Raw genomic sequence first — 72089 nt, forward strand, 5'->3', positions numbered from 1 at the left:
CACTATTCTCCTGTGTCCTATACTCCTGTATTCTGGCTCTATTCTCCTGTTTCCTATTCTCTTGTGTTTTGGCTCTATTCTCATGTCTCTTATTCTCCTGTATTCTGGCTCTATTCTTATGTGACCTATACTCCTGTATTCTGGCACTATTCTCCTGTGTCCTATACTCAATGCCAATACCAATATAAGCACCAGAACTTTCTTTTTTTGTCTTTATAAAAAAGAAAGAAAGATGTGCTCCATGAAGGGTATTTCAAGTATTAAAAGTTTGGGAAAAACTCCCAGTTCGATGGGGTTGAGGTCAGGATTCTCATTGAGCAAGTCATCTTCTTCCATGACTAACTCGCCCATGCTTTCAAATACCTTTGTGCCCTGGAGCACAGTCATGTTGAAATAAAAATAGCCTTCCCCAATTATTCCTGTAAATTTTGAAAGCATTCAGTTGTTCAAAATGGTTTTTTTTTTGTTTTTTTTTTGTTGAAGCTTTACTATTTCCTTTGACACTAGGTTCACACCTGCGTTCAGGGTCTCCGTTCTGTGCTTTCCGTCTTCTGCATTCCAGAAGATGGAAACCATAGACCGAGTCCGGCCGTGAGCAGCGGTGAGCGTTTTAGACTCTCCGCCGCGAAACCGGTTTTTTTAATCCGGACACAGAGTACTGCATGTCCGACTCTGTGTCCGGATTATAAAACCCAGTTTTGCGGCGGAGAGCATAAAACGCTCACAGCCGCTCACGGCCGGACAGCTTTCTCACCCATTCAAATGAATGGGTGAGAGAGACTCCTGCAGGTTTCCATCTCCTGCTCTGTTTTAGGCAGGAAACGGAAACCTGAAGTACGGAGTGCCGGCGCAGATGTGAACGAGCCCTTATTGGATCTAAAGTGACCAAGATATTTAGGGGAGTGAGTGGATTGGAGTATAGAGACAGATTAACAAATATGGGGTCATTCAGTTTAGAAAAAAAAACAACAACATCTATGGGGAGACCTACTCACTATTTACAAATACATGAAGGGACAGTGCAAAGGTCTTTCCAATGATCTTTTTACTCTAAGACCTGTTACAATGACAATGGGACATCCTCTATGTCTATAAGAAGATATCACAAGTGTAATAATTTGGAATGCTTTACTATAAGAGCAGTGAGCCTATGGAACATACCACAGGATGTTGTGATGGTTCATTCATTGTGCAAATTCAAGAATGGCGTTGATGGCATAGTTGAACAGAAAAATGTTACAGGTTATGGGTTTTAGATTTTTGGTAAAGACAATCAACGCTGTAGGGTTATAGGCTGGTCTTAACTGAAAACTCATCTACTATGTTACTATGTAAAGAACATAAGCCACCCCGTGAAAAAAAAAGTAAAACATAGGATTGTACTCCACCAAATTTTATAGTTGGCACAATGCAATCAACAGATAACATTTTACTTGCATTTGCCAACCCCAGACTTGTCCATAAGATGGAGATGCCAGATGAAGAATTATGATTCATATTGTATACATATAGTGCGTGTCACTGCAGCCGCAGCATCAGCTGCTGACAAGCTTGTTCTCACTGACTATCTCCGCAATCCCCAAGTCAACCCACGTCCCGACCCCGTCACCATCCTCTCCGCACTACGAATGAGGGCAGGGTCTGGGCGCCCCTCTCTGGTTTCCTGTGATCCGCTGCTCCTTTACACAGCTCCAGGGCCAGCCAGAATCGGGCCAGCAGTCAGCAGTTCAGCATGTCATGATGCTGATGCTGAACTGCGATGCTGGCCCGATAACGGAAAAGTACTAAAAAGCCTCCCATTGATTTCAATGGGTAGTGCATGTATGCCGGCACCCATAGAAATCAATGGGAGCTGCTTTTTACGTGCTCATTCAGAACGAATTTTACGTTCAGAATGAGCGCAGCGTGGCCCCTTCACATGGCTGAAACGCGCACGTTTTTTGCACGTTTTTTTACGTGTGTAAAAATGAAAACGTCGCGTTTACGCGACGTTTTAATAGACGGCGCGTAAACGCGGCATTTACGCGGTCAAAAGACGCACAGTAAACGCCGCGTTTACGCGCCGCCTATTAAAACATCGCGTTTATGCGACGTTTTCATTTTTACACGCGTAAAAAAACGTGCGCGTTTCAGCCGTGTGAAGGGGCCCTAACATTGTGTGAAGGCTCCCTTAGAACCAAGATTTGTTTTGAGTGAAGCAAGTACAAACCACACCTTAAATTTGCTTAAAACTTAGGCCTCATACACATGAATGTTTTCTTCATCTGCAATTCCAGACAAGAGTATGGACCCATACATTTCAACACATCCATGCACACTGCCGTAGTTTTTTTGTGGCTGTGTATCCAGGCTGAATTGCAGAGATACAAATTATGGATTAGGACTTATACCTGTACGTAGTTGAGGCTCTGACAATTCATTCAAATGTATGGGTCAGTGAAAGCTATGGATGACATATACACCAATCAACCAATCATACGTTTTTACTGACCCAGAGACTGCACACTGCATGTGCAGGAGCTCTTACTGTAGAACACTCTTAGGGTAAGTATAGTTATTGCCGCCAGCAGTAGCTGAAACATGTCTACCACTACCACCACCAGTGCTAACACCCCCAACCAACGAGCTTCCTCTAGCTCTACCCAGGCAGGCTTTTTGGATGTTGGGCCTGTGCAAATGCTGGAATCTGTACTATTACCACGACCAAAACCCTTTTTATCTTGTCACTCTGGTGCAGTTGCCAGGTCCTATCTATAAAATAATTATCCTCTTCCCCTCTTTTTATGACACATGGCCACACACACTCCCAGAATATCCCCCTCCAGATATCCTCCTAGCTTCCCTACCAGAATGACTGTCAGTAGAAGTACCACACCCCCTGCCACTACTACTTCCACCACCAAAATTATGTCTTCCTCCTTTGCTTGAACACAATGCTTACTGCTTTCTTCCCGCTCATCAAAAAGAGGAGGAACATTGCTCTGACTAGGAAAAATAGATTGCTCAGCAGGTGCCACGCACATCTCTACCTGGGATCTGTGTCAGTGAAGAATGTGAAGGAGACATGGTTAACATTCCAGAAAAGTCCTGACATAAATTATGCATTATGGGGGAGCAGCAGGAACACAGAGAAGCCTGACTCGAGATCACATCACTCTTAGATGCAATCAATAGAGATAAGCCAGTTAATCAAAAACTTTATCTTAATTTTTGATAAGTACAACAATCTTGAGTCTACTAGCCATACCACCAAAACTAGAAACAGCATTGCTGTTGCCACACACATTCTTATTGTTAGTATTTGCATGTGTATAGTACGCGCGTAATACATTTAAAGCAATAGAGAAAAAAGCCTCCCATTGATTTCAATGGGGAGCGCATGTATGCCAACTCCCATTCAAGTCAATGGGAGCTGCTTTTTACGCGCTCATTCTGAACGTGTTTTTACGATAAGAATGAGTGCAGCGTTACATCGTGTGAAGGCTCCCTTATATAGCACTATTAATTCCATGATGCTTTAGTTTACATACAATACACAAAATATACAGGTAGATATAATACTAACAGTGATCGGCTGGCACAGTGGGATAGAGGTCACTGCCCGCAAGGGCTTACAATCTATGAATATTTTTTTCAGTCTAAAAACATTCCATCATGCTTTGTATTTGGAGACCAGAGTACAAAAAATAAAAATGAATTAATGAGAGGTTTATTTTTGTTTTTTTGTTTTGTTTCAGTCTAACATAAATTGGATATTGGGAGAATAAATAGAAACTGCTTAAATGACAGATTAATATGCCTGTGTAATTGCTTGATTCTGACTAAGTTTCCCTAGTCCTCTAGCTATTATTTGAATTCCTACTGCTTTTTCAGAACTATACTCTGTAAAATGCAGTGAGATGGACCATAGATGCATTTCTGTGTCCACCGTTACAGCAACTAAAGGTTTACCACGAGTGTACAACCATATAGTCCTATGACATTGACATCAGCACTGTTAGGTCCACTTATCACTGTCTATTGGCTGAGGGGCTATCAACGGGTACAACAAAGAGTAACGGCTGTAATGCCTCTCTAAATTATTAGAAAGACTTTTGTTAACATGTCCTAAAATTATATAATTCCATAATAAATTGAGTCCTTAGCCATCTGTATGTACGAACCACACAGTGTACAATATAAACCATAGAACATTGCAACAAGGCATCCAAACCATGTAATTGAAAAACCAATTATCTTGTGATTCACTTACTCACTGATGCATTAGTGCCGGGGATACCATGTATAGAAAGAATTTTAATGTAAAGATTATGCTTTTTTATGATAAGATGTAAAAACATGTATATTAAAAACAAAGATAAAAAGAAATAAATTATCTTTTTCTTGCTTTTTTATGATGTCCAATTAAACAATTCACTTAATACTCGTCTTCGAACTATCTGGCTCTTCAGCGTGCATGATCTTTTTCTATTACTAGACATCCTTACAATGATTAAAGCCTTAGCACTTGATACAACTCAAAGACCACTTGTGGTTGTGTATGCAATTAAAAGCTATAGGGATGAGATTGCTGTCAGATAATTCTTCTCTTGGTGCTTCTCAGGATAAGAATTTCAACTAGCTTAAGTGAATTATACATACCCAAGGGTATGAAGTACAATCAATTCCTTCTGTTTATGTGTGTTATTTTTATAGTATAATGGTACAAACATACCTCGCTTCCTGATACCATCAAATAAAGCAATGACAGCTTCATGAATTTCAATATAAATTTTATTATTGACATATAGTTACATTTTATACTTAAAAGACTAGCATGTTATCACTTTTAAATCTACAAACTGATGAATGTTATCATTTATTTATATTCATAATTAATGCATTTCTAGAATTTGTCAAATAATTAAATATTTATAATAGTGAATCAATAACTGTTGTGTTTATGCTACATACATGTGATTTTATAAAATGTAACGCTAAATATAGCAAAATAAAATCCATGAAATATGTATAGGAATAGCAAATATTTATCAATTATCCCCTATTTATATAAAGATGATATACTCTACAATATCAAATTCTATCAAAATATGAAATACCTGACAATGATTGACCCTAAATTACATTACTTATTACATAGTTATTAAACTGCTTAGGCTAAGTTGAAATCTTCTTTGAGTTTTGATATAAAAACTGAAACCAGAAAAATAGAAAAACCTTAACCAGGCCAGGAACCATATAAGGGTAAGTTCACACGTAGTTTTTTGGTCAGGATTTTGAGGCAGTATCCGCCTCAAAATCCTGACCAAAAAGACGGCTCCCATTGAAATCAATCGGAGCCGCTCAGGAGTTTTTTCGAGGAGCTGTTTCTTTTGGCTCCCGGAAAAAAAGAAGTGAGATGTTCATTGTTCAGGCCGAGTCGCCTCACGATTCAGCCCGAAAATACTCCCTCCTCTGGACTAGGCCCATTCATTGGGCCAAATCCAGAGCGGAGTGCGTGGCTGGATGCCGGTGCAGTGCACCTGCTCTCGTGGCTACCCGTCTTTTGTGTTTGTTTTTTCTATGTTGCAACCAATTGTTATAACTATTTATTTTTAAAAACTTCCTCGGGATAGTCACATTGGACACACACATCTATTCTTTATTGTGTGCTTTATGGCAGCTGAACTCAATAAGAGTCAGTTGACAGGAAAAAGTCATAGTTTATATATTAAATAGTTTGTCATAATAGATGATATGAAGAAACACATTTTACATATTCCTTATATAAGATGGAAGACTGGACACACATAAATATAGTAGACCTTTCAAAATAAATCATGCAGTAGATATTTCTCTATAGAAATACATTTTCAGGTTTGGAGTGAAATGGCATGAAATAGTACATGACGCAATACTCACCTGGTAGATCCCCCTTCCATTCTAGAGAGGCTGCTCCAGTTCTCCCTCTTTATTTGACCACAAACTTACTGTTATGGCCAATACCTGACCTCAGTGTGTAGTACTAAACCCTATGATGGACTGCAACAGCTATTGTATGTGTAGTATACACTGTCTACCAATAAGTATTTAAATACCTATGGTCCGAGCGGCAATTATAGCCTCTACCCCCCGGGTCATGCTTTTCACAAGTCCTTGTATGACGGCTAGTGATATTTTATTCCATTTGCCTTGGAGAAGACAGGTATGTTCTTTCACCAATTTGGGATGGCTGCTGCAACCTTAGTTTGGAGATCCAACTCATCGCAGAGGTGCTCAATAGGGTTCAAGTCTGGGCTCTGGGCAGGTCAGTCCAGTCAGTTAACCTCATTGTCACTGTACCAAGCCATGGTAGACCCTACAACATGACAGCTAGCATAGTCATTCTGGAAGTAACATTGGTCCGACCCTTAGAACTGCCATAATGTACGAAGCACATTATTATCTAAAATAGCACAATAGGCGTCAGCATTGAGTTTACCATGCACTGAGACCAAGGGTCCCAGTCCATACAAGGAGAAACACCCCGAGACTTTACTGGGTGTCCAAATACTTATTGGTAGACAGTATATATACTGTAGACTTCACTGCAGCCAAGTAGACAGATGAGGAGTACTGGAGTTGCGGCTCAAAAGCTGCAGAGTAATTTACCAGGTGAGTACTACATTTTTTTTCTTATTTTTTGCCATTTTTCCAAAACCACTTTAAACCTTTCTATTTGTGTACGGCAAAACACTACAAATTGAGATTGTGGTTGAGAAATCGATGAATCATATTGTTGCTATATTTTACCCCAGTCATCCTTCTAGCAAGCAATAATGAATAAAGATACATATTAACTGAAGATTTAGCGTTTACTGTTTTGTCCATAACTTAGGTTGAAGTTTGATATTCACCTACATTTGCTTGATAAAATAGTAAGTAAAATCCCCAGAGCTCTGGTTGATCAACTATTAATGACGGATGGTCTATCTATCAGAAAAGAATATTTATGTTTTCACACTCTTTAGTTGGCTGTTGGGGACTTCACATTTTCAGTGATTTATTACTTAATGGTCAAAGTCAAACTGATTTAGAAAGAATTGTTCTGTTTCTGCACTTGAGATAGAAAATGTATGAAACAATGACTAACATTATGGATTCACAGTAATAGATATAATATAGGTAAATGTTTTTTTTATTATAATAACAGATTGTAACATTATTTTTAAAGCAAGTAGGTTACATTATCCTTATTTACAAAAAACTAAAATCCAGATCTCACAAATTGAAGGACATGTTTTTTGGTTTTTTTTTTCTCTTCTGCATCTTGTTTCTCTACTGGCCCAAGGAATTTAGTGTGTTACCATTAACCAGTAATCCCCTGGGCAATGTTAGCCCTCATTCACATCAGCGTTTGGATTCCGTTTGGGGGAGTCCGCATGAGGACCCCGAGAACGGAATGCCAAAAGCAAGTGCAAGTGCTGGTGCAGTAAAAGCACATGGATCCCATAAACTATAATGGGGTCTGTGTGCTTGCTGCCAGAACTCCGCAAGGATCTTGTGGACAGGAGAGTAGTTCACCATCTACTTTCCTGTCCACAGGATTTGTGCCGGCAGCGCGCAGCAAGCACACAGACCCCATTATAGTCTAGGGGTCCATGTGCTTTTACAGCACTTGCAATGGCATTTTTATTCTGTTTGGGGGGGTCTCTATGCGGACTCCCCCGGACAGAATCCAAATGCTGATGTGAATGAGGGCTTAGTAGAACAAGAGTTGAAAAAACATATTGGAGCATGGATATACCTTATAGTTGTCAAGCTGGATCAATGTTAATTATTCAAGTTCAGTGCCCAAAGATGCAAAAATTCTTAGTTGTGTACAAGAGCCAAAACATTAGGGTATGACCTATGAATAAAGTTGTACTAGCTAAAGTCAGTAAACAGAAGGCCAGCAAACCAGATCCACTACAAACGTAGCTTAGACAATACAATACTGATCAAACACAAACAAATAATGAGCAGAAATATAGGACAGCAGCAAGATACATGGTACTAACTACTAGAACTGGTAATGGCAGCACGCTAAATGGAATCTTCAACATGATGTGATCTTCAGTACCTGGCTGGGCAGTCATGAACACTGCACATATGTCACCAGTATTCCAGCCCCACTACAGAGATTTAAGTGGTGAAAGTTGTAAAAGTTGCAGTGGTTGTTGGATTGCAGGGATATCTCATTTATTCCACTACTCTGCTTTAAAGTTACCTTTCTTTTTACATCTTTATTAATGTATAAGTAGTCATGTTTCGGATCATTTCTGTCTATAGTAATTATTGAATCTGTATCATTTTTAACTTAGGAACATTCAATTAATTCCTCAATTAGAACTAACTTAATTTCAATTTTAGGCAAAGTGGCTAATAATTTGTTAAATACATCTTCTTGTTCATTTAGTATTGCATATCTGAAAATTCCCCTTGACTTAAAAGAATAAATTGGTGAACAAAGCATATTTTATAAAATGTGTGCATACTGTACCTGCATTATTTATTGCCATCTGATAAAGAATTGTAATCGTATTTACACAAAATACAACTAATCCGAGTAGCAGACGTCTGAAGATCGCTGCAATTCTGAGTATTTCTCAGTTGTGTTATGTAAAATTATGCAACTTTACATGAGTTTAAAACCTATCTGAAATAAAAGCAAAAAGAGGTGCATGAGTTGTGGAGTCAACTATGAGAGGTGCAGAGAAAGCAGTCATGTCTAGGCCTTCTAGATAAGGCAATCTAAAGATGCTCCTGCCATATTAGAAGACACCAGTGTCATAAATAGTACATGGTAGGTGGCAGCCCATTACAGATTTTACACTATTGCTTTACAGTATGCTTCTGTACACATTTGTTTTCAGTTATTTAACAGAGATATTATCAATGGATGATATCCGCTTTCACAAGTATTGTCGTGCCCCAGCTTTAACACATCTAAATATAGTGATTTTCTTTAGACATTGAGCAAGGAGTGCTAAAATCCCATAGAATTTCACTATTTCATAGAAATGATATTTGACTATAAGTTTTCATCTCTAATGTTTTTGTATTTGCAATCTTTCAATCGTCAGGTTATAAAACAGCTCATTTTCTTATTATTGCCATGTTCTCTGCTCTTTAGGTTCACCTAAGGACTGGGTAATGAAATATAGCATTGATAAAACAGAAATGGAAGCTGTGGTAAGGTGGCAGAGCTCTTCCTAATCAGACAGGACAGGTTAGGTTTGGAAAGAACGAAGAACCTAAAATTATGTGAAAAAACACATTAAAGTTATCTCAGTGGTGACCGGATAAAAATGTTAATTGTATGGAAAGGTAAAATAAATCTGAATGAAGACTGTGTTTTATGTAAAGTATGGGAAATTAATATCCAAACTATGTATTAAAAAAAGTAAAGCTGATTTACAAGTATGTATGGTAGTTCCCTTTTAGTTCCTGCTAAAATTAGTGTGGCACAATTGTAGCTGACGTCTTGTAGTCAGTCTTTGTAGATTTTTATTTATTTATTTACTAGCTGGTACCCGCGACTTCGTCTGCAGTGATTGTAGAAGTGGGTATATACAGGCATGGGTAAGGTTTTCGTACTGTGTATAAGGTATGGGATATGAAATGTAAGTTTGTATCTTGTTTTTGCTGTAATTCAGAGAATACGTGAGACTTTTGTGTTGAAGGTAATTTGTATTTGAGCTGCTATACGGTGTTGTGAGAAACTTTACATAGTGACTTTGGGACAGAAGTATTTGAAGTTAACCCTTTCCCGCCGATGGCATTTTTTGATTTTCGTTTTTGACTCCCTTCCTTCTAAACCCCATAATTTTTTTATTTCTCCACTCCCAGAGTCATATGAGGTCTTAATTTTTCCTGGGACAAATTTTTCTTCATGATGCCACCATTATTTATTCTATATACTGTACTGGGAAGCAGGGAAAAAATTCAGAATGGGGTGGATTTGAAGAAAAAATGCATTTCTGCGACTTTCTTACGGGCTTTGGTTTTACGGCGTTCACTGTGCAACCAAAATGACATGTCCCCTGTATTCTGTGTTTCGTTACGATGCCGGTGATACCAAATTTATAAGGTTTATTTACATTTTGACCCCTTAAAAAAATCCAAAACTGTGTTAAAAAATTATTTTTTGAAAAGTCGCCATATTCCGACAGCCGTAACTTTTTTTATACGTACGTGTACGGGGATGTATAGGGTGTCTTTTTTTGCGGGACTGGGTGTAGTTTGTAGAACTTTGTAGTTCTACCATTTTCGGGAAACGTTATTGCTTTGATCACTTTTTATTCAAATTTTTATCAGAATCAAAACAGTGAAAAAATGGCGGATTGGCACTTTTGACCATTTTTCCCGCTACGGCGTTTACCAAACAGGAAAAATATTTGTATAGCTTTGTAGAGCGGGCGATTTTGGACGTGGGGATACCTAACATGTATGTGTTTCACAGTTTTTAACTACTTTTATATGTGTTCTAGGGAAAGGGGGGTGATTTGAATTTTTAATCCTTTTTATTTATTTTTTTATATATTTTTTACTTTTTTAAAACTTTTTTTTTTGCATTTATTAGACTGCCTAGGGGTATTGACATGGGTGGGCGGTGTCGCGGATTGTCAGAGCGGTGGGGGTTGGCAAACATGGCTGCTCCGGAGCGTTAAAGAGAGCCTCCTGGAGTATCGTTAAGGTGAGGGGCAAAGTGGTAAAGTATCTGTATATGAGATTGTGTGGGGTTAGGGGCGAGGCTGTAGAGGGCAATATGAATTTTGTGGCTTGCTATGGTCCAAAGTGTGTGAGATTGCAGAGATGGTGATGTGAGTTTGGGTTTTGTGGGGGTCCTGGCACAAACATATGTGCGCTATTGTGACAAAAAGTAGCCTATTGTTTAATCGGGTGTATTAACTATGTTTGTGGAAAATTTCAGCCAAATCGGTGGAGTGGTTTTTCCGTGATTGAGGAACAAACATCCGAACATGCAAACATCCAAAGACACAAACCCACAAACTCACAAACTTTCACATTTATAATATTAATAGGATTGTTATACAAATTTATAGATTCTTAATTGTATCTCTGTATGATGAAACAGAGGATAAATGTGGAACAGTAACAAGTAGGTATTAAAATATCATGCCATGAAATGTACCGTACAGTGGAAAAGTTTTAGGCAGTTGTTACCATGTAAGAATGTTTTCAAAAATAGAAGTGTTAATAGTTTATTTTTACCAATTAACATAATGTGAATGAACTAAAGAAAAATCAAAGTAAAATCAATATTGTGCGACCACGCTTTACCTTCAAAACAGTCAAACAGTCAAATATAGACTTGGCTTTACATTCTGAAGTCAGAGCTGGTGAATAGGTCCCTGTGATATAGCCATCGACTGTCTATGTCTTCCACCTCACACCATGCTTTGATAGGGCAAGGGGATAAGCCTGCAGGAAAGGCCGGGTTACTCAGTATAGAGAAAATAGGAGATGGAGAGAGAGAAATCACATATCTAGGAAAAAGTGTCTTACAGGTTTGTAGATTTGGGCTAATGGTAGGGATTTAAGTTCAGCGGTACGATATGAGTCTAGTCAGAGGAGCAAGTGGAGGGAAATACTTGAGAAGGCATGTTCCAGGGAGAACCATTGCTTAACGCAGCTATGACAGCACCAATCCAAAACTCAGTGGAGCATAGAGGCTTCATAATACCTGTGTGGACTGGGTTCTCCAACCCACTTAATTGCTTTGGTAGGACAAGAATCAAGTGAGCCAGTCTGGGTGGCTTCCCCCACCATATACTGTACAATAATTTAAAAAATCTTAGGAGGAAACCAAATGGGAAGGATTTGCATAACATACAGTAGGAGGGGAATGACATTCATTTTATAAATGGTGCATCAGCAAACCATGTGTAGATCACTCGGAGAATAGGTAGATGGTTCTTAGTATACAGGAGATCTACATTCCTAGGTATTTAATTGTATCCCTATATCATCAAAGTGAAGGAGGTCTCTAAGAGAGTGTGAATCCATGGGAAAAGTGAGACATTAAAAGCCTCAGATTTTTGGAAGTTAATGTGAAAGTTAGCAATGTTTCGGAATTTGTGTCACTCTGACATTAAGTGAGACAGTGAAGAGGATGTCAAGTAGAGGAAAAACAATAGATTGTCTGTGAAAGCCACTATCTTTAGATGTCTGCTGCCAATATGCAGACCACAGATAGCAGGATTGACCCTGATGGTCCGAAGCAGAGGTTCTAGGATCAAGACAAAAGTCAGGAAATCAGGGGAGAGAGGGGGTATGCCATTCTTGATTGGGAAGGTTGAAGATAGCATGATAGAATAGTAAAGGCTACCCCACCCTATCAAAGTCTTTTTCTGCAGTGAAAAAGAGGCAAAACAGGAGGTGATTGATCTTGGTGTATTGGATATGATTCACTACTTTAACATTGTTATCCCTCACTTTGCAAGTCTAGACAAAGTCGACCTGATCAGAATGAATCAGTCAGGCAAGAGGGGACTAAATGCAGAGCGAGCACCTTCACAAATATCCTAAGGTCAATGTTAAGGAGAGATATTGGTCGGTAGCTTGTGTGCATATGTTGTCCTTTTCATACCCATAGTACTAAGTAGTAATAATTCATCTTGTAGGAGACTCACTTATAGCTCAGCATTGAGACCACCATCAATCCTGATCAAGTATCCAATGCCTTTGGCTGTTAAACAACCCCATATCACCAGGCTTCCTCCACCTTCAATTTCTCCATCCGTTAGCCCCTCTTTTCCCTTGTTTCTTCCAGACCCATTTGCAATCAGAGTCCAGTCTATTGACTTTTGTCTCATCACTCCAAGTCACCTATTTCCAATCTTCTACTGTACACTTTTTGTACTTTTTTGCAAAACTCAAGCTGATGTTTCTTATGACAATATTGCATTACTCTTATTTGGTGAGTCAACACGATTGAAGCAATACTACATTTATTTCATTTTTTTTTATTTGTCTTAATCCTTTTAAGTATTCTGAAACCCATAATTTTTATGTATTTTTCCATTAACCTAGTTCTATATATTCTCTGCCCATTTATATATACATTAAATAAATATTTTCTGGTCCATTGTTTCAACCTGTTCTCACACACAGCTACATTTATTATTCACTAGGCCTTTGAGATGAAATCCCCATCATTATCTGCTGGCTTAATTTCTTTACAGAGCTTGCCATGACGGTTTGTATTCCAGCAGCATTTTATGGAGACTGTACAGTAATCCGAAATATAGAAGCTCAGCTAAATATATACATTTGTATAGCTGCTGTGTGTCAATCCTTTACAATATGCATCTGCAAGTATCTAAATATAGTTTTAAATTGGAATACAATCTTTAATTTGAGCTCAGTATAAGATAAAGTATTTGCAAAATTGCTCACCTTGTGTTGAGTATATATCTATCTACTATGGGGCTTAAAAAAGTCAGACTTTTGGCTTCTCCAGATTAACAAACCTTTGTCTGAATGTTTTCAGAACAACATTAAAATGTATTATAAATGTAAAAAAAAAAAAAAAAAACATATCAGCAAACACACACACACCCATATAGTATTTATTAGTTACACGTGTTTTCATTCGACCTCTCAAGCTGAAGCATTTGGGTCGTCCTTGAAAAGAGAACAGAAAAGTCTTGTTTGAATTTAACTCAGTATCTATCCAATTTTCAACTTGCCGTCACATCGAAATGAGAAATCTGAAGCAGAACCAGGCACAAATAGCTGATAACAGACTTTCAGGTGAACCTCTTCACTTATCACTTCTGGGGTCACCTCTGTTTCTAAAGACTTGTTTTACTTAAAACAAGATAGCTTGGGACATTTAACAGTGTAGTGGTGTGATAACAAAAGCAGAGCTGCTTTCATTTTATGCTTTCTTCTTAACTGCTATCTTTGTAGCTCTACAAAGGCACAATTCTTGTATTTATATGAGTAGCTAGAAGGCCAAGATATTCAACCTAGGTATGAAAAGCTGAAACATTGTAAGAAAACGCTAATGTTTCCAAAATGAAATGACACAATATTAGATCTCATCTGTGATTACATTTCATCGCAGTCTGTCGGAAAATATTACAATAATCATTTTACGGAACTTATCTGTTTTTGCTAGAAAAGTTATTCAATATATATTATGAATTGCTTCCCCAATTGGAAAGCTCTAGATTTGATTTTAGTATGTATTAACCTGGAATTACCATGTTTTAGTTTGTGCTGATAACCCCCTTTCACTAAACCCCTCTCCCCAAGCTGCCTTCCTTCTTAGGAGTAACATTTGACTCTTCTCTAATACCTACATTCACAATCTCATAATTTCAGTTCTGTCTCACAACATTTTCCCAATCTGTATCTTTTTTCCATGAAACAAAGAAAACACTAGTTCATTTCCATCTTATATTCTGACTGGATACTGCAATACCTGTCTAGGATACCGATAAACAGACCAGCACCAAAGAATTCTAAGTTATGCCTCAATTGATCCATTTCTTCTTAAACAGGACCTTTCCTGTCCTCAGGACACATGCGGTTTTATATACCGCTAGAAATCTGACAGTGCACCTTGCCTGCTTCTCCCTGACACAAACCACTTGACATAAAAGAGTCTAGTTAGCATATCAGGCACCAAAACTAAGTGAACTGTTTGCTTAGAAATGGGGGTTGTCAGAAAGAAAACCGTTATGGAATTAGCGAAGAGATGATATAAGCTTGAGTAAGTGAATATTCTGAAAAGTCTCTTTAAGAATCAGTTCACACGTGAACAAAGGGGCGGATTTTGACAGCGGATTTCGCTTCAAAATCCGCCCATTTACAATGGTGGTCAAAGGAGACCGCCGGGCTTCTTTTTTCTGCTAGCGGCAGGCTGCTGCTAGCGGAGAAAAGAAGCGACATGTCCTTTCTTCAGGCGTAAGCAGAGGCGCACTGGGCCGCAGCTTCCGCCTAGCGGCAGCACCCTCCTGACACACGTCTCTCTCTGTGTCAAAACCCGCGTGGACCCCCGAACGTGTGAACTAGCCCTAAAACTTCTCTCATATGTCATACCATTAGCAACTCTCACTCAGTACAGAAGGACTCACTCAGACAAGTAATGGGATGAAGTTAATAATAAGAAAATTTAGATTAGATATTAGGAAAATAATTTTTTCAGTGAGGGGGGGGGGGGGACAGAGTGGAATAAGCTGCAACGGGAGGTGGTGAACTCTCCATCAATGAGAACCTTCAAGCAGATGCTGGATAAATACTTAGCTGGGACGATTTAGGATAACCTGCATTGCAGGGGGTTGGACTCGATGGCCCTTGTGGTCCCTTCCATACCATTTCATACCATACGATACTCATACCCTACTACTTTATCTTTATGAGTAAATCCTATAATTTAGGTATTGGTGGCTTCTATAAAATGTCTAATCTAGATATAAGTTAAGCAGCTCTTAATAAACCTTTGACCTGAACTTTGCAAAAACGTCAGACTCTAATGAATCCAAACATTTTCTGGCTAAAGTGGTTGCTGCCATGTGAAAGCATAGAGAAAGCAGAGAAGGATCATGCAGACCATATATTCTATTGATTGATACAATTACAGTGATACCAAATTTATTAAATTTATGTTTAACAACTTCATAAAAATCTGAACTTTCAAAAAAAAAAATTCTTGGATTTGCCATATTCTGATGCCTGTAACTTTATATTTGTATACACTGACTGCATAAGGCATCTTTTTTATGGAATAATAGGCTTTCTATTTACACCATTTTGAGTAATATCTGATATTTGATCTCTTTTTATTCATATTTTTTGGGGAACCAAAATGGCAAAAAATGGCAGTTCACCATTTAGATTTTTTTTCACTTTTTGTGACTATTTGTCACTATTTCTGCTTGCATTCTTATGCTTGACCTCTGGCTTTCCTTACTGACAATTCTTTGGACTCCGATTTGGCACTGCACCGCTCGACTGTTTACTGACCCTTGGCTAGCTGACCTCCCTTTGTTGTTGTCTGTCTTGTCTGCATTTTCTGTCTCACCTATTCAGGAAGGGACTGTCTTCGTGGTTGCCACCAATTACATAGGATAGGGCCTGGCAATAGGAAGGGTCAGTTGGGGGCTTCAGCTTAGGGCTCACTGTCTCTTGTGTCCCGTCCCAGGGTTCAAACAGTTACTGGGGAATTGCTGTCCTAGCAATTCCCTAACAAAAATCTTATCAAAACATTATATGTGCCCCAAATAGTGGCAACTAAAAGTACAACCTGTTGCACAAAAAAAATATGCCTTTATGTGGCCATTAAGGTAATGTATACTTTTGATTTGAAACCTGTATATCAACAATTTTAACTTGTAAAGTTTTTATCTAAAGCTTCTTAAATATAACTGGTGTTCCAACACAGTCTATTTTGCAAGTGCAAGTGGAATACTCACCATAGAGGTAACCTATGCCACCACTACTGGGCCAGCTGTGAATGAATCAATGGTAGCTGTACAAATTCTTAGGCACAAAACCCCATAGTGATAGGTGACAGAGTTTTATTAGAAACTATTTATAAAGCACCTCTTCCTTGTCCATCCACTCAAGTCAGGTAAAAGATGAAAGGTTTCAAATTTGTTTAGAAAGTAACTTGTTTATTTAACAAAATGTCCAAGCTGGCGTGTTTAGTTTAAAGGGAATATGTCACTTTCCCTAAGCAAACACCTCATTACAGAGCACATTACATTACAATGATGACCAATATGCCACTTTTTATAGATTTTGAGAAAAAATGCAGTTGGTGCACTGGGGGTGGGCCTTCAGGTTTGTGATCACCAATCTTGTTGTTCATGTAGGACAGGGGTTGGGAACCTTTGGCTCTCCAGCTGCTGTGAAACTACAACTCCCAGCATGCTCCATTCACTTCCATGGGAGTTCCCAGAACAGCAGAGCCAGTATGCATGCTGGGAGTTGTAGTTTTGCAACAGCTGGAGAGCCATACGTTCCCTATCCCTGATGTAGGATGAGTGATGGGGTGGATCAACTTGCACTCCATGGGGTGATACATGCAAAGGGGTCTGAGTGGCAAAAGCAGTGCTCCAGGGAGCTGAAGACCCATTCCCAGTGTATAAGACATCAAAGTGTTTTTTCTCTAAATCTATACAAGTTTATCACTGTAATATGCTCCTTAACAGTGATTGAATAAATGGTTGAATATTCTTGAGGACTGTTTGCACCAATATTAGCAATTCTCCCCTGAAGATAAAGGATAACTGAATTTTAATGTGTGAATATGCCAGAGCTGAGTGACTGAAGGTGCCCATACTAATATTTGCTATAGAGCCGTATGATTTCTGTGCATATTCCTGCTCACAGAACTCACTGGTCAGTTTAGAGATCAAGGGAATCTAAATTATAAATAGAAGCAAGTAGGGATGGTATGAAAAAACTCCAAAATTTTTAAAAATATCTCCAAAAGAAATGAGAGAATTTTTCAAAAATGTGATTTGGCAGCTTCACTGAATTATCCGATACTATTAATTGATGGCGAATTGCATTAACCCCTTCCTCATATCCGCTCTAATAGTACTTCCCGCAAACATGGCCGCGGCATCTCAGGTGTTTTATTATATATTGGAGTCCCCCTTGGCACCACTCACGGAGAGATTGGAGGTGCCGTCATGATTAAAAATAAAAAATTAGTGATAATCACCATCCTGGGCTCAGCATCCACTCCGGAGCTCTTCCGGCCAGTGACCGAGGCCTTGTTCCCCAAGCCTCACTGCCAGGGCCTGTGATTGGGCCATGGTGGTCTCATGGGGCGCAATGATGTCATTACACTGTTGTGCCAGTGCAATCACGTCATTACGTTGGCGTTATGATGTCATTACGCCAGTGCGCTCCATGTTGGTACTGAAATTTGGATTGAATTCCACTTCATTAGCTTTGACTCACACTCAAATCTCTAGGATTAGAAAAAAACATTTCAGTTTTGTTTTTCAAGAGTATTACTCTTGTCCCTTGGTTATGTCTGGTACTGCAACTCAGCCCCTTTCACTTTAACGACATATGCACCCATAGCCCAAGCACAAAAGCAGTATTGTTTCTGGAAAAACAAAACAAAACATTTATATCCATTTTTGAATAACTACTTCAGCATTTGTCTCATTTTGGCTTTTGAGATGTAAACATAAAAATATAGAATTTGTAACATTTATGTATTAGAAGTTGGTAGATGATTGGATTGAGCTGTCTCTTGTAATATATATAGTCATTAGAGTATGTTATGGAAACCTAAAACAAACACTTAGATATCAGGGAATATATACTGTACGTGTAATTACTAACTCAGTTTTTACATTTGTTGGAGCTTAATGTAAAGCATGTTGTATAAAAGTGTGATGGAAAATGTGAACTAGGCTCAGTTTATTCCTGTAATGTATGTAAACAGTAACACTCCATATTTAATGAAAATAATATAGCTGAAATAGACAACTCCATATTTCTTTCTGTATTGTATATGTTATGGAATATTCTATGTTTCTGTTCTTGTCAATCTAAGACATTCTTTCTCTTCTTCTTGACATATTTGGAAGATAAAGATAAGCCTATCAGCTGACACCACCTGCAAAGTGCATGTCAGATTTTGCTCTGTCCTGGGATTCTTTTGCTTTCTGTTGTGAGTTGTGCTCATTGACTTTGCTCCTACACATTTCTTTCCTATTTTTGGAACTTTCAGTAGTCTTGTAAAACTGACAGCCATCTAGCAAAACATTCTCACTCTGGCTTCCTCTTCATAAACCGTTCGCTTTGGCAGAATTCTACAAAAAGAGATTATTTAAGTAAAGAGAATTTAAATTCAATGTTCAAATCATACAGTGTAAATAGATAACATGCAGGAAATAGAAATATTCTCATATGATATTATAGTGAATTTAGCATAGTACAATATAATGTGTAGGGTAAGGAGAATGAAGCTCTACTGTTCAGCTAAAAATAGAGGGTTTTCTTGGATAATCATTAAAGGGGCTCTATCAGTAAAATCAATCTGATAGAGCCCCACATATGCGTGAATAGCCTTTAAAAAGGCTATTCAGGCACCGTAAAAGTTATATTAAACTACCCCCCATTTTAAAATAAAACCTTAAAAAAGAATGTTATCACTTGCGCATCGCATGCGCAGTAGCATGCGGCTGCTACTACGGCTACTGCGCAGGCGCCCAGGCCATTTTTTTTTTCAGTGTCAGTTCGCGAGCGCCGGAGGAGGACGGGACCGGAGGACATCACAGGAAGAAGAGGTGTGGATGAAGAAGACGGCGCACCCTGAATACCCGCCCATAATGCACGATGCGTAAGTAGATAACATTCTTTTTTAGGGTTTTATTTTAAAATGGGGGGGGGGTAGTTTAATATAACTTTTACGGTGCCTGAATAGCCTTTTTAAAGTCTATTCACGCATATGTGGGGCTCTATCAGCATGATTTTGCTGATAGAGACCCTTTAAAGATAAGATTATTTTTTTTTTATTGTTCCAAAACATTTAAATGGCCACTAATAGAGAAGAGTGAAATTTTTGAATATTCGATTCAGCCGCTTCGACGAATTTTCCCAAACTATTCGATTTGATCCAAATTAATTAGCAAGGAATTGTGTAAAAAAAAGCTATTTCCTAGCTGTAGAGATCCTGTATAGTGGTGTAGAACACTGTGCCATGCAGTAACACGCATAGGGAGTCTGGTGTGGTAGTGAAACAATACAGTGAGTCAGTATGACACGCACATGACTGGCTTCATTCTTAGAACCACTGCACACTTCACTTATTTGGCCACAACTGACCAACTAACTCAAGTGTGAACTCAGCCTTACAGATCGATGTTAGTGTCAGGTATAAAGAACTGTGCAGAGGCCCAAGATCCTACTGTAGCAAGAAAGAGCGCACTCCTTTTACACCCTTGTCTGCGGATTCCACACAGATGTCTACAGAACCTGTTCTATTAAATGCTTATAAAAGTGGAGCTCCCCTATGGAGGGGGTGTCAGCAGTAAGTTTATGTTGACGTCACTGATTATTTGCCCGTCCTCTGATCTATCAGATCAATAACCCCCCCCCCCCCCAAAAAAAAAAAAAAAAATGGATCCTGTTTGTTGAGCATCTGCCTTCACTTGGTCAGGATTTGGTCAGTAATCCATCAGTATTGCTGATGCCAAAAATAAACAGGAGTGGATCTGAAACAGAGATGACACGTGAATGGAATATTTGCATGTCTTCTTTATTTTGTACCCACTCCTGCTTTTGACTACCAAATCATAAGCCAAATCTGATGGGACCATGTCATGCAGGTGTCACACATGAGCTGCCACTGGCTAACATTGAAGTTACACAAGTTACCTCTGTCCCCTTGGATCAATTGTTTATAGCCTTTTTCTGTTCGAACAGTCGGACCAACGGATGGAAATGCCACACATTAGCCTATGTTGGGGAACACCATTCTGCCACTAGGAGGGTGTACCTCCAGGGTGTGTCGTTCTGCCTCTACGAGGGTGTGCTTGGCAGTGTATGAGTGGCTGAAGTGCATGCAAAGTTTCCTGGCCATTTTTAGGATGGCTTGCAGATGGGTGGAAGACGTAAGGAAAAGCTTAACAACCAGATTGAATATGTGAGACATGCAGGGCGCATGGCTCAGCCCTCCTTGATGCAGCGCCGACACCATGTTCTTCCCGTTGTTATTCCAATTTTGAGTTGTCATGTAGAAAGACAGGATTTGATTTCATGATGAAGGACACAGAGCAACTTCTCCCTATGTGACTCTGTTTGTCCAGGCAAACGAGGTGTAAAAAAGTGCAACATCGCCTTTCCTGCACATGTGGTATGTTGGAGGAGCACTGTCAATTGTTCCTGCAGTGGAGGCTGAGGAAACAGTGGAGGATGAGGCAGGCATTGTTGCAGGACCAACGACATAAACAACATGGTAGTGGAAGTGGCTTCACCTGACTAAGTTCACCATTAGGTACACCATAGTCTCTCTCAACATTGCCCCAACTTGGGAAGTGGGCTGCAGGACTCTACTACTCTCTGCTACTATTACTCTCATTCTCCATTTCCTTCTAGTCAATTGTATTTTCACCGAAGGGAAGCAGTACTTAACAAAGACCTGGATGTGATAAGATGTGTTTTTAGGGTATGTGCTAAACTGTGGACATTGGGCATTAACCATTCTGTTAGATATATAGGATACGCATAGTTAGTAGAGATGAGCAAACAGTGAAATATTCGAGATTCGATATTCATTTCAAATAGCCCCTCAATATTCGACTATTCGAACGAATATCGGACCCCATTATAGTCTATGGGGAAAAATGCTTTATTTCAGGGGAAGCCACACTTCGACTCAGGAGAGTCACCAAGTCCACTATGACACCCCAGGAAATGATGCCAACACCCTGGAATGCAACTGGGACAGCAGGGGAAGCATGCCTGGGGGCATCTAACATGCCCAAGTACCTGTATTGCGCCACTCTTGTCGGGATCCCTGTCAGCTTGCGATATGCGGGAGCTGACTTTTTCCCATAGGAATGCATTGACCAGCATTGATTGGCCAAATGCCATACAGAGTACAGCATTCGGCCAATCAACGCTGGTTCTGCCGGAGATGGCAGAGTCTAAGATCGGTCCACAGCAGTGTCCATTCTGGTCCGATCGGAGATGTAGCAGAGCTGACTATGCGCTGAGCTCTGCTACACCTGAGATGTAGCAGAGCTGAGTGTGCGCTGAGCTCTTCTACATCCAGAGATGTAGCAGAGCTGAGCATGCGCTGAGCTCTGCTACACCAGAAATGTAGCAGAGCTGAGTGCCGGAGGAAGCGGAGTCTAAGATTGGTCCACGGTCCGATCTCCGGTGTAGCAGAGCTGAGCGCTCAACACTGTTACATCTGAGATCGGACCACAATGGAGACAGATGTGGACCGATCTTAGACTCTGCCTCCTCCGGCAGAACCAGCGTTAATTGCCGAATGCTGTACTCTGCATGGCATTTGGTCAATCAACGCTTGTCAATGCATTCCTATGGGAAAAAGTCAGCTCCCGCATATCGCAAGCTGACACGGATCCCGACGAGAGAGAGCCCCAAAGAGTTGTTTGAGTAGCATTTCCACCTAAATAAAGCTAATCCCTAGCTAACCCTGCCAGTACATCTATCCCTGTCTTACACTCACATAGTTCATAGTCTCATATGACCCGGATCTTAAATCCACTATTCGTATAAATTGGAGGTCACCCGATTTAGCCAGCCAATTACTTTTTCAGATTTTTTTTTCGATGCCTCCGTTGTCGTAGTTCCTGTCCCACCCACCCCTGCACAGTTATTGGTACAAAAAAAGCGCCAGGGAAGGTGGGAGGGGAATCAAATGAATTTTTAGTGCGTTTGCCTCGTGGTATTCGATTGTAGTCGAATACCTCGAACGGCCTGATATTCGATTGAATAGTTAGATATGTTACCAATTGACTGTATACGTATTATTGAGGGATGTTCTGGAAAGCATAGTATACAGCGATTGCCATTAACAGTGAAATTAAAGGTATAACAATGTATCCTGCCTAAAGATACAGTATGACAAAATAATACTCTGGGAAATTTATGGTGAAAGCATTTTTATACATGCCATATTGACATGGCCTAACTGAAGTTGCTTTGGCAGCTCTAGTGATAGGAAAATGTAGTGAAAAATAATAAATAAAATAACAAAGTTCCTCTAAAGTTTTTTCTGACCTTTCTTTTTCAGTTTATAATCTAAGTTTAAAAAATGTAATAATAAAAAAACCCTGCAAAATAGAAATTAGAATGTCTCTAAAAAGACATAATTCTGAAAAACACATTAATCATAAAATATAGCAACATAATTAGCTCTAAATGTATTTTGCCTAAAATATCTCCAGTTTCCGAACACTGAATGACTGTAGCCGCACTATATATGTATAGTATGCTATGTATATATCTATATACTATACAGGACAGTAGTAGCTTTTACTAGTGACTGCGCAAACTGCAGAAGTTATTCTACCCAATTTATGTTGTGAGCATTTTATTCTGCATTCACTTGGCACTTTTGCTCAGCTTCACTAGTGTTCTTCAAGGAGCATCTTTTTCATTTTCTTCTGAATGTATGAATAATGACAATGATTTTCATTTGGGTTCAGAACTACATAATCGTGCCAGCATGCTATCTTCAAGAGAAATTAAACCTGTCAGTCCATAATTCAATACTGTATGTTACATTATGCAACTAAGTTTCAGAATACAGCAGTTATAAAATTGGTATCTTCCATTCCTTTCTTTCTTCAGTAAAAGTCCTCACATTGTATCACAATGACGCTATCTTTATAGCAATTATACAGTACTATACAGTCATGGCCAAAAGTTTTGAGAATGATACAAATATTAATTTTTACAAAGTCGACTGCTTCAGTTGTTCTAATGGCAATTTGCATATACTCCAGAATGTTATAAAGAGTGATCAGCTTAACAGCAATTACTTGCAAAGTCAATATTTGCCTAGAAAATGAACTTTATCCCCCAAAACACATTTCAACATCATTGCAGCCCTGCCTTAAAAGGACCAGCTAACATCGTTTCAGTGATTGCTCCATTAACACAGGTGTGGGTGTTGATGAGGACAGGGCTGGAGATCAATCTGTCATGATTAAGTAAGAATGACACCACTGGACACATTAAAAGGAGGCTGGTGCTTGGCATCATTGTTTCTCTTCTGTTAACCATGGTTATCTCTAAAGAAACTCGTGCAGTCATCATTGCACTGCACAAAAATGGCCTAACAGGGAAGAGTCACAGCTAGAAAGATTGCACCTCAGTCAACAATCTATCGCATCATCAAGAACTTCAAGGAGAGAGGTTCCATTGTTGGCAAAAAGGCTCCAGGGCGCCCAAGAAAGACCAGCAAGTGCTAGGACCGTCTCTTAAAAGTGTTTCAGCTGCGGGATCGGGCTACCAGCAGTGCAGAACTTGCTCAGGAATGGCAGCAGGCAGGTGTGAGTGCATCTGCACGCACTGTGAGGCGGAGACTCTTGGAGCAAGGCCTGGTCTCAAGGAGGGCAGCAAAGAAGCCACTTCTCTCCAGAAAAAACATCAGGGACAGCCTGATATTCTGCAAAAGGTACAGGGAGTGGACTGCTGAGGACTGGGGTAAAGTCATTTTCTCTGATGAATCCCCTTTTCGATTGTTTGGGACATCTAGAAAACAGCTTATTCGGAGAAGACGGGGTGAGCGCTACCACCAGTCTTGTCTCATGCCAACTGTAAAGCATCCTGAAACCATTCATGTTTGGGGTTGCTTCTCAGCCAAGGGAATCGGCTCTCTCACAGTCTTGCCTAAAAACACATCCATGAATAAAGAATGGTACCAGAATGTCCTCCAAGATCAACTTCTCCCAACCGTCCAACAGCAGTTTGGCGATCAACAATGCCTTTTCCAGCATGATGGAGCACCTTGCCATAAAGCAAAGGTGATAACTAAATGGCTCAGGGAACAAAACATAGAGATTTTGGGTTTATGATAAATAGTGTTAGTTAACCCCTTCCTGTCGCAGGCGTTTTACGATTTTCGTTTAATCTCTATCTTTTTAATTTTTCCATTCACAAAACCATATGAGGGCTAACCTTTTGCAGAATGGTACAATTTAATATTCTGTACACTGTGATGAGAAGCTGGAAAACAATTCCGAATGGGAGGGAGAAAAACTGCATTTGTGCGGCTTTCTTTCTGTCACCTGTATTCTATGGGTGGATACAATTCTGGGGATACCAAATGTTTAATTTATTTACATTTTAACCCCTTTAAAAGTCTAAAACTTTGCAAAAATCATTTTTCTTAGAGTCACCATATTCTGACACCTGTAACTTTTTTTTAGATTTCAGTTTACAGGGATATGTCGAGCATTTTCTTACGTCGGTCCAGATGTACATTTTAGATATACCAGTTTGGGGAATGTCTATTTTATTTGATCACTTTTTATTCAAATTTTTATCAGTGGCAGATGATAAAATATGTATGTGTTTCCCAGAATCTATGTACTTTTACAAGTGTTCTAGGGAAAGTTGGGGAATTAGAATTTTTAATTCAAACTCCATGGCGTCTGATCACTAGTACAATGCATTACAATGCTACAATTATAGTCTGCATAGAGCAATCCAGAGACTGACGATCATCCCCAATATGGCTCCTTGGTCAGTTTTGACCATGGTGCCAGGGGCCTTAATGCCAGTGATCAGTGCATTCATTAAACCCAGGTATTTGCTGTCAAAGACCCAATGGCATTTTCTGCCACATGGGGGCTTCTGCAACAACTAATCTGTGCGATATTCACGAGTCAGTCCCCCACAAATCACATACTGAACATCTATCTTGTGAATATTCAGGTTCAGTAAAATGAAACTAAAACACCAGGTACATACTGGGGCTTCTATTCCTAGTAATGTCAGACATTTTGGGTTATTAACTTAGTTTTAGTAACTCCATGTGCCTCACACTAATAGCAATTAACCCCATGATGTCCTTCACATTAACGCCTGTGTACCTCATATAAGGGGGAGTTTACACGGAGTTACGTGCTGCGTGATGTGGCACGTAGACGCCGCGGGACCCTTTGCGGGCCGTACACGCTCCCATTGATTTCAATAGGAGCGGGGATTGTATGCGCCACGCTAGTTTGAGGCCGTGAATAAATGCACGGCCGCAAACTAGCGCGGCGCATACGATCCCCGCTCCCATTGAAATCAATGGGAGCGTGTACGGCCCGCAAAGGGTCCCGCGGCGTCTACATGCCACATCACGCAGCACGTAACTCCGTGTGAACTCCCCCTAAGGGTTACTGATATGTGAGATATATGGAGGTAATAATAAAGGACCTTAATAATGAAGATGCCTAACTATTACCTCCATGTCTCACATATCAGTAACCCTTATGGGAGGCATACAGGGGTTAATGTGAGGGACATGATTGGGTTAAATGTTATTAATATGAAGTGCATGGAGTTACTAAACTGTAATGCACATGACCAGGATTTTTATCTGTAAATGTGGCTAAAATTATGGACTATTATATTTCAATGAGCCCATACACATAGATTATGTCGTTTTTGCATCTGTGTGTCCGGGCCAAATTGAAGAGCTGCAACTTATGGAGCAGGTTCTATATGTTTCCTATACCTGTCCTATAGCTGTCTGAATTTGCGGCCCTGTCAATTCATTTTAATTGTTTAGGTCAGTGAAAACCACATTGGTGCCATTTGTGTGCTGCTCCCATAAGGCTGAGGCCCCACGTTGCAGAAACACAGCATTTTTGTTGCAGATTTTGCTGCATTTATTTGAGCAAAAGCCAAGAATGAATACTAAAGGAATGGGGAATATCTAGGAAGTTTCTTATGTCTCCCTTCTGCTCAATCCACTGCGGGCTTTGGCTCAGAAAAACGCAGCAAAATCTGCAATAAAAAAAGCTGCATTTCCATTATGGTGGGGCCTCAAACTTAGGGTGTTTCTTTTCAGGTGGTGACACACTGTGTATCCAGATGCTGCTATAGACAAATCCAGTTCCTGGGCACCATTGCTGTCACTTTGGGGTTAGTATGACATCCATCAATTCCTGACTTCACTGACGTCTTGACACAGAGTGAGGGGGAGGATTTCTACAGAGGAGCCAAAGACCATCATTGTGGAAAGTAAGTACTACTTACCCACACAAACAAAAACAACTTTTTCCCCCTATTTTGCCCCACCCCCTAATCTTTTAATTTCACTGAACCCTCTGAGAACTGCAACTCCCAGCAGCTGCTGATGCTGTGGTTCTGTTGACAGTTGTAGACCCCATCCCCCCTTCCCCAGCTAATTTCCCATTGCATTGTTATGCTTGTGCCTGGTCTAGGGTTCCAGCATAACAATACATAAGTCGCAGGGGGCCCCCGTATGCCACACATCACGTTATTGTGATGTGATCTGCCGTGCACAAGGCCCAGCATGCTACAGAAACAGGAGAGGTGGCAAGTAGGAGCGGATGAGGTAAGTGATGCAACCAGGTTCTCCCCAGTTTCATGATCGGATTTTAACAACCAAAAAAAACATGCTCACCTGTCCCCAGCACCCCATTGTCTCACGCCTGGAAATCCTACACCTAATTGGTCTCAGCGGTCACATGAGGTGCAGGACTCCCAGTAAGAAGGAGCCAGCATGAGACTGAATGGACACTGGGGCGGACAACAGATTGCCGGGGACAAGTAAATGTGCCTTTTTTTTCTTTTTTGCTTGCTTTTTACTTTTTATCTACTGATTGCCTCATGGGTTGCTCCAATTCCTGGACAACCTCTTTAAAGGATTTATCCATCTTTCTAATATTGATGGCCTGTCTTTAGGATAGGCCATCAATATTACATCTGTGAGGGTACAACAGCCAGAACCTCTGCAGATCAGCTTTTCTAGTACAGTGTGGGTACAGGCAATCATAATAATTCTAGGAGCCATGCTGTTCACTTGCCATACAAGGTGTACTAATGGGTTTAAGTAGTGCAGTAGTGAACATCATATGGTAGGAGAGCAGCATGGCATTGTTATTACCTGTAGCTGTGCTGTCTCTGTACAGCTGATCTGCAGGGGTCCTGGTGATGGACCCTGGTGATGGGCCCTAGACACAATTCCACTGGTGGGCCCTAGGAAACCCAATCTGACACTGGATTTTGGGTGTTAGTATATAATTTATTCTACATAATAAACACCATAGTAACCAAAATTAAGATGCCAAAAGTGATGTTTTCCCATCATCTCAACTCTCAAAAACAAAAAGTAACAAAAATCACATGTACCCACAAAATACAAGGTCTCATGAAGCTGCACTGAAATAATATGTAAAAAAATAGAAAGGTTGGAATGCAGAGAGGGATAAAATGTTACTGGTTTAAGACTAAATGTGTTAGAGCACCAAAGAGTTAAAATGCACTTAATTCGCCAGAGTTATGTGTCAGTAATATTAATTGCTGTCATGAATTTAAAATCTGCAATAAAATAGTGACAATTTCAGGGTTTTATTTTTGCAATCTTAATATGACTGATAGGGAGTTAAGAGTCCATCCTGCGATGCCTCAGCATAGCATCACTTGGGCAACTAGAGACAGTGCTATCTCTACCTGCTGGAGGACAGTGCAAATGTAATATTCTCTATATTCAGCATACAGTTAGTGAAGCTGGGCTAGGAGCTCATTATAACTATATGTCATCTTAAGCAGTAACTATGAGAAGACTGTATGGTACAGTCCATCTAGTTTGCATTATACTGTAAGGTATGTTGCCTGAGTTTTTGATCTTCATGAAATGAATGCTATTCTCAGAGGTTACCATGAAATCACATGAGCCAATTGAACAATCTCATGAATTTTCAGATGGAAAACATTATCTAAAGCAGGGGTAGGGAACCTTCGGCTCTCCAGCTGCTGTGAAACTACAACTCCCATCATGCTCCATTCACTTCCATGGGAGTTCCAAAGACAGCAGAGCAAGTATGCATGCTGGGAGTTGTAGTTTTGCAACAGCTGGAGAGCCGTACGTTCCCTACCCCTGATCTAAAGTAATAAATAATTACTGGAAGGGTCTCTTAGCTAATTTGATGACCAGTTAAGTTTACGCACATCCATAACATGCAATATCCTTGGTTTTCTACAAGTAAAACTACTGAGCTATCTTTCCTTAGTACGTAAGTGTCATAGTGCACAAAAGAAAAGAGCCAAACTCTTCAACTTCCGTATACAGTATATTTTCTGGCTGCCATTTTACACCACTCTGTAAGACATATACTAAATATCTATTTAGCAAAAGTATGTTTCTGCTCTACAGTACATTACGACATTTCATCTGCTTTATATTTGAAGAGGTTCCATAACTTTTTATATGTTGCAACCGATCCTTTCCCTATTGTTCTTTTTTATATCTTTCCTGCTTTATGATTGCACTGTAACTTGTGAGTGAGCCATGGATATATGTATTACAGTATGTAATATTACCACCTTCTGACTTATGAACTCCCACAGAAGATATATTCTTGCTGTAGCATGCTTATGAATTTCGATGGCTTTTGCAATATTTTATTTTCCTGTTCCTGTTATGTTTTTTAGGTAATATGTACAGTTTTCCACTTTCTTAATAATAGTACTTCACATCACCTAGAATGAAAATACGGCAGTATATGGAAATGTTAGCGGTGTTATACAGCTGTTTATTTAACAAACATCTGTCAGGTATTTCATAGTAGGGGTGTTGTTGCGGGTTTGCGTAGGTTGAGCATGATTCCATGTTTGTTAGTAGAACAGATGCAAGATCTATTTTGCACTAGAAAACAACAAGAATTATTTACAAGCTACCTCATGCTGAAGACATAATAAGACCCCTTCAACAGGCTTGGTGAACCCTAGCTTTGGTTTCCCAAGTGTCCTACGCATTTACGCACTCATTAAAGGTGTTATTTGCATAAATAGTTTTTTTAACATGGTATATGTTCCAGGCTCACAATGAAATCTGTGATACAGATATGTTCGTGACACTAAATAAATGTTTGAGTTGAAGACTAATTTATCAGTGTGTGGTGTCTAAATGTCTTTATAAGTATCCTATGATTTCTAAAGAACTGCAGAATATCTTTTAGCTACATAAATAAAAATTCTTATTATTATCATCATCATTATTATTAAGGGGCAAGAAAGAAAATTTGTTGCTATAAATGGGGTCACATTTTAACCTTTGTTATCAGGATCCATTTATTTTCCACCGACAGATTAATAGGTCACACTCTGGGGTGAACCTAGCCTCTCAACCCCTTCCCCCCCCCCCCCCCCAAAAAAAAAAAAAAAAAAAAGAAAAAAAAACATACTCAAACCAACTATATTTCTTTTATATTTTCTTTCTATTTGGTTGCATGTTTGGGCCTCCTAATTAAATTTTTAGGATGCCCCCCCCCCATTTGCAGGGAAGAAAATACTCTTATTTGGCCCCCACATAGTATAGCACATCCTTTTTTCACCCCCACACAGTATACTACCCCCTTTGTTAAGCCCACACATGGCATACAACCAGTGGCATAACTAGGAATGGCGGGGCCCCGTGGCGAACTTTTGACATGGGGCCCCCTCCAAGAGGGGTACATGGGCGTGCAAGCTGTTTGTGAATAAGAGGATGATGTGGGGTGCAGGGTGTGTATAAGCAAAAGGGGAAATGAGGGTTAAAGCTGTGTGCGAGCAAGAGGGTGATCTGGAGGGGGGAACTCCCCATTTCACAACACTCTTGCTCACCCACAGCCTGCACCCCCACTCCCCCTTCTTGCTCACACACAGCCTGCACCTCCCATTCCCTCCTCTTTCTCACATAGGGCAGAATGGGGGATGCAGAATGTGAATAGGAGGGGTACATAGGTGTGCAGGCTGTATGTGAGAAAGAAAGGAATGGGGGTGCAGACTTTCTCACACACAGCCTGCACACCCATATATCCCTCTTCCTCACAGCTTATAACCCATCCCCCATTGTACAATGACCTGTACAATCTGGTTAGCTTCACCCACAAAAGACACTGAGTCTATGTTAGTAGATTAAAGGACCTTTGATGATGGGAAAATGGCCGCTTGCACAGTATTGTTAGTGGCCATTTTCCTGTGGCCTGTGCGCCTGCGTAGCCTGCTCTGCTCAAGGCCCAACGCCTAGAAGTTATGAGCCTGCGCCGGAAGAAGACATTGAAGATGACGCTGCGGACGAAGAAGAAGGCGGCACTGGAGACAATTCTCTGGCAGTGGTGGAGATGCTCTCATCGCTGTTTGAGCGCTGGGGCCCGCCCCCATCGCTGCTAGAGAACCCATTTGCATACCGGTAAAAAACGGTATTTCTAAGGAACGGCGCAGTGGAGACCACGTATAAAGGTAAGAGACGAATAGCCTTTCTAAAGGGTATTCCGTCGTCTTATCCACAAAATATAAGGTTTTAATGGTAGAATCCCTTTAAAGTCGAGTTTCACATTTTCAGATTTTTTCAGATTTCAGACAACTGCAGCGAACCCACTGTCCCAACCTAAAATGAACTGTGAATTAAGTTGAATGTGTTATTTAGGCTGGAATAAGCTGTATAAGTAAAGCAAAATCCACAAAGTTTGATAGGTTGTGGGACCATAGTAAGATGACCCCACCATCTTGCAGGATCTTGTGCATCACTCTGGGATCATCTCCCTGAGAAGGCTGAGGGAAGTTAGGCAGGCATCACCAGGGAATTGGAGGCGTTAATTTGTACATACTGAGGCTCCAATTATATCTAATTCTTTATAATCTCATCGATGAATCACCCTTGGGTATCTTGTTCATTGGCCTCATTGGGCTTAAGATCCCCTATAAGATGTGGGTAGCAAGATCTGGAAGAGCTTTAATAAGTGGGGAGTGAGATGTCCCCCCTTTTTGCTGATATCACTGCTGCATGCCTCAGTTACGACTGAGTTTTGGAAACCTATACATCTCTATGATTGTGTACTCTTGCCTAATTTTTTTTAATTTTATTTTGTTTGTTGTATGCTGTTTATTCTTGTGTAAACTCGGAGAAGGAAAAAAAGGCAGTGGAAAACAATAAAATTGCCCTGATTTAAATAAAATAAATAGTAATTTCTTAATATACAAATATTATAAGAACATTTTTATTGCAATATTTGAGAAATCAAACTAGATCTATAATAAAGACTAAAATGAGTATAGAGAGATTTTCCGATCTATTAGGAAGTGGTAGATGCCAGCGATGGCAGGGAAATGATGATGTAGAAATTAAAATTCAGCTCCAGCAGAAGGTTGTACTGTTTCAACGTGCAGCTCAGCGCATCGATCTGTTCCAGCATTTGACTTTCAACCATGACAAAACTGTGGGCAAATTAATTGTTCTCCAGGATATTAGGCATCAGAGTCTATTAATCCTCTCTGGAGTCGAATGCTTCATGAATACTAATCAAAGTGAGAGCTGCAGTCTTGTCTCTCTGGTCTGACTCAATGTTGTTGCTTATTTCATGGCACTGAATCTAAAAAACGAGTCAGCCATTTGTGTTTATTTTCTGATTACAATTTACACTCTGGCATCAATGAAAGCAAAGTACATGTGCTGGGATTTGTTACTATTATGTCACACAAAGGTTACATAAGAAGCACAATGCAATATTTATTTTTAGAGAACATGGGTATAGATTGTGTTTCTTTTTTTATTTAATTGGAAAATTAAAAGGGATGTTCAATTCCTTATAAAAATTCCCCATGTGGCACAAATAGTGACAATAAATACAACGAAAATCCATAACTAACCTCTTCCCGTTCCTCAGTTACCAGCATTAGCTGATCCTTTCCTCCGAGGCCAGATAGTCAAGTGCCGTTTGTTAAGAGGTCACTGCTCAAGCCTCTCATTGGCCAGTGCAGAGACCAGTCCTTGATATGAAGTCACTGCCGACGTGAACAGGATCAGTAAGCAGAAGAATGGAGTAGCCGATGCTGGAAATGGACAACCTAGAGAGGACTCTTTTGTGTTATTGTCGCTATTTGTAGCACATATGGAAATTTTATAAGGATCTCAACTACTTCTTTAAATTAGAATAAGTGCTGCATGGCCAAACATGATTTGCCACTTTATTACACATAAACTATATTATTTGATGCTATTATTGTGAAGATATAATTATTTGTATAATAAAAGCTTATTTAAAGGACCGAGTCTTGGCAGTGAAACTTGGTCCATTTGTGTGACGGATGTATAGTATGAGGAGAGACAAACTCCTTATATTATAGTTATATGTGATGCTAAGAGCCCCTTTCATCCCCCATAATACTGTCACTAACCGATTACTCTATAGGACAGTATTATGATGGGAACAGATAACTACAATGCCAGGACTTTGTCTCTCCGCATACTGTTCAGACTGGTAAATCTAGTACACACATGGCCTGAATTTCACTACCAAGACTTGGCCATGTGAATAAGGGCTAAGGATGATGTCATGAAGAGGTAATATGAAAAGGAGGTAAGATAATTAGTAAGATTTGGTTCACTAAGAGTTTATGGGATGTCACAGACATGCATGCACAGTTTTCTGAGAGAAAAATAGAAACATTTGTCAGATCAGGAGGAGAAAGGACAGGAAGACCTTATTACCAGGGATAGACATATGATATGTGTGGCCACAACAGAGGTCATATAAGTGATGGGACCATTAACTTTACAGACAGTAAAATATGGAACGTATTTGCTAGTTGGCATGTAATTGAACTAATTCTTTCTATGGTTTGTTTATAGCATGGTCTGCCAATTGAATTGATATGGGGGTCATAGCATATGCACACCTATCTTGTGAATGCTGAAGGTCTTTACTATGACACTTATACACACAGTATAAATTGTAAAAGGACAATACAATAATGTACTTTATAAAACCACAGTCAAATCAGTATGACTGTTCTATTCAAGACTAACTAGAAAATTCATTAAATGATCCACTTTGCATTTTATGGTAATTGCCACCCATCCTTGGAATCTCAACTCTCAAATCCTAGAAATCCGAGGACTGAAGAGTTACCCAAAATGAGTTCATCGTATGTTTGATTAAAAGCAATGAACTTTCACTATCCTCAGAATTCTCAAATATTACCCAAATCTGACACATAGGCATCAAGTGTTTACCTATGTGCAGTTGACTACCAATGCAAAACATAACCCATTTCAAACATTCATCTAGCTTTAGTTTAAGGTACCCCTAGAAATCTTTTTTACAAGTTATCGGGCCATTGTAAAATATTTTGCTTATCACTACTGATCCTTCTCAATTGGATATGGAAATATACTGCTTGTATATTGTTGATGGAAAATTCCATAGTGCAGCAATGTATTGGTGACTGTTATGATACCCACACATTATATTGAAATTACCTTTGACTGATACCAAAATGTCCAAAAATTACACAGATTGTGCGCTGTACTGTGATGTAAATCTCATATTCATAAGGTTGGCATTATTGACAAACTCAAATTTATTTTTCAGATCAAGATCACACTATAAAGATATTGTCTATGGACCTCAAAAATAGTTTTATGTATCCAACAAATGGATTTGGCACAATGATGACATACATCTCTTCAAACAAAGGAAATATCTGGCTATGTACATTCAATATCAGTACTTGCTTTCTGATAATATGATCTGTCTCTGAAGGCATCATTACAGACTTGAAGAAGCATTCATCTCACAAAACAGCTGTTGCCTGATAACATACACTTCTTGCTATACAGAATTGGTAATGGTTTTGCTAAAGAGTCACTAAGTGGTGATTGACAATGTGTATTTCATTTTTTGCCAGTTGACTATTATGGTGTAAGAGACACACACACACACACTCACACTCACACTCACCTCTCTCACACACTCTCCTGCAGAGGGTTTCTTTACTGTCTGTTTCTTCCTTTGCTGGGAAGCATCACAGATATCACACATGGAGAATTTTGGTGTTGTTTTTGCAATTAAGCAGTTACATTTATCTAATATTTTACAACTAGAGATGAGCGAACAATGAAATGTTCGAAGTTCGAAATTTGATTTGAGTAGTTGCTCAATACTCGACTGTTTGATCAAATATCGAACCTCATTATAGTCTGTGGGGAAAAAATTCTCGTTAAGGGAGAAACCACTATTCAACTCAGTAGGGTCACCAATTCCACTATGACACCCCAGGAAATGATGCCAACACCCTGGAATGCAACTGGGACAGCAGGGGAAGCATGTCTGTGGGCATCTAACATGCCCAAGTCACTGTATTACGTCAGGATCCCTGTCAACTTGCGATATGCGGGAGCTGACTTTTTCCCATAGGAATGCATTGACCAGCGTTGATTAGCCAAATGCCATACAGAGTACAGCATTCAGCCAATCAACGCTGGTTCTGCCGGAGGCTCTTCTGTGAGGAGGCGGAGTCTAAGATCGGTCCACAGCAGTCTCCATTCTGGTCCGATCTCAGATGTAGCAGTATTGAGCACACAGCTCTGCTACACCTGAGATGTAGCAGCGTTGAGCGCACGCTGTCCTCTGCTACACCCTCAGATGCAGCAGAGCTGAGTGTGTGCTGAACCCTGCTACTTCTCAGATGTAGCAGAACTGGCTGTGACTGGAATATAAGACATGATGTAACAGTGGAATAGTGACTGCAGCTCTGGATGCGACTGGAGTATATGACATGATGTAACAATGAAATAGTGACTGCATCTCTAGATGTAAATGCAGTATAAGACCTGATGTAACAGCAGAATAGTGACTGCAGCTCTGGAGGTGACTGGAGTATAAGACATGATGTACAACAGAATAGTGACTGCATATGTACTCCAGTCACATCCAGAGCTGCAGTCACTATTCTGCTCTTACTTCATCACTTATACTCCGGACACATCCAGAGCTGCAGTCACTATTCTGCTCTTACATCATCACTTATACTCCAGTCACATCCAGAGCTGCAGTCACTATTCTTCTGTACATCATGTCTTATGCTCCAGTCACATCTAGAGCTGCAGTCACTATTCTGCTGATACATTATGTCTTATACTCAGTGCCGCACCTCCCATGAGGCGACCTGAAGCGAGCGCTTCAGGTGGCACTGTGCCAGGGCCTCAGGGAGGGCGGCATTTTTGCCAACCTAAGCCAGTCCAGGACAAGCTGTCCTGGACTGGCTTATCACCGAGCGGTGGTTTGGGGAGGCCACTGGAGCAGCGTAGCTCCAGCAGCCTCCCCTCACGCTCAGGCAGAGAGCAGGCAGACTCCGGGCCTACTCTCTGCCGGCGAACGGGGCTAAGCCCCGCCCCTTCACTTGGCCACGCCCTGATCCGCCCAGCCACCCCCCCCCCCCCCCGATCCGCCCCCTCCTCCGGCGGGGGGGGGGGCGGCTTTCTGCAGTTAGCCTCGGGCGGCGAAAGGAGCAGGCTCACCCCTGCTTATACTCCAGTCACATCTAGAGCTGCAGTCACTATTCTGCTGCTACATTCATGTCTTATACTCCAGTCACAGCCAGTTCTGCTACATCTGAGATGTAGCAGGGTTCAGAACACAGTCAGCTCTGCTGCATCTGAGGGTGTAACAGAGTTCAGAGTGCGCTCAACGCTGCTACATCTCATATGTAAGAGGGTTCAGCACACACTCAGCTCTGCTGCATCTGAGGGTGTAGCAGAGCACGACGTGCGCTCAACACTGCTACATCTGAGATCGGACCAGAATGGAGACTGCTGTGGACCAATCTTAGACTCCGCCTCCTCCAGTAGAACCAGCGTTGATTGGCCTAATGCTGTACTCTGAATGGCATTCAGCCAAACAACGCTGGACAATGCATTCCTATGGGAAAAAGTCAGCTCCTGCATATTGCAAGCTGACAGGGATCCCAACAAGATAGAGCCCCAAAGAGCTGGTGAGTAACATTCCCACCTAAATAAAGGTAATCCCTAGCTAACCCTGCCAGTACATCTATCTCTGTCTCACAGTCACATAGTTCACAGTCTCATATGACCTGGATATTGAAATCCACCATTCGTATAAATTGGAGGTCACCTGATTTAGCCAGCCAATTACTTTTTCCGATTTTTTTTTCAATGCCTCCATTGTCGTAGTTCCTGTCCCACCTCCCCTGCGCAGTTATTGGTGCAAAAAAAAAAGCGCCAGAGAAGGTGGGAGGAGAGTCAAATTTTTAGTGAGTTTGCCACTCGGTGTTTCGACTGAAATCGGACATCTCGAACAGCCTGATATCGAACATGTACTCGATCGAACGCTGTTCGCTCATCTCTATTTACAACTTTAAAAACCCTTAAAACCTGTTTATAAATTTGTTTTCAAAGCAAATCTATTACCTAACAAGTATGGTCATATATCATTTATGTCCCTGCTGCATTCAATCTCTGGCCTCAATTGTCACATGTAGTAGAGTATAGGTAAGACCATTGCGGTCAGTGATTGGCTGAAGTGGTCATGTGACTTATGTATGGCACGTGACTACTGTAGGGAGATTGGATATTTTTGCACAAAGAAGAGGTATTCTCCTCTCACCATTATGACTAAAGGATATAAGATGCCATAAATATATATCTGATAAATGCAGTTCTCATCTCTGGGATCCCCATCCATGTTGAAAATGGAACGCCCTCAAGGCTCACAATTGAATCTGAGAAGGATGTTTGTGAGTTACAGAACTAGACAAAGCTGCCTGCTTGGCTTTCCATAACTCCTGTACTTGTGAATGGAGTGACGTCTACATGTCCTTGTGGGAAGACAAGGCTCTCCATTCATGATAAATGAAGGTCCCAGAGAAACAACCTAAATCTGCAAGTAATTCCTAGTATATTCTATGGATATAAAATATACATACTATATACTCTTCATATACTATACTGAGAAGGAATATCCATATAAACGGAGTTTTTAATCCAAATTGAATAAACAAAACAAAATTCAAAACTGAAATGAAATTCAATATTCAATCAAATAATAATCATAAAGGATAAAACAAGTTAAATGAGTTGTGCTTAGCCCTTCGTGTGCCTGAGATGAAAAGTGAAATGACAACCCCACATAACATTTCTACCACCCTGAATAAAATTCTGAGAATTACACCTAATATACAGAACAAGAGAAGAGGGACTGTGCACTTTACATACAGTATATACAGAATAAAAGAAATTGTACTGTTCATTGCTCAGATATACAGAATAGCAGGCAGACACTGAGAATTAGACTTAGTGTATAGGGCAAGAGAAGTGGCCCATATGCAGTCCATATATACACAATAGGAGCAGATACTGATATTACACCCAGTATACAGGACAAGAGAAGTGGTACTGGGCAGTGTCCATACATGCAGAAATAGAGCAGATACTGACAATTACAGCTAGTATTTAGGACAAAAGATGTGGTACTGTATTGTATCCGGATATATACAGGGCAAGAGTACTGTTACTGTGCAGATAACCAGGACAATAGAACTACTGCTGTGCTGTGCATTGGCTGTACAAACACAGCCACAGAAATATTACCATACATTGTCTAAATAAAGGGAAAATACATATCATGCAGTACACAACAACCACAACGCATATACAGTATACACAAAACACATATACACATAGCACACATATACATTCATGACACACATGTACACTCACAATACACGTATACATTTACAATACACATATACACTTGTAGAAACACAAAATACACTTAGAGCACACATGTACCTGTACACTCACAACATGCATATAAATTTAAAATACACATATACACCCACAGAACACATAAAATCCAAACACATATACGGTATAAACTCACAATGTATAATTATAATCACAACACAAAAATACATTGACAGCACACATATACAACTCACAACACATACGTACATTGACAGCACACATAAACACTCAAATAGTACACAAACACTGCACACAGACTTTTTATCTTTTTCTGTCTGGACTAGCTCTTTTGATTCATGGAACTTTTGATCAAGTCATGTCATCATATGATGTGCTCTGCAAACGTTGTGCTGTGAAAGGAAAGTGAATACCATGGAGAGGAGGCTCCTGCACACATCAGTTTCTGTTGGGTTTGCCATAGATCAGTTATACAATATACATTTCACCATGTACACAAATATTTAAGGGCTGTACAGGAGTGAGGGCAGAAGGCTCTACTGCCACCTCGATACACTCCTGGGAAAGCATTCTCTGAAGCATGCTGCTCACCTCACCTCATGGATGGTGTGGCCCTGGGGGCTGAAATATCTAAAAGTTTTACTTGCCCTCTTCTTTCCTGTCCCTTCCAAATCCTTGTTTCAGTGTCAAATCACAGTGTCTGTGATGTACAGATCAGGACAGAAGTGTGCTCCTTTACTAAATTTCACAGTTATCAATGGATTTGCATCCAGAGATAACATTGATCAAGCACTGTTCTAGCCCTTATGAGGGCTCAGCAGCTAAGTGCACTTTGCAGAGCTGACAGAAGGCTCCAATCCGTGAAAAGAAGAGAATCAAGGTGGCTGGGAGCAGGGAGACATGTCACAAGTCTGACCAATACAGCTAGAGAAGAGAGGTGGTCTGAAACTTAGGCAATGAGCTGTGAACACTGAGGACAGTATCTGCCAAACAGAGCAAGCTAGCTAAAGCAATGTATTAAGTAAAATCCTTCATTTTGCTTACAGTACAAGTTTAAATGTGATCCTAAAAGAGCAATACCCCTTTGAACATTACCTGTCACCTCTCCTGAAATGTATTTAAAAAAAAAATGCTGGGCTATCTTTACTTAGAAAATGTTTTCAGAGTGCACAGAAATACACCCTACAGAGGAATACATGTTAAACGGATTCTATCATTAAAATCACATTTTTTCTCGATCACACGTAGGAATAGCCTTAAGAAAGGCTATTCTTCTCCTACCTTTGGATGTCTTCTCTGCGCAGCCGTTTTGTAGAAATCCTGGTATTCGTCTGTATGCAAATGAGTTCTCTCGCAGCACTGGGGGCAGTCCCCAGTGCTCAAACAGCACTGGGGGCGTTCCCAATGCCGCGAGGGACATCTCCAGTGCCACCTCCATCTTCTTCAGGAAAGGTCTCTCCCTGCGTCTTCTTCATCCTTGGTTTCAATCTACTAGGCATGCACAGTCGGCTCTGCCATCAGGCCTCGAGCAGAGCCGACTGCGCATGCCCGACAGCCACAAGAAAATGGCCGATTACACAGTAAGCTATGTAAGCAGCCATTTTCTTGTGGCCGTTTACACAGCAAGCTGGTGTAAGCGGCTATTTTCTTGTGGTTGTCGGGCATGTGCAGTCAGCTCTGCTCAAGGCCTGATGGCAGAGGTGACTGTGCATGCCTAAAAGATTGAAACCCAGGACGGAAGAAGACACAGGGAGATTTCTCTTGCAGCACTGGGATGCCCCTAGTGCTGCGAGAGTACAAAAATTTTGATTTTAATGGTAGAATCCCTTTAATATCCAGTTAATAAAGCATTTCTGGAAAAAGAAGATATTCCAGGGTTGTTACTTTCTGCAGAATATAATTATTTACTAAAACAGGTAGATGACAAGATACTATTGAATAGATTGTATAGTACATTATATATACCAGTTCTACTATATCTTCCATATTGTTTTCTATCAGATGTGTCTGGATAGAGCTGAATGTGACCTGTCTTTTTATGTTGGAGGGAGCATGTGGTTGTAATTGCTTCTTATATTTGTCTAATCAGAATACTTAAATGAAAATTATCAAAATGAGTCATTGAACCAGTTCAATAACTTCTTTCTTATTGCGCTTTTAATTATTCATATATTAAAGCTTGCAAATGACTGTAAATAACAAAAGGGAAAAGGACAAAAATAAAAGGATCACTCATGGAATTGTTTCATCACACATCTAGAATAGCTGTTAGATGCGATACGTTGTCAAATTGTCATTGCTTTAAAGGGTCAAGGCTAAACAAAAAAGAAAAAATGGTTATTATTAGAGATGAGCGAACACTAAAATGTTCGAGGTTCGAAATTCGATTCGAACAGCCGCTCACTGTTCGAGTGTTCGAATGGGTTTCGAACCCCATTATAGTCTATGGGGAACATAAACTCGTTAAGGGGGAAACCCAAATTCGTGTCTGGAGGGTCACCAAGTCCACTATGACACCCCAGGAAATGATACCAACACCCTGGAATGACACTGGGACAGCAGGGGAAGCATGTCTGGGGGCATAAAAGTCACTTTATTTCATGGAAATCCCTGTCAGTTTGCGATTTTCGCAAGCTAACTTTTCCCCATAGAAATGCATTGGCCAGTGCTGATTGGCCAGAGTACGGAACTCGACCAATCAGCGCTGGCTCTGCTGGAGGAGGCGGAGTCTAAGATAGCTCCACACCAGTCTCCATTCAGGTCCGACCTTAGACTCCGCCTCCTCCGGCAGAGCCAGCGCTGATTGGCCGAAGGCTGGCCAATGCATTCCTATGCGAATGCAGACTTAGCAGTGCTGAGTCAGTTTTGCTCAACTACACATCTGATGCACACTCGGCACTGCTACATCAGATGTAGCAATCTGATGTAGCAGAGCCGAGGGTGCACTAGAACCCCTGTGCAAACTCAGTTCACGCTAATAGAATGCATTGGCCAGCGCTGATTGGCCAATGCATTCTATTAGCCCGATGAAGTAGAGCTGAATGTGTGTGCTAAGCACACACATTCAGCACTGCTTCATCAAGCCAATACAATGCATTAGCCAGTGCTGATTGGCCAGAGTACGGAATTCGGCCAATCAGCGCTGGCCAATGCATTCTATTAGCCCGATGAAGTAGAGCTGAATGTGTGTGCTAAGCACACACATTCAGCACTGCTTCATCAAGCCAATACAATGCATTAGCCAGTGCTGATTGGCCAGAGTACGGAATTCGGCCAATCAGCGCTGGCTCTGCTGGAGGAGGCGGAGTCTAAGGTCGCTCCACACCAGTCTCCATTCAGGTCCGACCTTAGACTCCGCCTCCTCCGGCAGAGCCAGCGCTGATTGGCCGAAGGCTGGCCAATGCATTCCTATGCGAATGCAGACTTAGCAGTGCTGAGTCAGTTTTGCTCAACTACACATCTGATGCACACTCGGCACTGCTACATCAGATGTAGCAATCTGATGTAGCAGAGCCGAGGGTGCACTAGAACCCCTGTGCAAACTCAGTTCACGCTAATAGAATGCATTGGCCAGCGCTGATTGGCCAATGCATTCTATTAGCCCGATGAAGTAGAGCTGAATGTGTGTGCTAAGCACACACATTCAGCACTGCTTCATCAAGCCAATACAATGCATTAGCCAGTGCTGATTGGCCAGAGTACGGAATTCGGCCAATCAGCGCTGGCCAATGCATTCTATTAGCCCGATGAAGTAGAGCTGAATGTGTGTGCTAAGCACACACATTCAGCTCTACTTCATCGGGCTAATAGAATGCATTGGCCAGCGCTGATTGGCCAGAGTACGGAACTCGACCAATCAGCGCTGGCTCTGCTGGAGGAGGCGGAGTCTAAGGTCGGACCTGAATGGAGACTGGTGTGGAGCGATCTTAGACTCCGCCTCCTCCAGCAGAGCCAGCGCTGATTGGCCGAATTCCGTACTCTGGCCAATCAGCACTGGCTAATGCATTGTATTGGCGTGATGAAGCAGTGCTGAATGTGTGTGCTTAGCACACACATTCAGCTCTACTTCATCGGGCTAATAGAATGCATTGGCCAGCGCTGATTGGCCGAATTCCGTACTCTGGCCAATCAGTGCTGGCCAATGCATTCTATTAGCTTGATGAAGCAGAGTGTGCACAAGGGTTCAAGCGCACCCTCGGCTCTGATGTAGGAGAGCCGAGGGTGCACTTGAACCCTTGTGCACCCTCAGCTCTGCTACATCAGAGCCGAGGGTGCGCTTGAACCCTTGTGCACACTCTGCTTCATCAAGCTAATAGAATGCATTGGCCAGCGCTGATTGGCCAATGTATTCTATTAGCCTGATGAAGTAGAGCTGAATGTGTGTGCTAAGCACACACATTCAGCTCTACTTCATCGGGCTAATAGAATGCATTGGCCAGCGCTGATTGGCCAGAGTACGGAACTCGACCAATCAGCGCTGGCTCTGCTGGAGGAGGCGGAGTCTAAGATCGCTCCACACCAGTCTCCATTCAGGTCCGACCTTAGACTCCGCCTCCTCCGGCAGAGCCAGCGCTGATTGGCCGAATTCCGTACTCTGGCCAATCAGCACTGGCTAATGCATTGTATTGGCTTGATGAAGCAGTGCTGAATGTGTGTGCTTAGCACACACATTCAGCTCTACTTCATCGGGCTAATAGAATGCATTGGCCAATCAGCGCTGGCCAATGCATTCTATTAGCGTGAACTGAGTTTGCACAGGGGTTCTAGTGCACCCTCGGCTCTGCTACATCAGATTGCTACATCTGATGTAGCAGTGCCGAGTGTGCATCAGATGTGTAGTTGAGCAAAACTGACTCAGCACTGCTAAGTCTCTGCATTCGCATAGGAATGCATTGGCCAGCCTTCGGCCAATCAGCGCTGGCTCTGCCGGAGGAGGCGGAGTCTAAGGTCGGACCTGAATGGAGACTGGTGTGGAGCGATCTTAGACTCCGCCTCCTCCAGCAGAGCCAGCGCTGATTGGTCGAGTTCCGTACTCTGGCCAATCAGCGCTGGCCAATGCATTCTATTAGCCCGATGAAGTAGAGCTGAATGTGTGTGCTTAGCACACACATTCAGCTCTACTTCATCAGGCTAATAGAATACATTGGCCAATCAGCGCTGGCCAATGCATTCTATTAGCTTGATGAAGCAGAGTGTGCACAAGGGTTCAAGCGCACCCTCGGCTCTGATGTAGCAGAGCTGAGGGTGCACAAGGGTTCAAGTGCACCCTCGGCTCTCCTACATCAGAGCCGAGGGTGCGCTTGAACCCTTGTGCAGCCTCGGCTCTGCTACATCAGAGCCGAGGGTGCGCTTGAACCCTTGTGCACACTCTGCTTCATCAAGCTAATAGAATGCATTGGCCAGCACTGATTGGCCAGAGTACGGAATTCGGCCAATCAGCGCTGGCCAATGCATCCCTATGGGAAAAAGTTTATCTCACAAAAATCACAATTACACACCCGATAGAGCCCCAAAAAGTTATTTTTAATAACATTCCCCCCTAAATAAAGGTTATCCCTAGCTATCCCTGCCTGTACAGCTATCCCTGTCTCATAGTCACAAAGTTCACATTCTCATATGACCCGGATTTGAAATCCACTATTCGTCTAAAATGGAGGTCACCTGATTTCGGCAGCCAATGACTTTTTCCAATTTTTTTCAATGCCCCCAGTGTCGTAGTTCCTGTCCCACCTCCCCTGCGCTGTTATTGGTGCAAAAAAGGCGCCAGGGAAGGTGGGAGGGGAATCGAATTTTGGCGCACTTTACCACGTGGTGTTCGATTCGATTCGAACATGGCGAACACCCTGATATCCGATCGAACATGTGTTCGATAGAACACTGTTCGCTCATCTCTAGTTATTATTCAACAACAGTGCCTTATCTAAGTGTCTGATCCTTGGATTGTGCTGCTTGGACAGTCACTTACTTACAGGTGTCCTATATGGCACATGCACACTGCTGCTTCATTCTATTTCTTTTGGCTATAAATAGTGAAGTCCCGTACTCCTCTATCATCATCAGTTCCAGATCATGGCAATACACATAAGCAACCATTGCTCTATTCAAACAGAGACAAGGGACTCCTGTTTTCATGACTGGTGCAAAACTCAGTGATCAGACACTTAACACTTATCTTGCGGATATGTAGCTGCTTGAGAAATTCTGAGAAAGCCATCTTAGTTAATGAGCATTATACTAATAGCAAAGCTTTACATCTTAAGCTCACTGACATGTTTTTCTAAAGTATGTCTTCGGTTAAATCAGAATATCATTTGCAATTATGTTTTCTTTTATGACCTGGGTTGATATTGCGAATAACAAATACTAAGATTAGCCCTGTAGGGCTTTAGTCTTTTTGCTCCATTTTCTTTTGTATATACTTTAGGCCTTTAAACCATTGGATGGAATACATTTCTTATGTAAAGATTCAACACCAGTGATGCTAAGTTTGAACTGGCATTGCCTGTCTGTTCTTCTGGCCTCTAGGAAGACCAGAACAATGAATTGGTGGACCACTAAACTAGCGGTTACATTCACAGACCGGAGGACCCCATCGACTATAATGGGGTCAGTCAGTTTTCCGTTACTTTAAAATCAAAACAGTTGTGAGTGCTGGGATCCTTTGCCATCAGTTTGAGGTGGACATTACAACAGAGTTTTCAACATTAACCCCTTCCCGCCGATGGCATTTTTTGATTTTCGTTTTTCGTTTTTGACTCCCCTCCTTCTAAACCCCATAACTTTTTTATTTCTCCGCTCCCAGAGTCATATGAGGTCTTAATTTTTGCGGGACAATTTTTTCTTCATGATGCCACCAGTAATTATTCTATATAATGTACTGGGAAGCAGGAAAAAAATTCAGAATGGGGTGGATTTGAAGAAAAAATGCATTTCTGCGACTTTCTTACGGGCTTTGGTTTTACGGCGTTCACTGTGCAGCCAAAATGACATGTCCCCTGTATTCTGTGTTTAGGTACGGTTCCAGGGATACCAAATTTATATGGTTTTATTTACATTTTGACCCCTAAAAAAAATTCCAAAACGGTGTTAAAAATTTTTTTTTCTAAAAGTCGCCATATTCCGACGGCCGTAACTTTTTTATACATAGGTGTACGGGGATGCATAGGGCGTCTTTTTTTGCGGGGCCGGGTGTACTTTTTAGTTCTACCATTTTCAGGAAATGTTATTGCTTTGATCACTTTTTATTCAAATTTTTAGCAGAATTAAAACAGTGAAAAAACGGCGGTTTGGCACTTTTGACTATTTTTCCTGCTACGGCGTTTACCGAACAGGAAAAATATTTGTATAAATTTGTAGAGCGGGCGATTTCGGACGCGGGGATACCTAACATGTATATGTTTCACAGTTTTTAACTACTTTTATATCTGTTCTAGGGAAAGGGGGGGTGATTTGAACTTTTAATACTTTTTATATTTTTTTATATTTTTTTTTACTTTTTTTTTTATTTTTTTTTTGCATTTATTAGACCCCCTAGGGGTGTTGAACCCCAGGGGGTCTGATCACTAATGCAATGCATTACAATGCTAATGCATTGCAATGCATTGCAAAAAAGCATCATCTCTTTTGCAGGCTGTATACACCAGCCTGCAAAAGAGAGAATTTGCAGACTGGCTGGGAGCCTTTAACAAGGCTCCCGGCTTTCATGGCAATGGGGGGGTCGGCCCTGGAGCATGCTCCAGGAGCCGGCGATCCCTGCCAAAATGGCGGCGCCCATGCGCCGCCGGGAAGATGGCGCCTCCGGCGCCTTTGACAGCAGCGCCGGAGGGGTTAATTCCTCCGATCGGTCCGGGGACCGATCGGAGGCATTAGAGCCGGTTGTCTACTGCTTGAAGCAGTAGACACCCGGCGGCTATGACGGCCGCCCGGCTCCCGGGCGGTCGCCATAGTTACAGACCCGACACGCGCCGTACTATTACGGCGCATGTCGGGAAGGGGTTAAAGGGTTTGTCCAAAATTGACACTTATTAACTATTTACAGATTATGTGTTACATATTTAGATAGCTAGCATGGTTGAAAAGGTATATGTTAATCAAGTTGAACCAAGAAATGGGAAATGGCATGACTGCAGGGATGAGTGAAGGAGATAAGTATTTTATATTCCAAGTCTTTCTTTTCTTTTTGTTTGCTATGACTCCTAGTATCTTTTTCTATCTGCTATGAACTTGTATGTGTTCTCTCTTGTAATATATTACTGTATTATCCATGCTGCTATAACACACTGAATTTCCCCATGGTGAGATTATTAAAGGGATTCTACCATTTAAACACTTTTGTTTCTCGTTAACATGTCAGAATAGCCTTAAGAAAGTCTAATCGTCTCCTACCTTTATAAGTCGTCTCTGTCCCACTGTTCGGTGAAAAATCTGTTTTTTGTTGGTATGAAAATGAGTCCTCTCACAGCACTGGGAGCGGGCCTCAGCGCTCAAACAGCATTGGGGGCGTCCCCAATGCTGCCAGAGAACTCTCTCCTGCAACGTCTCCTTCTTCTTCTGCAACCGCCTCTTCTCTCTTCTTCTTCCACCTGAGGTCACACTTCGATGCCTTCGCAGACGGCTCTGCCATCGGGATGTAGTACTGTGCATGCGTGCAAGAGCGGCCTCCAAAAAATAGCCGCCAGCCGGCCTGCGCACTCGTCTCTGCCTGTATCCCGATGGCAGAGCCGACTGCGCAGGCATTGAAGTGTGACCCCAGCTGGAAGAAGATGAGAGAAGAGGTGATTGCAGAAGAAGATGAAGGCGTCGCTGGAGAGAGTTCTCTGGCAGCATTGAGGACTCTTCCAGTACTGTTCGAGCACTGAGGTCCACTCCCAGTGTTGCAAGAGAACGCATTTGCATATCAACAAAAAACGGACTTTTCACCGAACAGCGGGCCGAAGACGACTTACAACGATTAGAGATGAGCGAACACTAAAATGTTCGAGGTTCGAAATTCGATTCGAACAGCCGCTCAATGTTCGTGTGTTCGAACGGGTTTCGAACCCCATTATAGTCTATGGGGAACAGATACTCGTTAAGGGGGAAACCCAAATCCGTGTCTGGAGGGTCACCAAGTCCACTATGACACCCCAGGAAATGATGCCAACACCTCTGGAATGACACTGGGACAGCAGGGGAAGCATGTCTGGGGGCATCTAACACACCAAAGACCCTCTATTACCCCAACATCACAGCCTAACAACTACACACTTTACACACTCAATACCACCTCTCTGACAGTAGGAAAACACCTTGAAACATGTGTATTTGGCACTTGCAGTGAGGAGAGCTTGTCACCAGCAGTGAATTTGGCCCTTGTAGTAAGTTGAGGTTGGCACCAACATTTGTTTTGAAAATCAGGGTGGATTGAGCCTCTAACCAGCAGAGTTTGGGCAAATTCATGGTGGAGGGAGCCTCTAAACACCCCAGTTTGGGCAAATTCATGGTGGAGGGAGCCTCTAAAAACCCCAGTTTGGACCAATTCATGGTGGAGGGAGCCTCTAACCAGCCCAGTTTGGGCAAATTCATGGTGGAGGGAGCCTCTAAAAAACCCAGTTTGGACCAATTCATGGTGGAGGGAGCCTCTAACCAGCCCAGTTTGGGCAAATTCATGGTGGAGGGAGCCTCTAACCAGCCCAGTTTGGACCAATTAATGGTGGAGGGAGCCTCTAACCAGCCCAGTTTGGACCAATTAATGGTGGAGGGAGCCTCTAACCAGCCCAGTTTGAACCAATTCATGGTGGAGGGAGCCTCTAAACAGCCCAGTTTGGGCAAATTCATGGTGGAGGGAGCCTCTAAAAAACCCAGTTTGGACCAATTCATGGTGGAGGGAGCCTCTAACCAGCCCAGTTTGGACCAATTAATGGTGGAGGGAGCCTCTAACCAGCCCAGTTTGGACCAATTCATGGTGGAGGGAGCCTCTAAACAGCCAAGTTTTGGGAAATTCATGGTGGAGGGAGCCTCTAACCAGCCCAGTTTGGACCAATTCATGGTGGAGGGAGCCTCTAAACAGCCAAGTTTTGGGAAATTCATGGTGGAGGGAGCCTCTAACCAGCCCAGTTTGGACCAATTCATGGTGGAGGGAGCCTCTAAAAAACCCAGTTTGGACCAATTCATGGTGGAGGGAGCCTCTAAACAGCCCAGTTTGGGCAAATTCATGGTGGAGGGAGCCTCTAACCAGCCCAGTTTGGACCAATTAATGGTGGAGGGAGCCTCTAAACAGCCCAGTTTGGGCAAATTCATGGTGGAGGGAGCCTCTAACCAGCCCAGTTTGGACCAATTCATGGTGGAGGGAGCCTCTAACCAGCCCAGTTTGGGCAAATTCATGGTGGAGGGAGCCTCTAAAAAACCCAGTTTGGACCAATTCATGGTGGAGGGAGCCTCTAACCAGCCCAGTTTGGGCAAATTCATGGTGGAGGGAGCCTCTAACCAGCCCAGTTTGGAAAAATTAATGGTGGAGGGAGCCTCTAACCAGCCCAGTTTGGACCAATTCATGGTGGAGGGAGCCTCTAACCAGCCCAGTTTGGACCAATTAATGGTGGAGGGAGCCTCTAAACAGCCAAGTTTTGGGAAATTCATGGTGGAGGGAGCCTCTAACCAGCCCAGTTTGGACCAATTCATGGTGGAGGGAGCCTCTAAACAGCCCAGTTTGGGCAAATTCATGGTGGAGGGAGCCTCTAAAAAACCCAGTTTGGACCAATTCATGGTGGAGGGAGCCTCTAATTAGCCCAGTTTGGACCAATTAATTGTGGAGGGAGCCTCTAACCAGCCCAGTTTGGACCAATTAATGGTGGAGGGAGCCTCTAAACAGCCCAGTTTGGGCAAATTCATGGTGGAGGGAGCCTCTAACCAGCCCAGTTTGGACCAATTAATGGTGGAGGGAGCCTCTAACCAGCCCAGTTTGGACCAATTAATGGTGGAGGGAGCCTCTAACCACCCCAGTTTGGACCAATTCATGGTGGAGGGAGCCTCTAACCAGCCCAGTTTGGACCAATTCATGGTGGAGGGAGCCTCTAAAAAACCCAGTTTGGACCAATTCATGGTGGAGGGAGCCTCTAAACAGCCCAGTTTGGGCAAATTCATGGTGGAGGGAGCCTCTAAAAAACCCAGTTTGGACCAATTCATGGTGGAGGGAGCCTCTAACCAGCCCAGTTTGGACCAATTAATGGTGGAGGGAGCCTCTAAACAGCCAAGTTTGGACCAATTCATGGTGGAGGGAGCCTCTAAAAACCCCAGTTTGGACCAATTCATGGTGGAGGGAGCCTCTAACCAGCCCAGTTTGGACCAATTAATGGTGGAGGGAGCCTCTAACCAGCCCAGTTTGGACCAATTAATGGTGGAGGGAGCCTCTAACCACCCCAGTTTGGACCAATTCATGGTGGAGGGAGCCTCTAAACAGCCAAGTTTGGACCAATTCATGGTGAAGGGAGCCTCTAAAAACCCGTTTGGACCAATTCATGGTGGAGGGAGCCTCTAACCAGCCCAGTTTGGGCAAATTCATGGTGGAGGGAGCCTCTAAACAGCCCAGTTTGGGCAAATTCATGGTGGAGGGAGCCTCTAACCAGCCCAGTTTGGACCAATTAATGGTGGAGGGAGCCTCTAACCAGCCCAGTTTGGACCAATTAATGGTGGAGGGAGCCTCTAACCACCCCAGTTTGGACCAATTCATGGTGGAGGGAGCCTCTAAACAGCCAAGTTTGGACCAATTCATGGTGGAGGGAGCCTCTAAAAACCCCAGTTTGGACCAATTCATGGTGGAGGGAGCCTCTAACCAGCCCAGTTTGGACCAATTAATGGTGGAGGGAGCCTCTAAACAGCCAAGTTTTGGGAAATTCATGGTGGAGGGAGCCTCTAACCAGCCCAGTTTGGACCAATTCATGGTGGAGGGAGCCTCTAAACAGCCCAGTTTGGGCAAATTCATGGTGGAGGGAGCCTCTAAAAAACCCAGTTTGGACCAATTCATGGTGGAGGGAGCCTCTAATTAGCCCAGTTTGGACCAATTAATTGTGGAGGGAGCCTCTAACCAGCCCAGTTTGGACCAATTAATGGTGGAGGGAGCCTCTAAACAGCCCAGTTTGGGCAAATTCATGGTGGAGGGAGCCTCTAACCAGCCCAGTTTGGACCAATTAATGGTGGAGGGAGCCTCTAACCAGCCCAGTTTGGACCAATTAATGGTGGAGGGAGCCTCTAACCACCCCAGTTTGGACCAATTCATGGTGGAGGGAGCCTCTAACCAGCCCAGTTTGGACCAATTAATGGTGGAGGGAGCCTCTAACCAGCCCAGTTTGGACCAATTAATGGTGGAGGGAGCCTCTAACCACCCCAGTTTGGACCAATTCATGGTGGAGGGAGCCTCTAAACAGCCAAGTTTGGACCAATTCATGGTGAAGGGAGCCTCTAAAAACCCGTTTGGACCAATTCATGGTGAAGGGAGCCTCTAACCAGCCCAGTTTGGGCAAATTCATGGTGGAGGGAGCCTCTAAACAGCCCAGTTTGGGCAAATTCATGGTGGAGGGAGCCTCTAACCAGCCCAGTTTGGACCAATTAATGGTGGAGGGAGCCTCTAACCAGCCCAGTTTGGACCAATTAATGGTGGAGGGAGCCTCTAACCACCCCAGTTTGGACCAATTCATGGTGGAGGGAGCCTCTAAACAGCCAAGTTTGGACCAATTCATGGTGAAGGGAGCCTCTAAAAACCCGTTTGGACCAATTCATGGTGGAGGGAGCCTCTAACCAGCCCAGTTTGGGCAAATTCATGGTGGAGGGAGCCTCTAAACAGCCCAGTTTGGGCAAATTCATGGTGGAGGGAGCCTCTAACCAGCCCAGTTTGGACCAATTAATGGTGGAGGGAGCCTCTAACCAGCCCAGTTTGGACCAATTAATGGTGGAGGGAGCCTCTAACCACCCCAGTTTGGACCAATTCATGGTGGAGGGAGCCTCTAAACAGCCAAGTTTGGACCAATTCATGGTGAAGGGAGCCTCTAAAAACCCGTTTGGACCAATTCATGGTGGAGGGAGCCTCTAACCACCCCAGTTTGGACCAATTCATGGTGGAGGGAGCCTCTAACCAGCCCAGTTTGGACCAATTAATGGTGGAGGGAGCCTCTAACCACCCCAGTTTGGACCAATTCATGGTGGAGGGAGCCTCTAACCAGCCCAGTTTGGACCAATTCATGGTGGAGGGAGCCTCTAACCAGCCCAGTTTGGACCAATTAATGGTGGAGGGAGCCTCTAACCACCCCAGTTTGGACCAATTCATGGTGGAGGGAGCCTCTAAAAACCCCAGTTTGGACCAATTCATGGTGGAGGGAGCCTCTAACCAGCCCAGTTTGGACCAATTAATGGTGGAGGGAGCCTCTAACCAGCCCAGTTTGGACCAATTAATGGTGGAGGGAGCCTCTAACCACCCCAGTTTGGACCAATTCATGGTGGAGGGAGCCTCTAAACAGCCAAGTTTGGACCAATTCATGGTGAAGGGAGCCTCTAAAAACCCGTTTGGACCAATTCATGGTGAAGGGAGCCTCTAACCAGCCCAGTTTGGGCAAATTCATGGTGGAGGGAGCCTCTAAACAGCCCAGTTTGGGCAAATTCATGGTGGAGGGAGCCTCTAACCAGCCCAGTTTGGACCAATTAATGGTGGAGGGAGCCTCTAACCAGCCCAGTTTGGACCAATTAATGGTGGAGGGAGCCTCTAACCACCCCAGTTTGGACCAATTCATGGTGGAGGGAGCCTCTAAACAGCCAAGTTTGGACCAATTCATGGTGAAGGGAGCCTCTAAAAACCCGTTTGGACCAATTCATGGTGGAGGGAGCCTCTAACCAGCCCAGTTTGGGCAAATTCATGGTGGAGGGAGCCTCTAAACAGCCCAGTTTGGGCAAATTCATGGTGGAGGGAGCCTCTAACCAGCCCAGTTTGGACCAATTAATGGTGGAGGGAGCCTCTAACCAGCCCAGTTTGGACCAATTAATGGTGGAGGGAGCCTCTAACCACCCCAGTTTGGACCAATTCATGGTGGAGGGAGCCTCTAAACAGCCAAGTTTGGACCAATTCATGGTGAAGGGAGCCTCTAAAAACCCGTTTGGACCAATTCATGGTGGAGGGAGCCTCTAACCAGCCCAGTTTGGGCAAATTCATGGTGGAGGGAGCCTCTAAACAGCCCAGTTTGGGCAAATTCATGGTGGAGGGAGCCTCTAACCAGCCCAGTTTGGACCAATTAATGGTGGAGGGAGCCTCTAACCAGCCCAGTTTGGACCAATTAATGGTGGAGGGAGCCTCTAACCACCCCAGTTTGGACCAATTCATGGTGGAGGGAGCCTCTAAACAGCCAAGTTTGGACCAATTCATGGTGGAGGGAGCCTCTAAAAACCCCAGTTTGGACCAATTCATGGTGGAGGGAGCCTCTAACCAGCCCAGTTTGGACCAATTAATGGTGGAGGGAGCCTCTAAACAGCCAAGTTTTGGGAAATTCATGGTGGAGGGAGCCTCTAACCAGCCCAGTTTGGACCAATTCATGGTGGAGGGAGCCTCTAAACAGCCCAGTTTGGGCAAATTCATGGTGGAGGGAGCCTCTAAAAAACCCAGTTTGGACCAATTCATGGTGGAGGGAGCCTCTAATTAGCCCAGTTTGGACCAATTAATTGTGGAGGGAGCATCTAACCAGCCCAGTTTGGACCAATTAATGGTGGAGGGAGCCTCTAAACAGCCCAGTTTGGGCAAATTCATGGTGGAGGGAGCCTCTAACCAGCCCAGTTTGGACCAATTAATGGTGGAGGGAGCCTCTAACCAGCCCAGTTTGGACCAATTAATGGTGGAGGGAGCCTCTAACCACCCCAGTTTGGACCAATTCATGATGGAGGGAGCCTCTAACCAGCCCAGTTTGGACCAATTCATGGTGGAGGGAGCCTCTAACCAGCCCAGTTTGGACCAATTAATGGTGGAGGGAGCCTCTAACCACCCCAGTTTGGACCAATTCATGGTGGAGGGAGCCTCTAAAAAACCCAGTTTGGACCAATTCATGGTGGAGGGAGCCTCTAAACAGCCCAGTTTGGGCAAATTCATGGTGGAGGGAGCCTCTAAACAGCCCAGTTTGGGCAAATTCATGGTGGAGGGAGCCTCTAACCAGCCCAGTTTGGACCAATTAATGGTGGAGGGAGCCTCTAACCAGCCCAGTTTGGACCAATTCATGGTGGAGGGAGCCTCTAAACAGCCCAGTTTGGGCAAATTCATGGTGGAAGGAGCCTCTAACCAGCAGAGTTGTGGGAAAGCAGGGTGGAGGGAGCCTCTAACCAGCAGAGTTGGTGGAAATCAGGGTGGAGGGAGCCTCTAACCAGAAGAGTTGGGGGAAATCATGTTGGAGGGAGCCTAGTATTAGCAGAATTGTGCAACGCTTATGGTGGATGAGTATGAGGATGCGGAGGAATTGGAGAGGTTGAGTACAGACATGGAGTTTCATGTTGGGGTGCTTTACACAGGTGGGCACAAAAATGAAGGCTCTATCCAGTGGTGGTTCATTTTTATCAAAGTGAGCCGGTCGGCACTCTCAGCTGACAGACGGGTGCGCTTGTCAGTGATGATGCCACCGGCTGCACTGAACACCCTCTCAGATAGGACGCTGGCGGCAGGACAGGACAGCACCTCCAAGGCATATAGGGCAAGTTCAAGCCACAGGTCCAACTTCGACACCCAATACGTGTAGGGCGCAGAGGGGTCGGAGAGGACAGGGCTGTGGTCGGAAAGGTATTCCCGCAACATGCGCCTATACTTCTCACGCCTGGTGACACTAGGACCCTCCGTGGCGGCACTTTGGCGAGGGGGTGCCATCAAGGTGTCCCAGACCTTAGACAGTGTGCCCCTCGTTTGTGTGGACCGGTGAGAACTTGGTTGCCTACTGGAGGAACTGCCCTCCCTGCCGCCAACGTCACATGCTGGAAACATCTCCATCATATTCTGCACCAATTGCCTGTGGCAAGCATTGATGCGATTGGCCCTCCCCTCTACCGGAATAAAAGACGAGATGTTGTTTTTATACCGGGGGTCAAGGATAGCAAAGATCCAGTACTGGTTGTCCTCCATGATTTTGACAATACGCTTGTCGGTTGTAAAGCACCCCAACATGAACTCAGCCATGTCTGCCACAGTGTTAGTTGGCATGACTCCTCTGGCCCCACCGGAAAGTTCAATCTCCATTTCCTCCTCATCCTCCATGTCTACCCATCCGCGCTGCAACAATGGGACGATTCGAAGTTGCCCGGAAGCCTCCTGTATCACCATCACATCATCGGACAACTCTTCTTCCTCCTCCTCCTCCTCCTCCTCCTCCATTAAACGCAGTGAAGCGGACAGATGTGTGGACCTACTCTCCAGCTGTGACGGATCGGATGCTATCCCTAACTCCTCTGTGTGATCTGAGTTATCCCTGATGTCAATCAGGGATTCTCTCAGAACACACAAGAGCGGGATTGTAAGGCTCACCATCGCATCCTCAGAGCTCACCCTCCTTGTGGACTCCTCAAAGACCCGTAGGATGTCACAAAGGTCTCTCATCCATGGCCACTCATGGATGTGAAACTGAGGCAGCTGACTTTGTGGCACCCTAGGGTTTTGTAGCTGGTATTCCATCAAAGGTCTCTGCTGCTCAACCACTCTATTCAACATCTGAAACGTTGAGTTCCAGCGTGTGGGGACGTCGCACAAAAGCCGGTGTTGTGGCACATGCAGGCGTTGCTGGAGAGATTTTAAGCTAGCAGCGGCTACTGTCGACTTGCGAAAGTGGGCGCACATGCGCCGCACTTTCACCAGTAGCTCTGGAACATTGGGGTAGCTCTTTAGGAAACGTTGCACCACTAGGTTGAAGACGTGGGCCAGGCATGGAACATGTTGGAGTCCGGCAAGCTCCAGAGCTGCTACCAGGTTCCGGCCGTTATCACAAACGACCATGCCTGGGCCCAGGTGCAGCGGCTCAAACCATATTGCCGTCTCATCGAGGAGGGCATCCCTCACCTCGGAGGCAGTGTGCTGTCTGTCCCCCAAGCTGATCAGCTTCAGCACAGCCTGCTGACGTCTACCAACGCCAGTGCTGCAACGTTTCCAACTCGTAGCTGGGGTCAATCTAACAGCGGAGGAGGAGGCGGTGGCGGAGGAGGAGGCGGTGGCGGAGGAGGAGGCGGTAGAGGAGGAGGAGGAGGGGGGTGTTCTTCTCATGTCCCTGCCAGGAATGTTAGGCGGGGAGACGAGGTACACCGGGCCAGTTTGGGAAGCAGTCCCAGCCTCAACTACATTCACCCAGTGTGCCGTCAGTGAAATGTAGCGTCCCTGTCCGCATGCACTTGTCCACGCGTCGGTGGTCAAGTGGACCTTTGTGCAAAGCGCGGAACTAAGGGCCCGCCTGATGTTGAGTGACACGTGCTGGTGCAAGGCGGGGACGGCACACCGGGAGAAGTAGTGACGGCTAGGGACGGCATAGCGAGGTGCCGCAGTTGCCATCAGGTCCAGGAAGGCGGGAGTTTCAACAAGCCGGAACGCCAACATCTCCTGGGCCAGCAGTTTAGCGATGTTGGCGTTCAAGGCTTGCGCGTGTGGGTGGTTAGCAGTGTATTTCTGCCGCCGCTCCAATGTCTGAGAGATGGTGGGTTGTTGTAAAGAAACGCCTGATGGTGCCTTTGATGGTGCAGGAGAAGGAGATAAGACAGGACCAGGGGAGGATGAGGTAGAAGTCAACAAAGTGGCGGAGGCAGATGAAGTGGTGTCCTGGCTCGTCCTCTGGAGTGCATCGCCAGCACAGTCAGCAGTGGCAGTGGCAGAGGCAGAGGCAGAGGCAGTGGCAGTGGCGTGAACGGCAGGCGGCCTTTGTCCTGCCGTTGCTGCCTGCCACTGATTCCAGTGCTTGGATTCCAAATGACGGCGCATTGAAGTGGTGGACAGGTTGCTCTTCTCAGAGCCCCTAATCAATTTCGAGAGGCAAATTGTGCAGACAACACTATATCTGTCCTCGGCGCATTCCTTGAAAAAACTCCACACCTTCGAGAAACGTGCCCTCGAGGTGGGAGTTTTTCGGGGCTGGGTACGAACTGGAACATCTTGGGAGATTCCGGGTGTGGCCTGGCTTCGCCTAAGCTGCTGACCTCTGCCTCTGCCTCTAGCTACCCTTTTTGGTGCTGCACCTGCCTCAACATCCACACTACTTTCCCCGCTTGACATCCCCCCTGTCCAGGTCGGGTCAGTGTCCTCATCATCCACCACTTCCTCTTCCAACTCCTGTCTCATCTCCTCCTCCCGCACAATGCGCCAGTCAACTGGATGCCCTGACGGCAACTGCGTCACATCATCGTCGATGAGGGTGGGTTGCTGGTCATCCACCACCAAATCGAACGGAGATGGAGGAGACTCTAGTGTTTGAGCATCTGGACACAGATGCTCCTCTGTTAGGTTCGTGGAATCGTGACGTGGAGAGGCAGGTTGAGGGACAATGAAAGGAGCGGAGAACAGCTCTGGGGAGCAGGGACAGTTTGGGTTATTGTTCTGTAAAGCTTCGGAATTTTGGGAGGAAGGAAGACAAGACTGTTGGGTAATAGGAGGAGAGGAGGCAGAGTCTGACTGGCTGCTGGACAATGTGCTGTAAGCGTTCTCTGACAGCCATTGCAAGACCTGTTCCTGGTTCTCGGGCCTACTAAGGTTTGTACCCTGCAGTTTAGTTAATGTGGCAAGCAACCCTGGCACTGTGGAGTGGCGCAATGCTTGCTGCCCCACAGGAGTAGGCACGGGACGCCCTGTGGCTTCACTGCTACCTTGCTCCCCAGAACCATTCCCCCGACCTCGCCCACGGCCTCGTCCACGTCCCTTTCCGGGAGCCTTGCGCATTTTGAATTCCTAGTTAGAAATTGGCACTGTATACCAGTAGTAAAAATTGTGGGTGCACGTAACCCCAATATATTCTTTGAATTCCCAGTCAGACACTGGCACTATATGGCAGTAGCAAGAAATGAGGGTATTTGTATTCCCAATATACTCTTTGAATTCCCAGTCAGACAATGGCACTGTATACCAGTAGTAAAAATTGTGGGTGCACGTAACCCCAATATATTCTTTGAATTCCCAGTCAGACACTGGCACTATATGGCAGTAGCAAGAAATGAGGGTATTTGTATTCCCAATATACTCTTTGAATTCCCAGTCAGACAATGGCACTGTATACCAGTAGTAAAAATTGTGGGTGCACGTAACCCCAATATATTCTTTGAATTACCAGTCAGAAACTGGCACTATATGGCAGTAGCAAGAAATGAGGGTATTTATAACCCCAATATATTCTTTGAATTCCCAGTCAGACAATGGCACTGTATACCAGTAGTAAAAATTGTGGGTGCACGTAACCCCAATATATTCTTTGAATTACCAGTCAGAAACTGGCACTATATGGCAGTAGCAAGAAATGAGGGTATTTGTATTCCCAATATACTCTTTGAATTCCCAGTCAGACAATGGCACTGTATACCAGTAGTAAAAATTGTGGGTGCACGTAACCCCAATATATTCTTTGAATTACCAGTCAGAAACTGGCACTATATGGCAGTAGCAAGAAATGAGGGTATTTATAACCCCAATATATTCTTTGAATTCCCAGTCAGACAATGGCACTGTATACCAGTAGTAAAAATTGTGGGTGCACGTAACCCCAATATATTCTTTGAATTCCCAGTCAGACACTGGCACTATATGGCAGTAGCAAGAAATGAGGGTATTTGTATTCCCAATATACTCTTTGAATTCCCAGTCAGACAATGACACTGTATACCAGTAGTAAAAATTGTGGGTGCACGTAACCCCAATATATTCTTTGAATTACCAGTCAGAAACTGGCACTATATGGCAGTAGCAAGAAATGAGGGTATTTATAACCCCAATATATTCTTTGAATTCCCAGTCAGACAATGGCACTGTATACCAGTAGTAAAAATTGTGGGTGCACGTAACCCCAATATATTCTTTGAATTACCAGTCAGAAACTGGCACTATATGGCAGTAGCAAGAAATGAGGGTATTTGTATTCCCAATATACTCTTTGAATTCCCAGTCAGACAATGGCACTGTATACCAGTAGTAAAAATTGTGGGTGCACGTAACCCCAATATATTCTTTGAATTACCAGTCAGAAACTGGCACTATATGGCAGTAGCAAGAAATGAGGGTATTTATAACCCCAATATATTCTTTGAATTCCCAGTCAGACAATGGCACTGTATACCAGTAGTAAAAATTGTGGGTGCACGTAACCCCAATATATTCTTTGAATTCCCAGTCAGAAACTGGCACTATATGGCAGTAGCAAGAAATGAGGGTATTTGTATTCCCAATATACTCTTTGAATTCCCAGTCAGACAATGGCACTGTATACCAGTAGTAAAAATTGTGGGTGCACGTAACCCCAATATATTCTTTGAATTACCAGTCAGAAACTGGCACTATATGGCAGTAGCAAGAAATGAGGGTATTTATAACCCCAATATATTCTTTGAATTCCCAGTCAGACAATGGCACTGTATACCAGTAGTAAAAATTGTGGGTGCACGTAACCCCAATATATTCTTTGAATTCCCAGTCAGACACTGGCACTATATGGCAGTAGCAAGAAATGAGGGTATTTGTATTCCCAATATACTCTTTGAATTCCCAGTCAGACAATGGCACTGTATACCAGTAGTAAAAATTGTGGGTGCACGTAACCCCAATATATTCTTTGAATTACCAGTCAGAAACTGGCACTATATGGCAGTAGCAAGAAATGAGGGTATTTATAACCCCAATATATTCTTTGAATTCCCAGTCAGACAATGGCACTGTATACCAGTAGTAAAAATTGTGGGTGCACGTAACCCCAATATATTCTTTGAATTACCAGTCAGAAACTGGCACTATATGGCAGTAGCAAGAAATGAGGGTATTTGTATTCCCAATATACTCTTTGAATTCCCAGTCAGACAATGGCACTGTATACCAGTAGTAAAAATTGTGGGTGCACGTAACCCCAATATATTCTTTGAATTACCAGTCAGAAACTGGCACTATATGGCAGTAGCAAGAAATGAGGGTATTTATAACCCCAATATATTCTTTGAATTCCCAGTCAGACAATGGCACTGTATACCAGTAGTAAAAATTGTGGGTGCACGTAACCCCAATATATTCTTTGAATTCCCAGTCAGAAACTGGCACTATATGGCAGTAGCAAGAAATGAGGGTATTTGTATTCCCAATATACTCTTTGAATTCCCAGTCAGACAATGGCACTGTATACCAGTAGTAAAAATTGTGGGTGCACGTAACCCCAATATATTCTTTGAATTACCAGTCAGAAACTGGCACTATATGGCAGTAGCAAGAAATGAGGGTATTTATAACCCCAATATATTCTTTGAATTCCCAGTCAGACAATGGCACTGTATACCAGTAGTAAAAATTGTGGGTGCACGTAACCCCAATATATTCTTTGAATTCCCAGTCAGAAACTGGCACTATATGGCAGTAGCAAGAAATGAGGGTATTTGTATTCCCAATATATTCTTTGAATTCCCAGTCAGACAATGGCACTGTATACCAGTAGTAAAAATTGTGGGTGCACGTAACCCCAATATATTCTTTGAATTACCAGTCAGAAACTGGCACTATATGGCAGTAGCAAGAAATGAGGGTATTTATAACCCCAATATATTCTTTGAATTCCCAGTCAGACAATGGCACTGTATACCAGTAGTAAAAATTGTGGGTGCACGTAACCCCAATATATTCTTTGAATTCCCAGTCAGAAACTGGCACTATATGGCAGTAGCAAGAAATGAGGGTATTTGTATTCCCAATATACTCTTTGAATTCCCAGTCAGACAATGGCACTGTATACCAGTAGTAAAAATTGTGGGTGCACGTAACCCCAATATATTCTTTGAATTACCAGTCAGAAACTGGCACTATATGGCAGTAGCAAGAAATGAGGGTATTTGTATTCCCAATATATTCTTTGAATTCCCAGTCAGACAATGGCACTGTATACCAGTAGTAAAAATTGTGGGTGTATATAGCCCCAATTCTATTGCTAGGGGACTTGCAGGGTATTTCTGGGGTGAAGGTGGGGGGGCACACCGTTGGAACGGGTATCGGGGTATATATCGGGTATACGGGAATACACTGACAGTGTATTCCATTCAGGATCCTGGGAAAGCTGGGTTGCGGCGATTGAGCCCGTCAGTGCCACGTTACACTGACAAGCTTCTCCCTGGAATTTAGCTCTTACAAGAGCTGTTGGTTGTCTTCTCCTTCCTATCCTAGCCTGTCCCTGCCTACCCAGAATCTAAGCCCTAGCTAGCTGGACGGAAACCTCCGTCCTCGGTGAATTGCAAGCTCAGAATGACGCGAAGCTGGGCGGCGCTGTTCTTTTAAATTAGAGGTCACATGTTTTCGGCAGCCAATGGGTTTTGCCTACTTTTTTCAACGTCACCGGTGTCGTAGTTCCTGTCCCACCTACCCTGCGCTGTTATTGGAGCAAAAAAGGCGCCAGGGAAGGTGGGAGGGGAATCGAGTAATGGCGCACTTTACCACGCGGTGTTCGATTCGATTCGAACATGCCGAACAGCCTAATATCCGATCGAACATGAGTTCGATAGAACACTGTTCGCTCATCTCTAACAACGATAGGAGACGAATAACCTTTCTTAAGGCTATTCCAACATGTTAACGAGAAAAAAAAAGTGTTTAAATGGTAGAATCCCTGTAAAGGATTATCTTATGTTATGATGCAGAGGTCATTTCATTGGTCACATGAAAGAAGGCAAATTAACCGGTTAAGGACCGCTGGCCGTAAATTTACGGCCAGCAGTCCTGGTCTCTAAGACCAGCCGATAGTAAATTTACGGCCGGTCTTCAGAGACTCTCTAGGCAGGGGGTGGGGCGGGGGGAGGGCAGGGGTTAGGTGTTACTGACACCTAACCACCCCCTCAACAACGTTCAGTTGGACTCAGTTCCGACTGAACGCTTTAACCCTTTCGATCCTGCCGTGAAACATCACGGCGCGATCGAAAGGGATCCGCCGCAGATTGAAGCTGATCGGCACCCCCCGCGGCGAGATCGGGGGGTGCCGATGTCAGTAGAAGGTAGTCTGGGGTCTGGCCAGTGACCCCAGACTACCGGAGCCCCCACATACCTGGTTGATCCTGCCGACCGATGGAGGAAGTGAGCGATGTGTCTCACTTCCTCTGCTGCTTGCAGGACACAAGCAGGCTCATGTCCTGCTCGTGTCTTGCAAGCTACTATACAGAATCAGTTGGTGCTTTCATCAAAGCATCGACTGATTCAAGTGTCCTAAATGGACACATGAAAAAGTTAAAAAAAAATAAAGTGTATGAAAAAAGTAATAAAGTTATAAAGCCCAAAAATCCCTTTTTCTCTATACAAAATGAATTATATAAAAAAAGGTACTAAAAATTAATAAAAACAATGCATATTTGGTATCGCCGCGTCCGTAACAACCTGTACAATAAAACTGAAATAATATTTAATGTATACGGTGTACATCTGAAAAAAAAAACGGAAAAAACCCGCCGGAAGTAATGATTTTTCACCATATCACCTTACAAAATATGCTATAAAAAGTGATCAAAAAATCATATGCACCACACAACAGTACCAATAAAAAGCGCAGGTTGTCCCGCAAAAAATAAGCCCTCAACCAACACTGTCAACCGAAAAATAAAAATGTTACGCCTCTCAGAAAATGGCGATGCAAAAATCACTGATTTATGTCCCCAAATGTGTTTTTGTTCTGCAGAATTAGTATCGCATAAAAAAATACTATAAATGAGGTATCGCCGTAACCGTACTGACCCGCAGAATAAAGGCTACATGTTACTTTTACTGTACGCTGCATGGCGCAAAATTTAAAGGGTACAACTCAATGCCAGGATTGATTTTTTTTTTTTTTTTTTTTAAATCCAGCAAGAAAGAGTTAATAAAATGTATTCAGTATGTTGTAGGCACCCAAAAATGGTGTCATTACAAAATACATCACATCCCGCAAACAACAAGCCCTTATATGGCCACGTCACCAAAAGAATAAAGAAAATATAGCATCTACCAATGTGAAGACAAAAAAAACCCAAATCGCCAAATTATTAGAATACAACTGGCGGCGTCAGGATAGGGAATGTATAAGCAGTGTGAGCGAATATCAGGGGACACCCCAGATTTACAGCTTATGAGGGAACAGACACCAGAAGTGACCCCCAAAGTGACCCCCAGAGTGACTCCCCCAATCATAGGAGCTACTGGGACATAGTAGGGAATTTGGTGTCTGCAATGTTTTCCGCACCGCTTATATATTCCCTCTTCGCCATCCGCCGTGCAGTCACGTCCGGATACTAATACTCACTACACCCCCTGAGAAATTCTTTGAGGGGTGCAGTTTTCAAATGGGGTCACTCCTTTGGGGAATCCACTTTTCTGGTACCTTACAGGCTCTACAAACATGACATGGCGTCCAGATACCAAACATCTGAATCTGTACTCCAAAAGCCGCATCGCGCTCCTTCCCTTCTGCGCCCTGCTGTGCGCCCAAACTGCAGTTTATGCCACATGTATGCCACATGTATGACACTGGTGTACCCCGGATAACGGACGTAATGTCATATGTGGGAATAAACTGATATTAGGGCACAGCCAGACACAGAAGGGTTATTGGTAGAGATGAGCGAACAGTGTTCTATCGAACTCATGTTCGATCGGATATTAGGCTGTTCGGCATATTCGAATCGAATCGAACACCGCGTGGTAAAGTGCGCCATTACTCGATTCCCCTCCCACCTTCCCTGGCGCCTTTTTTGCTCCAATAACAGCGCAGGGTAGGTGGGACAGGAACTACGACACCGGTGACGTTGAGAAAAGTAGGCAAAACCCATTGGCTGCCGAAAACATGTGACCTCTAATTTAAAAGAAAAGCGCCGCCCAGGTTCGCGTCATTCTGAGCTTGCAATTCACCGAGGACGGAGGTTTCCGTCCAGCTAGCTAGGGCTTAGATTCTGGGTAGGCAGGGACAGGCTAGGATAGGAAGGAGAAGACAACCACAACAGCTCTTGTAAGAGCTAAATTCCAGGGAGAAGCTTGTCAGTGTAACGTGGCACTGACGGGCTCAATCGCCGCAACCCAGCTTTCCCAGGATCCTGAATGGAATACACTGTCAGTGTATTCCCGTATACCCGATATATACCCCGATACCCGTTCCAACGGTGTGCCCCCCCACCTTCACCCCAGAAATACCCTGCAAGTCCCTAGCAATAGAATTGGGGCTATATACACCCACAATTTTTACTACTGGTATACAGTGCCATTGTCTGACTGGGAATTCAAAGAATATATTGGGAATACAAATACCCTCATTTCTTGCTACTGCCATATAGTGCCAGTGTCTGACTGGGAATTCAAAGAATATATTGGGGTTACGTGCACCCACAATTTTTACTACTGGTATACAGTGCCATTGTCTGACTGGGAATTCAAAGAATATATTGGAAATACAAATACCCTCATTTCTTGCTACTGCCATATAGTGCCAGTGTCTGACTGGGAATTCAAAGAATATATTGGGGTTACGTGCACCCACAATTTTTACTACTGGTATACAGTGCCATTGTCTGACTGGGAATTCAAAGAATATATTGGGGTTATAAATACCCTCATTTCTTGCTACTGCCATATAGTGCCAGTGTCTGACTGGGAATTCAAAGAATATATTGGGGTTACGTGCACCCACAATTTTTACTACTGGTATACAGTGCCATTGTCTGACTGGGAATTCAAAGAATATATTGGGAATACAAATACCCTCATTTCTTGCTACTGCCATATAGTGCCAGTGTCTGACTGGGAATTCAAAGAATATATTGGGGTTACGTGCACCCACAATTTTTACTACTGGTATACAGTGCCATTGTCTGACTGGGAATTCAAAGAATATATTGGGAATACAAATACCCTCATTTCTTGCTACTGCCATATAGTGCCAGTGTCTGACTGGTAATTCAAAGAATATATTGGGGTTACGTGCACCCACAATTTTTACTACTGGTATACAGTGCCATTGTCTGACTGGGAATTCAAAGAATATATTGGGAATACAAATACCCTCATTTCTTGCTACTGCCATATAGCGCCAGTGTCTGACTGGGAATTCAAAGAATATATTGGGGTTACGTGCACCCACAATTTTTACTACTGGTATACAGTGCCATTGTCTGACTGGGAATTCAAAGAATATATTGGGAATACAAATACCCTCATTTCTTGCTACTGCCATATAGTGCCAGTGTCTGACTGGGAATTCAAAGAATATATTGGGGTTACGTGCACCCACAATTTTTACTACTGGTATACAGTGCCATTGTCTGACTGGGAATTCAAAGAGTATATTGGGAATACAAATACCCTCATTTCTTGCTACTGCCATATAGTGCCAGTGTCTGACTGGGAATTCAAAGAATATATTGGGGTTACGTGCACCCACAATTTTTACTACTGGTATACAGTGCCATTGTCTGACTGGGAATTCAAAGAATATATTGGGGTTATAAATACCCTCATTTCTTGCTACTGCCATATAGTGCCAGTTTCTGACTGGTAATTCAAAGAATATATTGTGGTTACGTGCACCCACAATTTTTACTACTGGTATACAGTGCCATTGTCTGACTGGGAATTCAAAGAGTATATTGGGAATACAAATACCCTCATTTCTTGCTACTGCCATATAGTGCCAGTGTCTGACTGGGAATTCAAAGAATATATTGGGGTTACGTGCACCCACAATTTTTACTACTGGTATACAGTGCCATTGTCTGACTGGGAATTCAAAGAATATATTGGGGTTATAAATACCCTCATTTCTTGCTACTGCCATATAGTGCCAGTTTCTGACTGGTAATTCAAAGAATATATTGGGGTTACGTGCACCCACAATTTTTACTACTGGTATACAGTGCCATTGTCTGACTGGGAATTCAAAGAATATATTGGGAATACAAATACCCTCATTTCTTGCTACTGCCATATAGTGCCAGTGTCTGACTGGGAATTCAAAGAATATATTGGGGTTACGTGCACCCACAATTTTTACTACTGGTATACAGTGCCATTGTCTGACTGGGAATTCAAAGAATATATTGGGAATACAAATACCCTCATTTCTTGCTACTGCCATATAGTGCCAGTTTCTGACTGGTAATTCAAAGAATATATTGTGGTTACGTGCACCCACAATTTTTACTACTGGTATACAGTGCCATTGTCTGACTGGGAATTCAAAGAATATATTGGGAATACAAATACCCTCATTTCTTGCTACTGCCATATAGTGCCAGTGTCTGACTGGGAATTCAAAGAATATATTGGGAATACAAATACCCTCATTTCTTGCTACTGCCATATAGTGCCAGTTTCTGACTGGTAATTCAAAGAATATATTGGGGTTACGTGCACCCACAATTTTTACTACTGGTATACAGTGCCAATTTCTAACTAGGAATTCAAAATGCGCAAGGCTCCCGGAAAGGGACGTGGACGAGGCCGTGGGCGAGGTCGGGGGAATGGTTCTGGGGAGCAAGGTAGCAGTGAAGCCACAGGGCGTCCCGTGCCTACTCCTGTGGGGCAGCAAGCATTGCGCCACTCCACAGTGCCAGGGTTGCTTGCCACATTAACTAAACTGCAGGGTACAAACCTTAGTAGGCCCGAGAACCAGGAACAGGTCTTGCAATGGCTGTCAGAGAACGCTTACAGCACATTGTCCAGCAGCCAGTCAGACTCTGCCTCCTCTCCTCCTATTACCCAACAGTCTTGTCTTCCTTCCTCCCAAAATTCCGAAGCTTTACAGAACAATAACCCAAACTGTCCCTGCTCCCCAGAGCTGTTCTCCGCTCCTTTCATTGTCCCTCAACCTGCCTCTCCACGTCACGATTCCACGAACCTAACAGAGGAGCATCTGTGTCCAGATGCTCAAACACTAGAGTCTCCTCCATCTCCGTTCGATTTGGTGGTGGATGACCAGCAACCCACCCTCATCGACGATGATGTGACGCAGTTGCCGTCAGGGCATCCAGTTGACCGGCGCATTGTGCGGGAGGAGGAGATGAGACAGGAGTTGGAAGAGGAAGTGGTGGATGATGAGGACACTGACCCGACCTGGACAGGGGGGATGTCAAGCGGGGAAAATAGTGTGGATGTTGAGGCAGGTGCAGCACCAAAAAGGGTAGCTAGAGGCAGAGGCAGAGGTCAGCAGCTTAGGCGAAGCCAGGCCACACCCGGAATCTCCCAAGATGTTCCAGTTCGTACCCAGCCCCGAAAAACTCCCACCTCGAGGGCACGTTTCTCGAAGGTGTGGAGTTTTTTCAAGGAATGCGCCGAGGACAGATATAGTGTTGTCTGCACAATTTGCCTCTCGAAATTGATTAGGGGCTCTGAGAAGAGCAACCTGTCCACCACTTCAATGCGCCGTCATTTGGAATCCAAGCACTGGAATCAGTGGCAGGCAGCAACGGCAGGACAAAGGCCGCCTGCCGTTCACGCCACTGCCACTGCCTCTGCCACTGCCTCTGCCTCTGCCACTGCCACTGCTGACTGTGCTGGCGATGCACTCCAGAGGACGAGCCAGGACACCACTTCATCTGCCTCCGCCACTTTGTTGACTTCTACCTCATCCTCCCCTGGTCCTGTCTTATCTCCTTCTCCTGCACCATCAAAGGCACCATCAGGCGTTTCTTTACAACAACCCACCATCTCTCAGACATTGGAGCGGCGGCAGAAATACACTGCTAACCACCCACACGCGCAAGCCTTGAACGCCAACATCGCTAAACTGCTGGCCCAGGAGATGTTGGCGTTCCGGCTTGTTGAAACTCCCGCCTTCCTGGACCTGATGGCAACTGCGGCACCTCGCTATGCCATCCCTAGCCGTCACTACTTCTCCCGGTGTGCCGTCCCCGCCTTGCACCAGCACGTGTCACTCAACATCAGGCGGGCCCTTAGTTCCGCGCTTTGCACAAAGGTCCACTTGACCACCGACGCGTGGACAAGTGCATGCGGACAGGGACGCTACATTTCACTGACGGCACACTGGGTGAATGTAGTTGAGGCTGGGACTGCTTCCCAAACTGGCCCGGTGTACCTCGTCTCCCCGCCTAACATTCCTGGCAGGGACACGAGAAGAACACCCCCCTCCTCCTCCTCCTCTACCGCCTCCTCCTCCGCCACCGCCTCCTCCTCCGCCACCGCCTCCTCCTCCGCTGTTAGATTGACCCCAGCTACGAGTTGGAAACGTTGCAGCACTGGCGTTGGTAGACGTCAGCAGGCTGTGCTGAAGCTGATCAGCTTGGGGGACAGACAGCACACTGCCTCCGAGGTGAGGGATGCCCTCCTCGATGAGACGGCAATATGGTTTGAGCCGCTGCACCTGGGCCCAGGCATGGTCGTTTGTGATAACGGCCGGAACCTGGTAGCAGCTCTGGAGCTTGCCGGACTCCAACATGTTCCATGCCTGGCCCACGTCTTCAACCTAGTGGTGCAACGTTTCCTAAAGAGCTACCCCAATGTTCCAGAGCTACTGGTGAAAGTGCGGCGCATGTGCGCCCACTTTCGCAAGTCGACAGTAGCCGCTGCTAGCTTAAAATCTCTCCAGCAACGCCTGCATGTGCCACAACACCGGCTTTTGTGCGACGTCCCCACACGCTGGAACTCAACGTTTCAGATGTTGAATAGAGTGGTTGAGCAGCAGAGACCTTTGATGGAATACCAGCTACAAAACCCTAGGGTGCCACAAAGTCAGCTGCCTCAGTTTCACATCCATGAGTGGCCATGGATGAGAGACCTTTGTGACATCCTACGGGTCTTTGAGGAGTCCACAAGGAGGGTGAGCTCTGAGGATGCGATGGTGAGCCTTACAATCCCGCTCTTGTGTGTTCTGAGAGAATCCCTGATTGACATCAGGGATAACTCAGATCACACAGAGGAGTTAGGGATAGCATCCGATCCGTCACAGCTGGAGAGTAGGTCCACACATCTGTCCGCTTCACTGCGTTTAATGGAGGAGGAGGAGGAGGAGGAGGAGGAAGAAGAGTTGTCCGATGATGTGATGGTGATACAGGAGGCTTCCGGGCAACTTCGAATCGTCCCATTGTTGCAGCGCGGATGGGTAGACATGGAGGATGAGGAGGAAATGGAGATTGAACTTTCCGGTGGGGCCAGAGGAGTCATGCCAACTAACACTGTGGCAGACATGGCTGAGTTCATGTTGGGGTGCTTTACAACCGACAAGCGTATTGTCAAAATCATGGAGGACAACCAGTACTGGATCTTTGCTATCCTTGACCCCCAGTATAAAAACAACATCTCGTCTTTTATTCCGGTAGAGGGGAGGGCCAATCGCATCAATGCTTGCCACAGGCAATTGGTGCAGAATATGATGGAGATGTTTCCAGCATGTGACGTTGGCGGCAGGGAGGGCAGTTCCTCCAGTAGGCAACCAAGTTCTCACCGGTCCACACAAACGAGGGGCACACTGTCTAAGGTCTGGGACACCTTGATGGCACCCCCTCGCCAAAGTGCCGCCACGGAGGGTCCTAGTGTCACCAGGCGTGAGAAGTATAGGCGCATGTTGCGGGAATACCTTTCCGACCACAGCCCTGTCCTCTCCGACCCCTCTGCGCCCTACACGTATTGGGTGTCGAAGTTGGACCTGTGGCTTGAACTTGCCCTATATGCCTTGGAGGTGCTGTCCTGTCCTGCCGCCAGCGTCCTATCTGAGAGGGTGTTCAGTGCAGCCGGTGGCATCATCACTGACAAGCGCACCCGTCTGTCAGCTGAGAGTGCCGACCGGCTCACTTTGATAAAAATGAACCACCACTGGGTAGAGCCGTCATTTTTGTGCCCACCTGTGTAAAGCACCCCAACATGAAACTCCATGTCTGTACTCAACCTCTCCAATTCCTCCGCATCCTCATACTCATCCACCATAAGCGTTGCACAATTCTGCTAATACTAGGCTCCCTCCACCCTGATTTCCCCCAACTCTGCTGGTTAGAGGCTCCCTCCACCATGAATTGGTCCAAACTGGGCTGTTTAGCGGCTCCCTCCACCATGAATTGGTCCAAACTGGGCTGTTTAGCGGCTCCCTCCACCATGAATTGGTCCAAACTGGGGTTTTTAGAGGCTCCCTCCACCATGAATTGGTCCAAACTGGGGTTTTTAGAGGCTCCCTCCACCATGAATTGGTCCAAACTGGGGGTTTTTAGAGGCTCCCTCCACCATGAATTTGCCCAAACTGGGCTGTTTAGAGGCTCCCTCCACCATGAATTGGTCCAAACTGGGCTGGTTAGAGGCTCCCTCCACCATGAATTGGTCCAAACTGGGTTTTTTAGAGGCTCCCTCCACCATGAATTGGTCCAAACTTGGCTGTTTAGAGGCTCCCTCCACCATTAATTGGTCCAAACTGGGCTGGTTAGAGGCTCTCTCCACCATGAATTGGTCCAAACTGGGTTTTTTAGAGGCTCCCTCCACCATGAATTTGCCCAAACTGGGCTGGTTAGAGGCTCCCTCCACCATGAATTGGTCCAAACTGGGGTTTTTAGAGGCTCCCTCCACCATGAATTGGTCCAAACTTGGCTGTTTAGAGGCTCCCTCCACCATTAATTGGTCCAAACTGGGCTGGTTAGAGGCTCCCTCCACCATGAATTGGTCCAAACTGGGTTTTTTAGAGGCTCCCTCCACCATGAATTTGCCCAAACTGGGCTGTTTAGAGGCTCCCTCCACCATGAATTGGTCCAAACTGGGCTGTTTAGAGGCTCCCTCCACCATGAATTTGCCCAAACTGGGCTGTTTAGAGGCTCCCTCCACCATGAATTGGTCCAAACTGGGCTGTTTAGAGGCTCCCTCCACCATTAATTGGTCCAAACTGGGTTTTTTAGAGGCTCCCTCCACCATGAATTGGTCCAAACTGGGCTGTTTAGAGGCTCCCTCCACCATGAATTGGTCCAAACTGGGGTTTTTAGAGGCTCCCTCCACCATGAATTGGTCCAAACTTGGCTGTTTAGAGGCTCCCTCCACCATTAATTGGTCCAAACTGGGCTGGTTAGAGGCTCCCTCCACCATGAATTGGTCCAAACTGGGTTTTTTAGAGGCTCCCTCCACCATGAATTTGCCCAAACTGGGCTGTTTAGAGGCTCCCTCCACCATGAATTGGTCCAAACTGGGCTGTTTAGAGGCTCCCTCCACCATGAATTTGCCCAAACTGGGCTGTTTAGAGGCTCCCTCCACCATGAATTGGTCCAAACTGGGGTGGTTAGAGGCTCCCTCCACCATTAATTGGTCCAAACTGGGCTGGTTAGAGGCTCCCTCCACCATTAATTGGTCCAAACTGGGCTGGTTAGAGGCTCCCTCCACCATTAATTGGTCCAAACTGGGCTGGTTAGAGGCTCCCTCCACCATGAATTTGCCCAAACTGGGCTGTTTAGAGGCTCCCTCCACCATGAATTGGTCCAAACTGGGTTTTTTAGAGGCTCCCTCCACCATGAATTGGTCCAAACTGGGCTGTTTAGAGGCTCCCTCCACCATGAATTTGCCCAAACTGGGCTGTTTAGCGGCTCCCTCCACCATTAATTGGTCCAAACTGGGCTGGTTAGAGGCTCCCTCCACCATGAATTTGCCCAAACTGGGCTGTTTAGAGGCTCCCTCCACCATGAATTTGCCCAAACTGGGCTGGTTAGAGGCTCCCTCCACCATGAATTGGTCCAAACTGGGGTTTTTAGAGGCTCCCTCCACCATGAATTGGTCCAAACTTGGCTGTTTAGAGGCTCCCTCCACCATGAATTGGTCCAAACTGGGGTGGTTAGAGGCTCCCTCCACCATTAATTGGTCCAAACTGGGCTGGTTAGAGGCTCCCTCCACCATTAATTGGTCCAAACTGGGCTGGTTAGAGGCTCCCTCCACCATTAATTGGTCCAAACTGGGCTGGTTAGAGGCTCCCTCCACCATGAATTGGTCCAAACTGGGGTTTTTAGAGGCTCCCTCCACCATGAATTGGTCCAAACTTGGCTGTTTAGAGGCTCCCTCCACCATTAATTGGTCCAAACTGGGCTGGTTAGAGGCTCCCTCCACCATGAATTGGTCCAAACTGGGGTTTTTAGAGGCTCCCTCCACCATGAATTGGTCCAAACTGGGCTGTTTAGCGGCTCCCTCCACCATTAATTGGTCCAAACTGGGCTGGTTAGAGGCTCCCTCCACCATGAATTTGCCCAAACTGGGCTGTTTAGAGGCTCCCTCCACCATGAATTTGCCCAAACTGGGCTGGTTAGAGGCTCCCTCCACCATGAATTGGTCCAAACTGGGGTTTTTAGAGGCTCCCTCCACCATGAATTGGTCCAAACTTGGCTGTTTAGAGGCTCCCTCCACCATTAATTGGTCCAAACTGGGCTGGTTAGAGGCTCCCTCCACCATGAATTGGTCCAAACTGGGTTTTTTAGAGGCTCCCTCCACCATGAATTTGCCCAAACTGGGCTGTTTAGAGGCTCCCTCCACCATGAATTGGTCCAAACTGGGTTTTTTAGAGGCTCCCTCCACCATGAATTGGTCCAAACTGGGCTTTTTAGCGGCTCCCTCCACCATGAATTGGTCCAAACTGGGCTGGTTAGAGGCTCCCTCCACCATGAATTTGCCCAACTGGGCTGTTTAGAGGCTCCCTCCACCATGAATTTGCCCAAACTGGGCTGGTTAGAGGCTCCCTCCACCATGAATTGGTCCAAACTGGGGTTTTTAGAGGCTCCCTCCACCATG

Source organism: Leptodactylus fuscus, chromosome 1 (assembly GCF_031893055.1).
Source record: "Leptodactylus fuscus isolate aLepFus1 chromosome 1, aLepFus1.hap2, whole genome shotgun sequence".
NCBI lineage: Eukaryota > Metazoa > Chordata > Amphibia > Anura > Leptodactylidae > Leptodactylus > Leptodactylus fuscus.